General features: G+C 30.5%; 5 protein-coding genes across 7 annotated transcripts in view; 3 read left to right on the plus strand and 2 right to left on the minus strand.

Moving 5' to 3' along the window:
- Window positions 1-3,303: 3,303 nt before the first annotated feature.
- On the plus strand, window positions 3,304-17,765 carry LOC110646722 (protein BTR1). Of its 3 annotated transcripts, none has more exons than XM_021800251.2 (9): window positions 3,304-3,498; window positions 3,606-3,714; window positions 5,354-5,592; window positions 5,718-5,824; window positions 8,587-8,780; window positions 16,296-16,354; window positions 16,995-17,090; window positions 17,166-17,227; window positions 17,329-17,765. In XM_021800251.2, exons 2-9 carry the CDS (start codon window positions 3,630-3,632, stop codon window positions 17,423-17,425), a joined length of 939 nt encoding a protein of 312 aa, XP_021655943.2. In that variant the 5' UTR covers window positions 3,304-3,498; window positions 3,606-3,629; the 3' UTR covers window positions 17,426-17,765. The 3 variants fall into 3 exon arrangements, with proteins under 3 accessions (XP_021655943.2, XP_021655944.2, XP_021655945.2); XM_021800252.2 differs by having other exon boundaries at window positions 3,609-3,714; XM_021800253.2 differs by having other exon boundaries at window positions 3,613-3,714.
- Window positions 17,766-24,891: 7,126 nt separating this feature from the next.
- Window positions 24,892-26,076, minus strand: LOC110646720 (putative glycine-rich cell wall structural protein 1). Its single transcript, XM_021800248.2, has one exon. The coding sequence runs from the start codon at window positions 25,772-25,774 to the stop codon at window positions 25,124-25,126; it is 651 nt and encodes a 216-aa protein (XP_021655940.2). The 5' UTR covers window positions 25,775-26,076; the 3' UTR covers window positions 24,892-25,123.
- Window positions 26,077-37,269: 11,193 nt separating this feature from the next.
- On the minus strand, window positions 37,270-42,321 carry LOC110646721 (triacylglycerol lipase OBL1). Its single transcript, XM_058133373.1, has 5 exons — window positions 41,906-42,321; window positions 40,140-40,378; window positions 39,975-40,026; window positions 38,806-39,476; window positions 37,270-37,795 (listed from the first exon to the last, which is right to left on the minus strand). The coding sequence occupies exons 1-5, from the start codon at window positions 42,216-42,218 to the stop codon at window positions 37,529-37,531; spliced, it is 1,542 nt and encodes a 513-aa protein (XP_057989356.1). The 5' UTR covers window positions 42,219-42,321; the 3' UTR covers window positions 37,270-37,528.
- A 14,587-nt stretch (window positions 42,322-56,908) lies between these two features.
- On the plus strand, window positions 56,909-65,485 carry LOC110646715 (acyl-CoA-binding domain-containing protein 4). The gene is made up of 14 exons (XM_058133374.1): window positions 56,909-57,151; window positions 60,177-60,320; window positions 60,469-60,546; window positions 60,628-60,744; window positions 60,843-60,909; window positions 61,363-61,424; window positions 61,573-61,712; window positions 61,795-61,921; window positions 62,687-62,801; window positions 63,207-63,295; window positions 64,135-64,218; window positions 64,314-64,631; window positions 64,724-64,783; window positions 64,928-65,485. Exons 2-14 carry the CDS (start codon window positions 60,204-60,206, stop codon window positions 65,090-65,092), a joined length of 1,539 nt encoding a protein of 512 aa, XP_057989357.1. The 5' UTR covers window positions 56,909-57,151; window positions 60,177-60,203; the 3' UTR covers window positions 65,093-65,485.
- A 5,939-nt stretch (window positions 65,486-71,424) lies between these two features.
- Window positions 71,425-72,089, plus strand: part of LOC110646716 (malate dehydrogenase [NADP], chloroplastic) — a 5,088-nt gene continuing 4,423 nt past the window's right edge. The window contains exons 1-2 of the mRNA XM_021800245.2: window positions 71,425-71,712; window positions 71,820-71,913. Coding sequence (XP_021655937.2) covers window positions 71,555-71,712; window positions 71,820-71,913 — 252 coding nt within the window. The 5' untranslated portion in view covers window positions 71,425-71,554. The remainder of the gene's footprint in view (window positions 71,713-71,819; window positions 71,914-72,089) is intronic.

Below are 72,089 nucleotides of genomic sequence, written 5' to 3' on the forward strand. Positions count from 1 at the left end.
GATAGTTATAGAAATTGTATTTAAAATCAATATCTTACTCTATGAGTCGAATGCTTACTTCTGTTAATCCTATTTTTCCAGGCTACAGGAGGGTTTCATTTTTAAAATAACCTGCTTTCTTTCTCGTAGGTTTATCAGTAGCCATTCCTTATACTTCATTTTCTTGATTTAAAATTTAGAACTCTGCATGTGCTAAGAATATTATATTTGGTGTGGGACTATAAAAGATTATTTGTTATGAAATGGTAAACCTATATTTATGCATGTGTAGTTGAATGGGATGAATATACATCTTGAATGAGGGAGTTTAGCTCTCATTTGATATATTTATTATATTGAGGATTGTAAGGGTGAGCAGAGCTCCCCAATAAAAGCTAACACCACAAAAACTTGATTAAGAACAATACAAAAATGTCCAAACAATTGACTAGGCTACCAGTGCTAGCTCTAGCTAATGAATTTTGTTTTTGGGCTCCATGTGGCCAAAACCCTAACTCCTCCTAAAACCTTTTAACTATAGTCTTTCTCCATAATAGAAATTGACATAAGATAGTGCAGAAGCAGGATCCATCTCTTCAATATATTCAATAATGGTGTCATCGTACAGTTGAACGTAAAAGCTGATCATAGTGAATCCCCATCCTAGTTTGCCTGCTTTGTTTCAAAAATTCTATGTTGTTTTTGGTACATGCGAGACTTGGCAACTATAATCAATTCTGTTATAACAACCATGCAAATCTAAGGTACACACACAAATCGCACAATCATACAATATAGAAAAGAGAAAAAGAATAACATAGGATTTAACGTGGTTCAACCGTAAGGTTTACGTCTATAGGCAAGATAAGAGAAAAAGTTCCACTATGATGAAAAGAGCAAGATACAATCACTCAAAACTCTTAAACCCTAACCCCAGTGTATTTCCTGAATATCTCACAACTCTACAGCAAATGATAGAATATTATAATATTTATACTGGTCCATACCGCGAGAGGGTTGCCCCGCACCCCCAAGGAGATCAATGGTAGGCTTCCGGCCCAGCTCTTTTGGCCCATGCCCTCCGCTACCACCACATATCTCACTTTTTATTCCAATCGGATAGTAGCGCGAAACTTTCGGGTCAGGTCACAATTCGGGTCCATGAAAAACATATCCAAAATCCAAGCCACAAAAGTAACAATTCTTCCCCTTGGCTTGAATTCCCTCAATCATCAACAAAATAACTACAAACACTCTGTCTTGCCATATACCACCACTTGTTAGAGATCTAGGGAGCCCAAAGCGCCTAAAGAGAATTCTTCTTTGATGGGCTTTATGAAAAAACACACTCATAGCTTTGACACCACATCCAATCCAAAATCTTAAGGTAATGAGTCTATGTGTCCTTCCCACATATATGTCTCTCACTCATCTTATTTTTTTTCCGATGTGGGAATTCCACATTTGTATATTCCCAACAACAGAGTATTAACAAAAGTCTCATAGGAGGGTGGCAAAGAACATAACACAATAAGGGCCCGATCCTTACTGTCAATCTCAATATCAAAATTTTTCAGGTCCATAATGATTGAATTGAATTCATCCAGATGTTCTTTAATGGGTGTACCTTTGCTCATTCTTAGATTGTAAAACCTTTTCTTCAGATACAGGTGGTTGGTTAGCGACTTGGCAGAGTACAACTTCTTTAATTTCTTCCATGCCACAGATGCTGAGCTTTCATTAACAATCTTGCATAGGACATTATCAGTTACGCTCATGAAAATCGCACTCAAGGCTCTTTCCTTCAGATCAGCCTTCTCCGCCTCTTTCATACATTCTGGAAAGTTATCATCGATTGCCTTCTATAAACCTTGTAGGATAAAGGAAGATTTAATTTTAATCTTTCACAGACTAAAACTTGATCCACCATCAAACTTCTCTATCTTATACTTCATTGAAGATGACGCCATCTGCAAACCCTAGGTTTTGTGCACAAAGCTTTGATATTAGTTTGTTATAATAAGTACATAAATATAAGACACACACATAAATCGCACAATCACACAGTATAAAAAAAAGAAAAAGAATAACACCAAATTTAACGTGGTTCAACCATAAAATTTACATCAACAGACAAGACAAGAGAAAAACTTTCAATATATGAAAAGAATAAGATACAATCACTCAGAATTCTCAAACTCTAACCCTAGTGTATTTCCTGAATATCTCATAACTCTACCGCAAAGAGTACAATATTTATACTAGTCCGTATCGAGGAGGTTGCCCCCGCACTCTCAAGAAGATCAGTGGTGGGTTTCGGACCCGGGCCTATCGGCCCGTGTCCTTAGCTATTACTACAGATCTCACTTTTTATTCCAATCTGGTTTTAGCGCGAAACTTTCGTGTTGGGTTATAATTTGGGTCCATGTAAAATATATTCAAAATTCAAGCCACAAAAGTAACATATTCCAATTTCAAATCTAGTTGTTGATTTGCTTGCTCCAGATGCTAATGATATCTTCAAGAAGATGAAAGAAACTGGGCTTATCCCTAATGTTGTAGCCATGCTTGACGGGCTTTACAAAAGACGGCCTTGTCCAGGAAGCCACGAACTGTTTGGCTTGATGTGCGAGAAGGGTACCATTTTCGGACGATGTTGTTTACACTGCTGTTGTTGATGGGTTTTGCAAAGACCATAAGCTTGATGATGCCAAGAGGATTTTTCAGGAAAATGCTTGATATTGGCATTGCTCTTAATGATTGAAATTGGGTAAATCGGGATGGGAAAAGGTGGAGGCTGCGTTACAAGCAAGAACAAACACCTTGCTCATCTGTTGAGTCGAAAAAGTGCAGGCTTGTATCCAGTCCTAGAGACATTGACGGCTAATGTGGGTCTAGGTTATAGAGGGAAAGGGCTTGCATAAAAATGTAGAAATATAAGGGTATTTTATTCTTATTAATTATGTGTAATGATAAAATGGGTGCAAGGATTTAAATTTTGACGGAATTAAAATATAAAAATTAAAAAATTTAATTTTTAAAATATAAATAATCAAGTATTATTTATGATAAAATATAAGAATTAAATACTTAATTTTCTTAATTAGATTAGGAGATAAGTCGATTCTTTCTATAATCAATTAAAAAAAAATAATTTTAATTATAAATAATGTGTATATTTTATATGAATTAATGTCTTAATAAAATTATCAATATATATGTATATCTATATTTGATAAAAAAAAAAAAATAAAGCCAGAAAGGAAGCGGAAATTAATAAAATAAATTAGAATAAAAGGGCGGTTTTCCACGTCCAAATGGTGTCTAAAAATACAAGCGTTAATTAGCCATTACAAATTGCAGAGTCACAGAGGCCACTTGACGCCTGCCAGATCTCTCTCTTACCTCAGCTCAGCCCTCAGCTTCTCACGCACCACAGAAACAACTCAATTCCTTTCACTTGAACGCTGAACCAACACTACATTCTCTTCTCTCTTCATCTCTCGCTCTCCTGCCATTGTGAGTATACAAATTGCTTAATTTTATATCTCTATCTCATTTTCCTACTATTGACTCTCTCTCTCTCTGTCCCTCTCTCTCTCTGTGTCTGTGTTTGCGTGTGCAAGGAGGTAGTGAAGAAGATTACGGCAATGGAATCCACGGAGTCTTCTTATGTGTCGTCACCGGAGGCGCCGCGCAAGAGATCTCCTCCACCGCCGAAATCGCCGACTTCTGGTATCTGATCTGATCTGCTTTCTCTCTCTACACTGTTGCCAGTAGTTTGTTATCTTTTACCTTTTGTTAGTTGCATTCTCTGTATTAGAGCTAACTTTGACTGAATTGGAAGTGTGATAAATTTGTGTGATAATTTTGCGATTCTATTGTGTATGTGTGTGATACTCGAACCCTAACCTTAATCCTAATTTTTCTGTTTGTTTGGTCAGAGAATGTAAGGAGGGAGAGTTTCTGTTTGGTTTCTAAGAAACATGTGCAAAATGACTAAAAAATATATTTCGGAGCAGAGGAGAATTGATAGATTGTTTTTGGTTTTTCAAGCATTTTTTTTCCAGTTTACAATAAATGTGATGTTTCAGTTTCGATTACAGGATGAATACAGCATTAATTTATGATCCTTAAGTGTATTAAAATAGCCAAAGTCCGCCTAAGATATTTAACTTATATTCTTTGTTTCATATTCTCATTTGCACATATTGAAGTTATAATTGCATACTCTGATAAGTCAGCTGATTGTGCTTCTCTTGCTTATTATTCATTCTATTCCAATCTTTAATGCGGAGGAGAATCCTATATTTTCTCATTTGCACATATTGAAGTTATATATATATTGTGCTGTTCTGTACCCCAATTTTTCTTTGAATTCAATAATGAAATGAGATCTGGAGCTGTAATTGAATGTACTTATTCTGCTGTTTAAAAAAAATTATTTGTATTTTAAGACTTTCTTTTTCAGGAAAATGGTGTACTTTCGCCCAAAGTTCAATTTAACCTAATTTTAACTTTTTGTCCAAATTAACCTAGAAGTTTTAATTTAACTTCAATTTAGCCCAAAAATTAAAATTTATAGGCTAAATTTCTTTATTTTTGATTTAGATAACAAATTAAGAAGTTCAATTTCTTAATTTTTTGGACTAAATTTCTTGATTACTTGATTTAAGCTAAAAAAACAAGAAGCTCAATTCTTTTTAAAAAAAATTTTTGCGCTAAATTGAACTTAAATTGAAATTTCTAGGCTAATTTGGACAAGAAGTTAAAAATGGGTTAAATTGAACTTTCTCAATAAGTACAGGGGTGAAATTGAGTTTTAAGACTTTTTTTTCACAATTTACCGAATTGTTGTTACTCTAGGTAATTGTTTTTAATGAAATTTATATGATATAGCATGAGAAGTTAGTTTTCTTGATTATCTGATTCTGATGCTCCATTTGTGCTACTTCAAGAGGATAAAGACAACACTTGCCTTTCAGAAATCCAAGTGATATTTTGCAGTTCAAGAAGTGCATGCAGACATAATCAAAATTAATGGTTCTGTCTACCTTTAGGTTTATGTATATCTGATTTTAATTAGACTTAGCAGGATATTTGGTGGTTGTTATTTTGTTATTGATTATGAAACATGTGATGTGACATGTGGATCCCTGTAACTTGCATTTTTCCACTCTGTTGCTTTAATGTCCCTATTGGCCTGCAAATAAGTGATTGCTTTGTTTGATTGGAGCTCGCATATTAACTTTAAAAGTTGATGTCATCATTAACAAATGCATGTGAGAAATGAATTCATGCTCTGGCATATGATTTTATTCCGGTTTTAAATCTCTTTGCTAATCTGTTTTTCCTTTTATGTTTGTTGCTTCAGATTCTGTTGAGAAGGCAACATACATTAGATTTCTTGTTTCAAATGCTGCAGCTGGTTCAGTTATTGGAAAGGGTGGTGCCACAATTACTGATTTTCAGTCGCAGTCTGGAGCACGAATTCAGTTGTCACGCAATTATGAATTTTTCCCAGGAACCTCTGATAGGATAATTATGATATCTGGAACCTTGGATGATGTGATAAAGGCTGTGGAACTTATTCTTGCTAAATTATTTAGTGAGGTAATTATTTTGATGCAAGTTTATTCCCATGGATGACTTTTGTTTGTTTGTTTGTTTGGTTTTTTTTTTAATCTGTTGTTAATTCTTCACGTTCTTTTTTTTTTTTTTCAATTTTTATTTCTCAGTTTCATGCTGAAGATGGTGTTGATTTTGATACAAGAACAAAAGTGAGACTAATTGTTCCAAATAGCTCTTGTGGTAGCATAATTGGGAAGGGAGGAGCTATTATAAAGTATGAAACTTCTTCTTCTTCTTCTTCTTCTTTTCCTTTCTTTTCTTTTCTTTTTCCTGCTGATACAATATGCCTAATTGCTATGGCTAAGAAAAAAAAAAAATCAAGGATAAAATATGCCTTTAGGTTTCTTGATCATATCTTATTCCCTTTATAATAGTTGCAAGTAGCATTAACGTGTTGCACAATTGTTGGGTTATTTTATTTTATTTATTGTTGATCCTTATTTGGGAGTGAAATTTTGTTCAATTTTGTGTAAGTTGTCAATCAGTAGCTTGTCCAGAAAAATTTGTTTGCTGCTGTGATCCTTCTAATTTCTTGAGAAACTACTACAGCTGTAATTAGTGTTTGAATTTAACTGTAGCATTCCTAACAATATCTGAATTTCACTTTCCGAAACAAAAGTTTGTGCAAATATTGATTTCAAGCTTAAATTTATGTTTTCTGGTAACGAGGTGTCCAGGATCGCCTTTTCCAAGGCAATGGGAAACCCTGGATGTAAGAACCTTACTTAGTGAATTACCTAAGACCATCTGGCTGATGATTCATTTGTTGGGAAACTTCAATTATGCCACTTGTCTATTCATTGCCAACATTGCATATGTATTGTTGGCAATGCCTTGCTTCTGGGTTTACAGGGCTCTTTACTAGTGGAACTGGGATGCATTTTGGAGGTGGAGAGAATGCTATGCTGATGCTATGTAGTGACCTATGGGCTGTGTCTTTTTTAGAAAGCCTTTTCTTAAACCACTTCTCATGTTCCCAAGGAAAATTTCTCCCATTATGGTTGGTGTTCTAGTAGGTCTTGCATGGACTTCAAAGAATTTATATTATATGTGAATATCATCTCATTTTTTGCATCTTCAAAATCTATAATTTTATGTTTGCTGAATTTCTTCTGCTTTCTTTTCCGTTAATATTCACTCGAAGCATATAATTTGGAGGAGAGTAGGACAACATGACCTAGAAGCATTACACATTTTCGAGGATTTAACCCAAAATCGTTTAGAGTGGAGAAAGAGAATCCATATAGCCGACCCCAAATTTTTTGGATAAAGGCTTAGTTGAGTTAAGGTATTCACTTGAATATGTGCCTTATGGTTATGGGTTTTAGAAGGATTGGTATATGATAACATGAAGCTCTGGTTTGCATTCCTATCTAATTACTAGTAAGCTTTTTTTGATTCTTGGATACCCTTCTCCTTAATGTGTCCTATGGATAATTTTAGACTTAAGGAGTGTTTGATTTAGTTGTTGGCTGGTCAATGCTAATACTTAATAGATTTACCAAAAGTGTGTGGTTGGTTGGTTGCCTATTTAAATCAGTTATTGAGAGTTCTAAGAGGGGTCAATTGCATCATTTCCAATATGGAGTTTTTTCCCCATCAGTTGTTAGCCTTTGGGAGCTTTTTAAAATTTGGGTTATATTGTCACTATCAAAATATATTATGTTCAACTTATCTTTTCTTCCAAATAAATGTATCATGTAATCAAATATTTGTAATTTGATACAACTCAACTACACTAAGCCTTTATCCCAAAAATTTGGGGTCGGCAAATATTTGTAATTTGATGACAAAAAGAAATGTTTGGCAAAATGTTACGAGCACTGCTTGAATAATTATGACATGAATATTTTTAGGTGAGAGGTTATTTGTTTTGAAAATATATGGAAGATAAATTGTGATTTTGTTGATTGATATTATCTTCTATATTTTTATTTGTACAACACATCAGAGAAAAAAAATTGAAGATAGAATATCCTATGTTAAAATATCAGAGTATTATAAAAGTATATTCTTAGTGCTCAGTTAACATACAAGCAAAATATCTATCAATTGTTTTTCTAAATAATTAAAATTCACTAGCCAGCAGCTGCATGCCATTAGCTATTAGTCGTCAAAGACTCTGATCTTGGAGATGTGTTGCCATGCTATTATTAGAAGTGAAGCATCAATAATAAGATGTTTATATAAGACTATGAGTAGGGGAAATTAAAATTATTAATAATATTATCTTTCTAATCAATGGGCTTTAGCTCAGTGGTATTGATGTTGTCTCTAGGGTTGTAAGGTCTTAAGTTCGAGTCCTAGTCATCTTTCTATATGTGTGATGTTATTTAATATGAATGACATTCATATGCTTCCAAGCCATGTTATTATTCATTGTTAGTAGTTCATAGGTTTTTATATTGTTTATTTTATTTTTGGAAAGTCTTTTTTTTTAATATGTATATAGAATTTTGTTATAGATTGTTTGTTAGGGAAGACCATTTTTATAAGTTAAATGTATGACATATTGTTGCTTTTTCTTAATTGCCCTTTGTTTTGTAATTTTGTAACCGTTGAATCAGACACTCTGAGGCATCCAATCCTTTATCCCATAGACATGTTGCATTCTGGATGCCTTTATCCCATAGACATGTTGCATTCTGGATGTTTATTTGTTGATGCTTGTCTAACATCTGCCTCATTCTTTGATATTTTTCCATTTGCCTTTGCTGATCAGAATGTTCTGTTCCTATGGTGAAATTTCATTTTTTTTTCTCCTTTCCTTAAACCGAATTTCATGGTGGCTTCATTTTGCAAAGAGGCATAACATTATAATTATTGCTGTTTTACTTGTTAGATTATACTTGGTTAAACTGTCATTTCTGAATAATGTTTTCTTGCAATATCAGCTACAAGCTAGCTAGATTATTTGCTATGCAAAGCAGAGGGAGAAAGAGACAGATGCTGATTTCTTGATTTACCTTTCTACAGGTCATTTATTGAAGATTCTCAAGCTGGCATTAAGATATCTCCTCAGGATAATAATTTTTATGGGTTGAATGATAGGCTGGTGACAGTGACCGGAACTTTAGAGGAGCAGATTCGGGCAATTGATCTCATTTTATCTAAATTAGTTGAAGACCCTCACTACTCTCAGACTATGCATACCCCATTTTCATATGCTGGTTTGTCCCTTGTCATTAGCTTATTGCTTATTCTCTTGGTTTTACAGTTTACACTAACTGCTTTTAGCTTGATACATTGATATGGGACAAATTTGGACTGATCTGCCTTCATTAGCTCTTATCATGTTTGGTGATTAGGACAAGGGAGAAGTTTTTAGAATTGCAAACAGATTGGGGATGATTAATTATATTTTTGATGCAGAAAATTAAGAAAATAAATAGAGCAGGAGGAACATATGCATCTTCAGGGTATAAAAGAGAGTGGATAGAATCATGCAGTAGTCAAATATGCGTTTACACTAAAGCCAAATGCTAGTATTTCCTATAATCTAAAGCCTAGGGAGGTTGCAGAACGAATTTAGTGAGACTTTGACGATTTAATTATTTGTTATGGATTATGGCAATAGTAACATTCCAATTAAACACTAAATGCCAAGTAAATAAAGAGTGGCGATTTTATTGGGAAAATCTTGGTATCTAGAGCAAGATATTTATTTAACTCTTAAATTTAGAAAATTTTCCTTTTTTTTTAATCAAATCAAAATTGCTCTCTTTCCAAAGTGTCACCATTAATTAGAAGTAATTCTCTTTCTTCTAATTAATTAGCTTGTAATTATGTATCTTTTGAGACAACAAAATCAATTCATTCTTAAAAAACTATAACAATCAGTATCTACATGCTTCAGGACTATCAGTTATGAATAGAGAAAAATTGCATCATCTTCCACCAGTCGTTGAAAATTCAAGTTATCATCATAATGTCCATGACTAGAATCTTTGGTGAGCGAAAAAAAGGGACAGCGTATTATATATGAAGTTTTAAATGAAAATGATCAAAGAAAATATAACTGTTTCCTATATGACAATATATTGTTTAATTTTCATCTAGTGAATTTTGAAAGGGGTAAATTGCTAAAACCTTCATGTTTTGGTCCTCATTGTTTTAAAATTAGTTGTTTTGACCTTTAAGGTTTGTTAACAATTCTACATTTTGTATTTGATTGATTTTTAGTGTAAATTCAGTTTTATGTTTTTGGTATCTGTTGTCCACTTTTTTTTTTTGAAAGCAAGTTGATGAAACCAAGGAAACCAACTTTTGTGTTTTTTGTGTTGTAACAACCTGTTTTTCTGTTTAAAAACATCAAAAGAGTAAATAGTGTTATTTATGTAAGTTCCTTTAACAATTGGAAAACAAAAACAAAAAACCAAAAACAAAATGATACATAACATGACCTAATTTTTTTTTAATTGTACTTTAGTCCTTAACATTTTAGATTATATCACATTTTAGTTATTGATTTTTTAAGTTTTAATAACATTTTAGTCTTTGAATTGTTATATTATGAAACATTTAAATCCCTCATTACACTTTTGATTGAAAATAGTATATGGATTAAAATTGCTAATTTTTAAAAAATAGGGATCAAAATGTATATTATGGTTTAGGGGCTTTTGAGTGAGGGGTTAATGGTTTAATAACTTGAACTATCTTATTCTTCAATTCTATCAATTTGGTTCATAAGTTGCTCATTTTGTTTCATTTGTATTCAATGGGTTTGGGCATATGCACATGGTAATGTTTTGCTGAGATTGAAGGCAAATATGGGCATAACTTGTTCATTGTAGTAGGCCCCTCTCGAGGCATATGAGCCATCAAATGGTTGCATTGTGCAAATTTCTATTCTTCGTGAAGTTGCGTAAAATGATTTTTGAGATCCAAATTTTACAAAACACAATCATTTAATGGCTCTTAGAGCTTAGGACTTCCACCAACATAAAGGGCTTAGGGCTCAACAAAATATTTTCATGTGCACGCCTTAGACTCATTAGATGCAATTGAAATAAAATGAAACTTACGTATAAAATTTGTAGCTTAGGTTACAAGAAAGATTTTAATGTCAAGTGAGTTCTACCATTGTGATTTTCTGGTGAAGTTGGCCTCAAGTCCTAATATAATTATAGAGTATGTGCTTAGTCGGTCCCAAGCCCGAATAAAGGAGGAGGGTTACGGTAGGTGACAACCAGCGTAAAAATTTCGTCACACCTTATGATATGAATTCAAATGATATAAAAGTTGGGGCGTGTTCTACTTACGACGCGCTGCATTAAAGCCCGGGTGCAGTTAGAAATATGCAAGGGCGTAGGGCGTTCATCGAAAGCGATGCGCCATGCCGGCGCCCGGGTGTGGTGTTAAGTGAGCAAGTGTTCTCACATTATGGACGAGTGTGGGTAAAGAAGTTAATCCATAGAACAGATAGTAGAATAGATAGTGGAACAGAACACAAGATAGACATAGAAAACAATAGAAGATATCATAGAAGGAGACCAATTAAGAAGGAACAGGATAGGAGGAGGATCAGGGTTGGTACTTGAAATGTTGGATCACTTACAGGAAAATTAATGGAGCTTGTGGATACCTTGGAAAGGAGAAGGGTGAATATTGCTTGCATTCAGGAGACTAAATGGGTAGGAGAGAAAAGTAAGGAAGTGGGTAATTCAGGGTACAAAGTGTGGTTTACCGGAAAGGAGAGAAACAAGAACGGAGTGGGCATAATCATAAATAGGACATTGAAAGACGCTGTAATAGCTGTGAAAAGAGTAAGAGATAGAATTATACTAGTGAAGCTAGTACTAGAAGGAGAAACAATAAATACAGTTAGTGCTTATGCCCCACAAATAGAACTAGATAGTGAGAGTAAACAAATGTTTTAGGAAGATATGGACGATTTAATGTAAAGCATACTGAATAAAGAGAATGTTTTCATTGGTGGAGATTTGAATGGACATGTAGGAAGTGATAGGCAATGTTATAAGAATGATCATGGAGGTTTTGGTTTTGGCAGTCGAAATGAGGAGGGAAAAAATATCCTGGATTTTGCTATGGCATACGACCTAATACTAGCAAATACTTACTTTATAAAAAGAGAGTCACATTAAGTGAATTTCAAAAGTGGGCAACATAGAAGCCAAATCGACTTCCTTTTAACTAGGAAGACAAATAGAGCTCTATGCAAGGATTGCAAGGTCATTCCAAGAGAGGCTTTAACAAGTCAACGTTGGTTAGTGGTCTTGGATGTAAAGTTTAGGAACAATTCAAGTAAAGTCAGAAGAAATAGTGTAGCTCGAACAAAGTGGTGGGAGTTCAAAGGAGTAAAGCAAGTGAAGTTCAAAAATGAGCTTCTCGAGTCCGAAGCATGGAAGTTGGACATGGAGGCCAATGATATGTGGATACAGATGGCATCAAAGATTAGAGAAGTAACTAGAAAAGTACTTGGAGAGTTTAAAGGACATGGACCACCCTCAAAAGAGATGTTGGTGGAATGAGGAAGTATAAAATACAGTGAAGAGAAAAAGTGAATGGTATAAGAAATTACCTAAATGTGATAATAATGAGGCATATGAACAGTACAAGATAGCAAAGAAAGAGGCAAAAAAGACAGTTAGTCAAGCAATAGCACAGGCCTTTGAAAAGTTATATGAGAAACTTGGAACTAAAGAATGGGAGAAAGATATTTATAGATTAGCAAGGAGGAGAGAAAGGAAATGTCAAAATCTCAATCAAGTTAGGTATATTAAGGATAAAGAAAGAAAAGTGTTGGTGAAAGATGAGGACATTAAAAAAAGATGGAGAAATTATTTTAATGATCTCTTTAATAATAGTTAAAATGGTAATAGCGTGAATATAAACTATAGAACAATAGAAAAGAATGTGAATTATACTAGAAGGATTAAATTTTTAGAAGTAAAGGAAATACTTAAGAGAATGAAAGTGGGTGAAGCCTGTGGACCCGATGAAATACCAATTGAAGTGTGAAAGTGTTTGGGAGATATGGGGGTGGCGTCGTTAACTAAATTATTTAATAAGATTCTAAACTCAAAGAAAATGCCTGATGAATGGAGGAGTATTTTAGTACCTATTTTTAAAAATAAGGGAGACATACAGAGTTGCTCAAACTATAGGGGAATTAAACTCATGAGCCACACTATGAAGTTGTGGGAGAGAGTTGTGGAGCATCGACTACGTTATGATACTTCTATCTCTCTCAATCAATTTGGCTTCATGCCCGGTTGTTCAACTATGGAAGCGATCTTTCTCATTAGAAGCTTCATGGAGAAATATAGAGATGTGAAGAAAGATCTACACATGGTTTTTATTGATTTGGAGAAGGCTTATGATAGTGTTCCAAGCGATGTCTTATGGAGTGTGTTAGAACAAAAGAGGGTATTTATTAGATACATACAAGGGTTTAAAGATATGTATGAAGGAGCAACTACTATTGTGTGCACAGTGGGAGGGGACACGAGATTTTCCGATCTCAATTGGATTACACCAACGATCGGCTATAAGCCCTTACCTTTTTATATTAGTTTTAGATGAATTGACGAAACATATACAAGAGAGTATTCCTTGGTGCATGATGTTTGCGGATGATATTGTTCTGATAGATGAGACGCGAGAAGGAGTCAATAGAAAACTAGAGCTTTGGAGAAGTACTCTAGAGTCAAAGGACTTTAAGTTAAGTAGAACGAAGACATAATACATGCATTGCAAGTTCAGTGAAGGCCAAACTTGTAATAGGGAAGGAGTTAGTTTGGATGGAGTAATACCGTCTCAAAGTAATCATTTTAAATATCTCGGCTTAGTCGTTCAAGTAGATGGGGGATGTGAGGAGGATGTTAGTCAAAGGATTAAAGCCGGATGATTGAAGTGGAGACGTGCCACGGGAGTTCTATGTGATGGCAAGATTCCCAATAAGTTGAAAGGAGAATTTTACCGTACAGCCATACGACCAGCTATGTTACATGGTAGTGAGTGTTGGGCACTGAAAGAGTCGTATACGTCTAAGATAAGAGTTGCAAAGATGAGAATGTTAAGATGGATGAGTGGCCATACTAGACTAGATACAGTCCATAATGAGAGTATTAGAAAAAAGGTAGGAGTGGTGCTAATTGAGGATAAGTTGAGAGAAGGGAGATTGAGGTGGTTTGGTCATGTGAAGTGTAGACATACGAAGGCTCCAGTTAGACAAATAGAGCACATTATGTTAGAGGATAGAAAGAAAAAAATGGGTAGACCTAAATTAACTTGGAGGAGAGTAGTACAACATGACCTAGAAACATTACACATTTCTGAGGATTTAACCCAAAATTGTTTAGAGTGGAGAAAGCGAATTCATATAGCCGACCCCAAATTTTTGGGATAAAGGCTTAGTTGAGTTGAGTTGTTGTGGCGTGTTATAATGATTTTTCAATAGTCTTTGTAGTTCTCTTTTTCTCTTTTAACCAAGTTTTGTAAACCTGGTTTGTTTTTTTTGAGCCGGTGAATGTAGGAGGTAAGGTTAGAGTTTCAACTAGGATCAAACCAGAATTAAGTTAAATAATATTAATAATATAAAAATACATAATTTCATAATCTTTTATAAAAATATACGGAACCAAAAATGTATTGAAATTACTTAATTTTATTAAAATTTAAGTAAATAATTAAAATGAACTTCATAAATTTCTAATAATAATTTTTTATAGTACATAATTTCAAAATTTTTATTAGAATGTAAAATTTTAAGATATCCATAATGGAAAAATGATTGAATTAAAATTCTATACCCTGATAAGTTATTTCTGTTGATGGGCATTAAATCAATTTTGTATTTTCAGACTATAAAAATTAGGCCTATTGAACAAAAAAATCCAAAACTTTTAGGATATTCACGATTGTAGTCAAAATTCTACATTATGTATTATAACTGAGTTTTAGTTAGTGGACACAATTATAGCCAAATGACTAAATTAAATTTGAGAAAGTTAATGATAAATTACAATATAGTCCCTGAAATTTTAATTGATTAACAAAACATTCCATTAATTTAAACTTTATATTTAAATATTATTTATTGTATAAAATATATTTATAATATAAAATATATTTTATATTTATTTTTAATTGAAATTTTATACTAAAAATTATTTTATTGATTAAAATATATTTTAATATAATAAATAATTTGAAAATTACATAATAATAGTAATCACAAAATAACTACACTTAAAATTTTTTTTCAATTGTTTATTACGCAAAGTAATCACATAGTAATAAAACAACCATTAAAGTTATAGATAGGCCATATAATTAATTATCAAAACCATCGTAATTTTGTAAATAAAAATAGCAGCTAATATTTTTAAAATCATATTAATTGCTTATTAGTTTATTAATTAAATATGACAATAAAAATATGTTGTCAAGTAGATCAACATTATTTTAATTATGTATACATTTTAATTAAATTTCTATAAATTTAATAATAAAACTTAATTAAATTACAATGTGATTACTTTGCGTAATTGACTATTGGAGAAAAATTTTACGGTGTGATTATTTTGTGATTACTTTATTATTATGTAATTTTTGAATTATTTATTATATTAAAATATATTGTAATCAATAAAAATAATTTTTTAGTATAAAATTTCAATTAAAAATAAATATAAAATATCTTTTATATAATAAATAAAAAAATTTTAAATATAAAATTTAAATAATCAGACTATTTTGGTATCAAATAAACTTTGGAGACTATATTATAATTTACCGTCAATTTTTTCAAATTCAATTTAGTCCTTTGGTTATAATTGTGATAATTAACTAAGATTTAGTTATAATACACACAGTTTAAAGTTTTGGCTACAATCATGAATACCTTAACAGTTTTGGATTTTTTTTTTCCAATAAGCCTAAAAATTAAATATATAATTTTAAATTCTAGCTGCAAAAAAAAAAAAAAACAATTTAAAAAAATTAGTTAATTTCTCTTTAATATTATTAAGTAAATTTGTACGCTGTAAAAGAGTGAACGAGGTGTGGGGCTAGCCAAGTGGAGAACACGTTGCAACATTTGCAAGTGGATGCCTTTGATTCTCTTTGAAGGCAACGGTTCGAGTATTTGATCTGCCATATCCCTTCTCAAAACTTGCCCAACCCGTTGAACTAGGACTGGGTCTGCCAGTTCATAGGTTACCTGTCTGGTTTGGCAGGTTTAAAGCAGTTGTCTCATCAAACAAGGTTAAGCAAACTGGGCAGGTTCCCAGTTCCTAGTCTGACCAGCTGGGTCAGTCTGGGGTTGAAAACTATGACCGGCACGTAAATGTGGCACACATGGCATATTATGTTATGTTTGGACTATTGTCTATTGTGTAGCATTTTAAAATTGAGAACTTGATTAAGTGAAGGATAATTGAGGTTTGTTACAAGTCGGATGACTCATGGTATGTTTTTATCATAATGGAAGGGAAGCACAGTAAGAATTTTGAGTTCAGTAAAATCTAAGAATGATCATCAGTGGCCATTTATTTGAAAATATGATCAAAGACTGCATGGCATCTTTTTCTTGTGGTTCCTGATGTTTTGTTTATCTAAAATTCAATATCATGTAGGACTTCTTCAACTGTTACATATTTTCATCTCTAGTTTTCATTATATTCCTTAAGCGTACATAATTCCTTCTGTTACAACAGGAGCATACAATTCGATGAACTATCCAAATGGGGCAGGTGGAAAGTTTCAGAATAACAAGGTTTATCCAATTCCATAATGATTTAATTTTAATTGTACTTCTTTGTGCTATATTCAATCTCTATTTCTCAGAAATAGGTTACCTTTCATGCTATGAACATATAAGTTTGATGCTTATTGCTAGGTACTCTTCTTGTATTATGAAATATTTATGAAATCAGTTTGAATATTTCTGTTCAATGGAGATTTTCTTTATATTCTCTATGGATTGTCTACAGAAAATTTGAGCTCTGCTGAGAATTGGCTCCCAAAAATTTTAAATATTAAATAGAAGAATCATGTTGTACAACTCTGAACGTTTTGACAAACAGTATAACATTGCTATGTTGCATGAATTCATTCTTTGTATATTCCATAAATTACTTGTGTTCATTGTAGATTGTATAGGTTTTTATAGTTGATAATTTGATACGGATTTTTAAGATTTGCTATTTTGGTGTTTGAATCTATTTTTGAGCAGAAACTATTTTTCTTAAATTGTAGGTGATAGCATTATTTGTAGCTTATCTGCCTCTCGTCTTTCTGAGTATCTTCTTCGGTCAATGTCTTTAGTTCAGTGATGTTCACAAAACATTATTGTGATGGTCATGAAACATCTATGTGATGGAGATTGTGATTGATGGCCTTCTGATGTTTTCCAGGAGGATCGTACCAACTCGGTGACAATTGGCATTGCCGATGAGCATATTGGACTGGTTGTTGGTCGTGGTGGAAGAAATATAATGGAAATCAGCCAGGTTTTTAAATAACAAACATTCCTTGAGATATATGATATTGTATACGGACTGAAGTGGGGCACATTATTTTGGCAGGTTAGTGGAGCCAGGATAAAAATATCAGATAGAGGTGATTTCATGTCTGGAACAAATGATAGGTACGAGCACAGGTTTTGAATTGATCATCCTGCTGCCAAACGTTTTGGGACTTCTGTTTGACAAATTATTTGAACTCTGTTCTCACTTGGTTGTTTGGCAGGAAAATCACGATCACTGGGTCACAGAGAGCCATCCGTTCAGCGGAAGGAATGATTATGCAGAAGGTAGCCTATGCTTCTGAAAGGGGGTCAGATTAGTTTTCAAGAAATCTGATTTATTCTTGTTCTGAATCTTTCTGTGGACATGCCAATTTCCATATTTGTTAATTTAGATATCTGTCCATAAAGAGAGCTGGTTAGCAATTTCAAAATCTGTGACCAGAAATTTTTTCAGGGAGAGAGAGAGCTTTCCGTAGGAAGCTATTCAAGGGTATAAATTGTGTTTGTGGGGGAAGAAAAGAAGGAATTGAATTAGGCCATGGTAGCTTGACTCAAGACTAGAATTAACTTCATTTATTTCTTGCTACAGATGTAATTACCAAAATAGAAGTTTTGCAACTTATTTATGTTTTTAAAATTATGATCTGCTTTCATAAAAGTGCACATTTTGCTGGTGGATCTATTAAGCTTTGCCCTTTTATTTATTTATTAAATAGTTTAATTCCCCATGTTCATTTGCATTTTATTTTGCTTGATAGAGCATTGAAAATCTATATTTATGGTTATTCTATTTGGAGGCTTAAGCTTACCTTAAAGGGTGTGTTTGCATTGAGATCAGAAAAAAAAAAATGGAGGTTATCGGTTACGAGAGGAATAATTAAAGGACATTGTTTAGACTTTGACTCGATTGAAGAACCTAATCGATGAATTACTGGTTTAGTCGGCGAGTTATAAAAAATTTACTCAAACATATATATAAATTTAATATTACACTTATTATATTAATTTTAAATTTGCTTAATTAATTTTTCTTTGAAATATTGATTAGTTAATTTTAATATAAAGAAAATTAATTAATTTTTAATTATAAAATTAAAATTTCAACTAATTAATAATATTTTTAGATTTGATATTATGATTAAAATCTTTAATTTTTAATTTTAAAATTAATACTAAAAATAAAAAAAAAATCTATAAATGAATTAACTAACGTCTTAATATTAATGGAGCATTAATAACATGTTAAAAAAAATAAATAAACATATCATGTTACATTAATAAAAAAAATATTATAATTACATTAAATCTCAACTGGGTTAATAAAAATGTTCATTTTAATTCATAAAAAGTCTAATTTATCCTTTTTTTTAATTTTATAATATAATTTAAAAATCATGAATCGAGATCAATGCTCGAGTCACCGAGTTAATTCTAGTCAAGTCCTCTTTTTTTTTTTTTTTTTTATTTATTTCCTGACAATTTCTTAACTAATTTAACGAAAGATTGGTCTGGAGTTAATACTAGTCAAGTCCTTTCTTATTTTATTTTATTTCCTGTCAATTTCTTAACTAATTTAACGAAAGATCGGTCTGAAGTTAATACTAGTCAAGTCCTTTTTTTATTTTATTTTATTTTATTTTATTTTATTTCCTGTCAATTTCTTAACTAATTTAACGAAAGATCGGTCTGGGTAAGTGCCTCGGTCACCATTTTACTCGGTCACCTGCAATGTTATTAAATTCGACTCTGAGGTTGATCTATTGAAGGGATTGGATGAATAAATTAGTGGTTCAATCAGTGTATTAATGGTTTAATCAATTGATCATTAAAAATTAATTAAATATATATAAATTAATTAAACATAACATGTAAAATATATAAATAAATAAATATAATTAATTAAATTTTTTATTATTTAGAATAAAACTTTAACATTCATTAAGTTATATTTAATATATTTTAATAATATTTTAAAATTTTATATAAAAGTATTGAGTAATATATTTATTTTTAATATTTATGAAATATTAAGTATATGTTAAAAAAATAAATATATTAAAATAAAAAAATGATTACCAAGTTAGCTCAATTAATTTTTATTTTAAAAACTTTTTATGAGATTTTGAATTTAATTCTCTATATCAACTATAAAAAAAAGATTTTGTTGAATAATTAAACTGGCTAAGTCAATCGGGTCACACTGATTTACTCGTTCAACCACCGAGTCAGCTGGATTATGCCGGGCTACTTCCTTATCTGATTCAATTATAAACCCGAACCAATTTGGGGGGTCAATTCATCGGTTCACTGGTTTGACCGGCCGGTTTGGTTCGGGTTTAATAATTATGGTCACCTGTTTATTTTTCTTTTCTTTGGTAAAATTAAAATATCAAATAATTTTTTTAATAATTAATTTTGATTGAAACTCGAATTTGAGATTTTACTACTTTGGAGACGACTCCCGTATCACTGAACTAAAGTTGGTTAGTTGAAAGAGAAATTTATTTAGAATAAATTTATTAAATTCTTTTATTTATGTAAGAATTGTTTCCTTAATTAATTATGGCAATGTTATATTATGCTTTAGGAATTTAGATGAAAATTGAGAATTTAGTGAAATTTTAATTCTAAGCTTAGGCTCTGTTTATTTAATAAAAAATAATTTGTATATTGAAAATGTTTTTTATGAAAATTATTTTTTTAGAAAATATTTTTCATTAAAATATTTTCTACTATTTGATTGCAATGTTAAATTATTGGTATGTGTTTATATTATACTTGTATAAGTGTTTTCACATTTAATAAGACTATTAAAGTTAAAAAAAAAAAGATTTCCTCTTTTGAAAGAATAAGTCATTTTCTTTAAAAATGATATAATTTTCTATTTGACGAGAAAAATAATGTTCATTGACCAATTTTCCTGAGTGCTCCAAACACTAAGAAATGCAAAAAATATTTTCTAAGACAATATTTTTGGCAAAACAAATAAAATCTTAATGGAGAATTAATATTGCCATAAATTATTAATGCATATATTTTTCGGCATAAATTAATGTGTATAAGGATTATTCTTTCTTAGACCGAGTTCACCATAAATCCAAGCTACAAGATGTATGGTGGGACCCATCTATTAAATAAGTGGATCTCACATATTTGTGTATTGTGTCTATAATGAATTCGGTAGGTAAGAATTTCCCTGTACATAAAATCTCTTAAATGTCAGAACTTAGTGCTCAAGAATGATATTTGTTGCCAAGAACATTGTTGTTGAACTCAACAAGGGCGAGAAACTAATTGACAATAATTATGAAATTTTGAGCATGAAGATTCAATTTGTGCCTGAAGAGTAAAAGGGTTTGGAGGCTCTTAATATGATCATGGAAGTGCTCGAGGAATGTAACACATTAATTGTAATAACAATATATGGTTTTCCTTATTTAGATCTTCCAATAATTTTGAGAATGATATGAATACATGGCATGCAAAACTTGGTTATATTAGTCAAAAGCATATGCATAGATTAGCTAATTAAAAAAAGGTTTACTGGCTAATATTAAGAAGACGAATATGTCTATTTGCAAATATTGCCTAGTAAGAAAAACAACCAGGAAACCATTTGGAAAAGGAATAAAAACGGACACTTCATTGTAGTTAATTCATTCTGATATTTATGGTCTAATGGAGAGGGTTAGGCATAAGTCTATTTATTTCATCACATTTATAGATAATTACACTCTGTATGTCTATTTGATACGACATAAATTTGAAGTGTTAAGTTACTTTATAAGATGCATGAGTATTGTAAAATATCAAGTAGAGCAAACAATTAGGGTTTTGAGAAATGATTGAAGGTGTGAATATCTATTTGGTGAGTTCAGAAAACTATATGATGAATAAAGGATAGAACAATAGTTGAATATTCTTGGGATATCATAATAAAATAGCGATTGAAGAGGAGAAATAGAACTCTACTAGAATTAATTAGATCAATGATGGTACAAACAAACTGATTAATCACTTATTGGGTGATGCATTATTAATTGACACATTTGCAATTAATTGGGTGTCTTCCAAGTTAGTTAACATTACGCCATGTGAGTTATGGACAAATTGAAAACTTGACCCAAATGTACCGAAACCTTAAGGATTGTGTTGCTTATGCTCATGAACCTTCCCACAAATTTGGAAAACTAGGTCCATAAGGAAGGAAATGTATCTTCATAAGATACTCAGAATAGTCAAAATGATGCGTTTTTATAGTAAACATGAAAACATTAGTGTAAATGAGTGTGAATCACAAGGCATCACATTTTTAGAGAATGACTTTCCTAGATAAGGAGAGATAACTTGTCTATATATGATACTCAAGACCAATTCACTTCTGTAAGATAAACAAGAAAGGATTCACTTCCAAGCAGGAGCAATTTAAGTGATGCATAATTAGTTCCAATTGACACTTAGTCACACCCTATGATGGATCCACTTATATTTGTTGGTCTGAGTGGGAGTAAAATAAGTCATGTCAAATATGATGATCAAGTTGTAAAAGTGTATCTGTTGTCACTTTAAGATTGAAGGGGAAGCATTTGTAGTTACTCCATCAGAGGATGATGAGCATAAAAATGTGAAAGGTTATCATTTGTGCTAATAAGGAAAAATGGACTAAAGTAATGAGAGAAGAGATGGAGTCAATGAAATTGAACCAAGTCTAGAAATTGTTTGATTTTCTAATAAGACACAAAACCATAGGAAACAAATGGGTTCTCACAATAAAGCGCAAGGCCAATGGCAATATCAATATGTAGATGTCACACTAATTGCCTGAAGCCATAAGAAGTATATGAATGAGATAAAGAGATACCATGTGTGTGTGCGTGTATGTGTGTAGAGTAATATGTCAGACAAATACCAGATTAGCTTCTCAAACAGGCAATTGCCTTCATTACCTAAATGGTGAATGGATTTGAGACAATTATAAGTTTTTATTATCTACATAAAAATATTGACAACACAAGTTTATATTGTAAATGCCACCTCATTAGGTAATGAGAGAATGTGGTCATTATAAAATGTATAATTGCATTGACCATATATGAAAACAGCACATTATCTATCTTTGGACATTATAAAGTCTAGATTATCATTTGTACAGTACTTTAACAAAGACATATACTCCAAGAGAAAGGAGTTAATAATGTGGCGTGTGATTCATACAATATGTGCACTTAATGTCTATCTAGGCAAATACAAATGAGATCTTTACTTGATATTATGTGAGAGGGTTACAAATAATTTTTACGTAGTACCCTAACAACTCCAATTAATTACTTGAAACTTAGTTTAGTGTTTGTTATATGAGGATGTTGCCAAAGTATAATGTGTGATATAGCCTAGTAATATATTCATAAAAAGGCAAGTTAAATTAAGATTAAGAGAATTATGAAAATAAGAAGATCATTGAAATTGTCGCATTAATTTAGATCCAATCAATTATATATTTTTGTGATAAAGATATAATTATGAACTTAGATATATAAATATGATAAAAAAAAAAAGATAATGACAAATAATTTAAGGTATTGCACTCTGCATCTACTCATAATTCATTGCACTGGATTGAGAAGCTATATTATTCTAATGGTCAACTATATCATCGCATGTCTGAACTAATTTCATAACCTATTGAACACTTGAACTTAAAAAAAAAATTATAATTAAACACACAAAATTGCCACATTAGCAGTGATTTGTCAAAAACAACAAAAAAAAATGGCTTTACTTTTTGCTTACCATGCTATGATTCTCCTATGAAAATGACTAAATTATCCACCTTTTTCACTCTTCTCTCTCTCTCTCTATTTCTCTCTCATCATCCTCTTTCCTCTCCACACATCTACATTAAAAACTCCATAAGCAAAGTTGCATCCTTTCCCCTCTTCTTCTCTCACAACATTTCAAGGGAAAAATCATCATTGCCTTAATTCAAACCTAAACTGCTTATAAGTTCAAGAGTGCAGTTGTATTTTGATAGTAAATTGAAATCCTTGAGCAAATCATGGTATGCCTGCACGATATTCACTGAGGAAAAACAACAGACACTTGGTAAACTAGTGAAAAAATAAAAAGAGATGCCTAAATAATAAACCTTTATCAGCTCCTTTGTAAGTACAAGAAACAACCACAACCTTTTTTTTTTTTTTTGAAGATTTCTTGTTAAGGTGTATGACATAAAAATTGGTTTATGGAAATTAAGGGTACAAAAGATGCGATCTTGTAATTGAAAGGGAAAAAGATTAATGGGTGCACACCTTTGGTTTGCAAGTACCCTTTATCTCACAGAAGTGGAAAACATCCCAAACAATGAAGGAAGAGATATTACTCACAGGAAGCACAATTTTAGGGAGCCTAAAAAGCTGAAACTATATGCAATAGGTTGAGTAAGATGCTAGATAGCTTCTTTGAGTAGGTAAGCATAGGATCCACATAATCTGATAACAACTTAGCCAAGCAAATGCAAAAGGGAAAGGTTGTATAATTTACCAAGGACAAATGTTGTAGCAGCAAATTTGATTGGTTCGCTGTTTGTGGGTCTTAAGAGGATCAATCCACCTATATTAAGAAATGGTTGGGATATTATCATGAATCTTGGGATGGCTAGGCACCATTTATTTGTAAATATATCCATACATTGTATTATGTGCATTGTGTTCAAATTTGATCATGAAACTTACTTGGTGTTTCCTTGAACATTTCTTCAGAGGATGATGAGAGTGAGAGGGAGGGAAGAGGAATAATTTAGTCATTTTATGGGAGAATTAGTTAGGAATGGCAACTGGTAGGGTACGCGCAAAAATCAATATGTTCGAACCTGAATCCGATTAATATCATCAAAACTTAAACCTGTCCTAAACCTGATTAAAATTTATTCTCGACTACCCGAACTTGTCCCAAATCCGATTATTATTACCCGAAAAAAACTCGAATTCGTTTAATTTTATATATTTTAATTAATATTTTACATAAGAATTATTGGATTAATAGTTTATATTTTAAAAATATAATAATTTCATACAATATTTAAATTTCATTTTTTATAAAATAAAATATATAAAAATTTGTAAATATTATTATAAAAAATATATATTTTATATTTAATTAAATATTTATATAAATAGGTTCGGATAACAGATACCCAACTGTTCAATATGTAAAATCCGAATCCGATTCGAATCTATCAAGTGTATTATTTTTTAAACTTGAACCCCATTCCAAACTCGATTATATAATATCCAAATTCATCCTGTTAAAATTTGATCAGATCGGATAGTCAACCCGTTCCGTTGCCATCACTCAATCTGATTATGAAGCTAATTTTGACTTTTTTTACATATCACTTTTATATTTAATTGCAATAATTTTTTAAAAATTAATTTTACACAATTTAAATGTGTAATGAAGTATTTGGTATTATCTTAATAGTGTTTTTTTTCTCTATTAAAATACAATTTAAATTTAATTTAGATTAAGGTTTGACTTCTAAGATTTTACACGCCGCACGCTAATGGAAATAACTCTGTCAGAACTCATTGATAAGCATTCTTTCATTCCAAATTTAATCTTGCCATAAATAATTTATATTTGATTAAATTACGAAAATAAATTAATATAAAATTGAACGTTTATTACCAAAGAAAAAAACAAGTGTAAACCATGGGATTAAATTAATTAAAAATAACAAAAATCTATGAAGAAAATTCTCAAATGATTACTGCAATGAGTTGGAATTAAAAATAAAAGATCACTTTATTAATTATATATATAATACATGAAAACAAGGCACCAACAATGATTAATTTAGTTATTAGGTATAATACTTTACCGTGGCCGTACATGGGCTGCCACCACCACATCATGACTGTGAAAGTGGCGGAGCAGCTGCAATTTTATTCCAACATTACAAATGACTTGGCACAATAAATTGTTACCTACACAGAAACATTCCCTTTCTTGTTCTTGTCATGGGAAACCATCATCATCCGCTCCCCCTCCTCCATATCCAGAACCACCGCCGTACCCTGAACCATAGCCAGAGCCAGATCCGTTCTCACCTCCACCACCACCACCACCTCCTCCTCCTCCTCCACCTCCGCCTCCACCGCCACCTCCACTTTTTCCACCTCCACTTCCATATCCTGACCCGCTTCCACTGCCATATCCGTAACCTGACCCACTTCCATTGCCTGAGCCTCCACCTCCACCACCACCTCCTCCTTTCCCACCACCTCCACCTCCACCTCCACCACCTTCTTTCCCACCACCAGAACCAGAGCCGAAGCCAGAGCCACCTCCGGACCCAAAGCCTGAACCAAACCCTTTAGCAGAACCAGAGCCGCCAGCTCCACCACCACCGCCTCCACCTCCTCCACTGCCGTACCCTCCTGCACCACCATATCCTTCGCCAGCCCCAGACCCATACCCAGAACCAAAACCAGAACCAGACCCAAGTCCTCCTTCTAAAACACCGCCGCCACCACCACCTCCCCCTTCTCCTCCTCCACCACCTCCACCTCCTGTACTTACAATCGCCTTTGACGACCTACCAGCAAAGCAGAGGTCGACAAGGAGCAAGACCAAGAATGCAGCACCAAGCACCCTTGAGCTTGCCATTTAATCTCCAAGCTTCAAAAACTGAAAGCTAGCTATTGGTATATATGATGTTTATGTGTATATGCAAGTGTTTGAGAAGAGAAGCCAATGGTTTTGGTGAGTGGAATTGGTTAAGAAGCTAACCCTATATATAGGGAATGCAAAGAAACATTCTTTAAAAGATTCTTGAAATTCTAGTAGCTTCTTTAATTTCTTTGGCAATCTGGATTATAATAAAGTGGTGGTGTAGGTGGTGGGGTGGCAGTGGCATTGTGGGGTGAGTGAGATTTGGTGGTGGAGGTGGTGGTGGACGACAGTGCTTACTTGTTGTGTCTTCATGCAATATCTCCACATAATAAACTAATAATGCCTTCCTCTCCGCTTTTGACTTATTATGCATATCCATATACCCACTTTATTTGTCATTCTATAGTGTTCATATTACAAACACCTCTTCTCAGTGTACACACATCTTTTTTTTAAATATATAAATTTCATCTCTATAAAATTAAAAGAAAATTAATTTTTTTTTTATCCTCTTTCATTGCTTATCTATGAAATTCTATTATTGGTTGCTTTCAATTCTAATGCTTGTTTTGTTTATTCAAATTATATCAATAATATTTGTCCACACACTTAAACCTTCCATTATAAGCATACATTCAAAATTGAGTGTTTTGTCACAAAATATTACAATATATATCTTTAATGCAAATTTAATTTGGTAAATTAACATATAAATATTGTTTATACATGTGAGTTTATCCAAAGCTCCTTTGTTTTAAGAAAATAATTTTTCTAAAAAATATTTTTTATATTTTCATTATTTGAAGCAAAAAATACAAATATTGCAGGAAAATTATTTTGTCGACATAGAAAAATACTCTTTAAATTTGGAAAAATAATTTCCCGTCTCAAAAATTGAAAATTATTTTTTCTCCGAATACTTACTTATTATTATTGGTCTTTTTTTGGATCCACTTAGACTTTTAGATTATCAAAATTAGTGATCAAATAATGTTTTTAGTTTTTTTTTTCCTTTTCACTTAATTTTTGACAATAAATTTAATTATATTTCAATTAATTTTTAATATTACATCATACAATAAAAAATAATTTATTTTTTATTTTTCAAAATATATTTTCCACTAAAATATTTTTATAAATAAATTATTTTTTATAAAACAAACAGAGGCTTAATATGTATAATCTTTGTTTATATATAGTTGGTAGACTTAGGATTATCTAAATCTTTCTCTGCCAATCAGTTGATGGATAGCTCAGTTGGTCTTTTTCTACCTTTAAAATGCAGTAAGTGAGAACTAACTTTTCAAGTATTCGAGTTCACCTTTATCGTGAGTCTCCCTATTCTACATATTTTAGAATTTCACCTTTATGGTGAGTAGGAAAGAGGACTACCTTCTACTATATAGTCTATCAATTATACCGACCGATAATCATTCATATTAAGCTAAACCACACATCAGAAAGAGAAGTTGAACCTATGTGTTGTTAAAAGCAATCTCAGAAAAGGTATTTCATTAAACTGTGATCTTGGGTATAAATAACCTTTACAAGATAAGATTTGTTATGATACAGCTATTGTAACAACACTTAACGTTTATCTCTACAAAAATACACCTCTATCTAATACACCCTCTCAAGTTGAACTATCGATATGGGAAGATAGTCAACTTGGTTCGTAATTGTTGAAAACGCAGTTTAGTCAACGGCTTTGTTAAAACATCAGCGATTTGATCCTTTGTAAAGATGTATCGAACCTGAATATCATTAGACTGAACTTTATCACGAACAAAATGTACATCTATCTGCACATGTTTCATTCTGCTGTGATAAACTGGATTTACCGTAAGGTTTGTAGCACCCAAGTTATCACTCCAAAGAACAGGGATTTTAGTTTGTACCCCCAATTCTTGTAGCAAGTTTCGAATCCAAAGTACCTCAGAAGTTGTGTTTGCAATGGCAAGGTATTCTGCTTTGGTTGATGAACGCGAAACACTTCGCTGTTTCTTAGACGCCCAGGAGACTAGATTCCGGCCAAGATAAATAGCAAATCCGGTCGTAGACTTGCGATCCTCTATGCTGCCTGCCCAATCAGAATCACTATATGCAGAGATTTCATAAACAGATGATGGTCGAAGAAGTAGGCCATATTCAGCTGTTCCCTGTAAATAACGAAGTACACGCTTCACCGCTTGCCAATGTTCCTCAGTTGGTCGATGCATATACTGTGCTAATCTATTTACTGTAAATGAAATCTCAGGCCGAGTGAAGAGAAGATACAATAAGCTGCCAATGGTACTTCGGTATAGCGTGGGATCTCCAAAACCAGAAGAAGAACATTGTAATCTGGAACTTGGTGCTTGCGGTGTAGTAACAGATTTGGAGTTTTCCATTTTGCATTTCTTCAATAAATCCAGAATATATTTTTGTTGAGTCAAGAGTAACGAACCATTCTGCCAATGCGCCTGTATTCCCAGGAAATAGTGTAGACGTCCCAAGTCTTTGAGCAAAAATTTCGACCTCAAGTGCTGCTGCAACTCCTTTTCCAACATTTCACTAGTTCCCGTCATGAGCAAATCATCAACATATGTCAAGCAATAAAGCACATCACTGCCTCGCCGAAAAATAAATAGAGAGGTATCAAGCTTGGATTGCACGAAGCCAAAGTGAAGAAGAGCTTCTTTAAGACAAACTATTCCATTGTGGCGCTTGTTTTAAACCATACAATGTGATCGAAGTCTGCAAACATGGTTTGGCTTTGTATCATCAATAAAGCCTCGAGGTCGTTGCATGTAGACCGTTCGTCTAATTGACCATGTAAAAGGCATTAGAAACATCATATTGTTTAACAAACCATTTTTGAGAGACCGCAAGACTCAAGATCAATCTAATCACACCGTTTAACAATCGTGAGAAAGTTTCACCAAAATCTACACCAGTCGTTGGTGAAACCCCTTTGCAACAAGCCGTGCCTTGTAGCGTTCCAAAGAACCATCTGAATTTTCCTTGACTTTAAACACCCATTTGCAGCCGATTACATTAGCATGTGGTGGTTTTTCAACAAGCTCCCAAGTCCCAAGCTGAATTAATGAGTTAATCTCATTATCAAGTGCCTCACGCCATTCTTTAAAGCGCTTTGCTTCTGTAACTGTGGCAGGTTGTAGAGGTGGTGTAATTGCTGACAATGTCCTGGGCTTTGAATGACCTGTCTTTGACCTTGTAAGCATAGGATGAGTATTCCCCAGTGGTGCAGGTAGAGGAAGAACTATAACCGACTGATCTGGTTGTACCATTGGAGACAGTTGCGTGTCTGACAAATTCGAAATAGGAGCAGGTAGGGGCTCTGAGTCTGAACCCGATGCAACAGAAATAATCTCAGTATTAGAAACAACATTCGGTTCACGTTGAGAAGACACTTTTGGAAGTAAATGTACTGGTGGTGGCCCAAGAATACCGCGGCTTGAGTGCACAGATTCAGGAACATTATTATCCTGCACTTTAAGAGATTTAAAAGGAAAATTATGCTCATCAAATACCACATGTCTGGATATATACAACCGTTTTGCCAAAAAATCATAGCACTTGTACCCCTTGTGCACCAAACTGTAGCCAAGAAAAATACATGGTGAAGACCTATTTTCCAGCTTATGTTTATTGTACGGACGCAAATAAGGATAGCAAAGACATCTAAAAGTACGAAGATCGACAAATCGTGCAAAGCTCCAAACAATTTTTCATAAGGCGATTTATGTATTAAAGGAGTTACTATCCTATTAATCACATAAGCTGCGATTTCAAAAGCAAAATCGAGAATCCAATGGTAAAGTAGCAAAATTCAACATAGCCAAACCCGGTTTCCACAATGTGCCTATGCTTCCGCTCAGCACAACCATTTTGCTGTGGCGTATAAGGACAAGACAAACGCAGTGAAATCCCATTATCAGCCAAGTATGTAGCAAGAGACCGAAATTCGCCTCCCCAATCACATTGAAACATTTTTATTTTGCGATCAAAGAAAGTCTCAACAAATTTTCGAAACTTGATAAATGTAGACAGTACATCAGATTTTCGTTTGAGACAATATAACCATGAATATTTCTTTGAAATGATCATAAAAAGAACATAATAACGATTACCATTAATAGAAGGAACAGGGAAGGACCCATACATCGTAACAAATAAGTTCAAGTGGAGCGGACGCATTAAAAGTAGACAATGAAAATGGTAAACGATGTGATTTACTAACACAAAGAAGATGAACATAGTTCTTTTTTATTGGAAGAAAAAATAATTTTATTATGCTTCAAGGTTGATGAAACAGCTCCATCATGAGCATGACCCAGGCGAGAATGCCAAGACCGGAAAGAAATATGGTGCATAGCAGCAGTCGGAAGACTAGATGCTGAAAGTTTATAAAGACCTTGTTCAACTGGACTTTTGTGAAGAACCTTCCTCGTGGGGATATCCTTGATAAGAAAACAGTCAGGAAAGAACTCAAGTGAGACTTGATTATCATTTGTAAAATTTAGAACGGACAGCAAACTAAATGGAGATTGAGCAGAAAACAAAATATTATTCAAACGAAAATCATGATTATTGTTCAATATTGTACTGCCTACATGTGAGATGGGAATTGTATTACCATTGCTTACTGTAACTTCATCTGGTCCTGTATATTCAGAATCAATCGTCAATTTTCCAAGAGATCTGTAAGATGGTGTGTAGCACCGGATCAACAATCCAAGGTCGTGGTCAGGCACGATATCCCCGTGAACTCAGGCGAGATTCCAAGCGTGAGCCGAACCAACAGGAACCGAAACTGTATGATAAGCTTGTGGTGGTGGCAAAACCGTTCGGCGTTGACTTGGACATTGTCTGGCAATATGACCCGAACCATTACAGTTATAACAAGTAGCGAATCAAAATCGACTCGAGATTGCTGTGGTTGAACAGTAGGCATCTGATAATTCTGAAACCGACCACCACTCTTACCGCCTCGATTACCTCGACCACCACGCCTTCCACGACCATTCGAATTAGAAAACCCCATCGCAGGTTGCTGATTACGCATTGTAAGCAACGCAGTCATTGGAGAACTAGAATTTTCATATTTTTTCTGCTGCAATTCTTCAGACAACAATAAACCATACAATTCGTCATAAGAGGGCATCTGTAGTTTCGCTTCAATGGAATGCACAAAAGGACGATAGTCCTGTCCCAACCCATCAAGAATCGCTCCAACAAGATCATCACTTGAAATCGGATTATTAAGTGCAAGAAGTTGATTACTAAGGGATTTTGCTCGCTGCATATAGACTTCAATCGAGTCTGTATTACATTCCAAATGATGAATTGCGTGTTTTAAATGACGCACCTGGGCAGTATTCCCAGCCGCAAAACTCTGCTCTAATCGCGTCCAAATCTCCAATGCAGATGTAGCACCAACTGAACTCGATAACAAAGCTTCAGAAAGAGAAGCGTGAATCCAACTCATGACGATCTGATCCTCACGAAACCAGATAGTATAAGCTGGATTGGGATTAGAATCAGGCAGGGTAGGATTCGGTGGAACATAATTTTTGTCGATATGTGTATCAAGATTATAGCCACGCAATAATGGTAGCATCTGTGTCTTCCAAATAACATAATTGAGAGGAGTAAGCTTAACATGAATCTGATTGGAAACATTGGGAATAGTAGTCAAAGAAGTTGAGATAATCGAAGAAGAAGAAGAAGAAATAACAGCAGGAGAAGGAGACTCATCAAGAGCAGACTCTGTAGACATGATGAAAAACGAAAAGAAAAAAAAAAGAAAGAAAGAATTAACAAGAAAGGTGTTTAAACCCTAGGAGTGCTCTGATACCATAAAGGCAATCTCAGAAAAGGTATTTCATTAAACTGTGATCTTGGGTATAAATAACCCTTACAAGATAAGATTTGTTATGATACAGCTATTGTAACAACACTTAACGTTTATCTCTACAAAAATACACCTCTATCTAATAGTTGTTAACTTAGGCATACAACTTCATCTTTCTTTTTAATTTCTATTTCTACATTTTGAACAACACATGTAGATATGTAGTCTTGAAAAGGAATAGCACTAGCTAGTTCTACATTTTTGAGTTCTCTTGTGATATAATCTTCCATTATCCTTGTTATCACCACAAGTGGATATGTTAATTAAATAATTATTTTGAATTTATTGGAAAAATCAGGATAATCTTTTTATATATATTATCAAGACGTGTAGAATTTGGAAAGATAAACCTTCAAATGTCTTAATCTTTTACTAGATTTTTTTATGAAAATTAATACAAAAAATAATTCCATCTAGATATAATCTTATTTTTATTCAAATAAACAGAATAAAAGGGACAAAAACTATATATAATAAGAGAAAAAAAAAGACAAGAATTAAAAGGGAGACCTTGATTTATGTCATTGGACACGTAGTTTCAACTAATAAAAAATTTTACCATTTAATTATTAGTAAAACATAACATTTGATATGAGTTTTAAGTGAGATTGAATATTTCATCCTCGTAAATACAGATGATATCTATTGAAAACACTTCACTTTTTAATGAATTGACCCAATGCAGTAAAATTGAAAAAATTTAAAATACAATTATTAAAAATTTTAATATATTTTTAATTTTTTATAATATTATACAAAAAATAAAAATATAATATTTATACTAATACATATTATGAGAGGCAACGAGATCAATTAGAAATTTTAGGCTGAGGCCTATAAGTTATGTTTTTTATTTTTACTACATACTTCGTAAATCGTACCGCAAAATTTTATGAGTTAAATTATAATTTGAGGTTATAAAAATATATTTAAAATTTAAACTACATAAAATATTAAATAAAAAAAATATCAAATTACAATATGGAATAATGGTCCACCTAGCTGGTCGGTTGAGTATGCACGAACCGAGTCCAAGCAATCATTTCTCAGCATTCTTCATATGCTTTCCATATCAAATAAAATATTACATATAAAAGACTCGAAGTGGGGAAGATATTGTAGTAATCTTACACGTATCAACTTCACTTGGAGTTGAAGAGAGAGACCTTAGAAATCCCAGACCACAAATTCAATTCCCACTAACTCATCACCAACCCAAAATTCCATATGTTGAGAATTGAGATCACAAATCTTTCATTTCCATGGAAATGCTAGTGGGGTTTCTTTGTTTTTTCCTTAAAAGCTACTCTTGTAAGAAAATGACAAATGGCATATTTTCTTTGTGGTTTTGGAATATATCATATAGCATGCTTAAGCTTGCTTTCAATTGTGGCAATCCAGCCATTATTGTTTCCTTTAGCTAGCAAGGGTTATTGTCAGTACTTGCACACTTCTTAGCTTGAATGACTCACAGCTTTTAAGCACTTCAATTTGCCGCACATAATTAGTTATAATTTATGTATTGTGTTCAAACACTGGTTAACGCCATAATCACATTAGATATTAGAGATGGCAATGATCAAATATTTATGAGTAGTTAATTTGATCAATTTCATTAGGATAGATTTAATTAATATATAATTAAGTCAAATAAATTTAAATTTGAAAATTACTATTTATCATAGTTTTGGATCAAATTTGAATTTTACATGTTAAATATCTACTCTTGAATTTATTTATATAAATAATTAATTAAATATAAAATATATATTTTATAATAATATTTGTAATTTTTATTTTAAACAATTAGAATTTAAATATTTTATAAAATTATTCAATTTTTAAGATATAAATTATTAATGAAAATTTTTTATATAATTTATTAATTAAAAATATAAAATTAAATGAATTCGAATATTTTTTAAATAATAATAATTAAATTTAAGTAATTAAAAATAAATTTTAATTAAATTTAAAATGAATTCAAATATTAAAAATATTAGTCGAATTTAGATAAATATTTTTATTTATTGTTATCTTTATATTTAAATTGAAATTTTGATTATTAATTATGATAAAATTTATTTTAATTAATAATTATTAATTATAATAAAATTTATTATGACTAATGGTGTTTATTGTAAAAATAGTATTTGATTGACTGATGACTTGAAAGATGTGCTGTACAGTTTAACCATAGTGAAAGTTAAAATTGACAATTTTTGTTTATTATCAGGTCTTTAATTTAATTTTAAAAGTTTATTTATGATTATATATTAGGGTAGTACATAAACCATTGTTAGTGGATGACACCCATTATATCCATATTCTCTTGATTTTCTTTCTTATTTTACCTGCCAACTTCAATTATACAGAAGATCTGGAAGATTCTACTCAGACTGCAAGTATATGCACTTATTTATTATTGAGTTTTGCATGAAATAAAGGGTTCATAATGTTCAGGTAAACCCTAAATTTTTAAGGGCAATAAATAAAAATATAGTTAATTTAGTGACAATTGAAAATTCCATTGATTTTCTTAAATTTGTAGAATTAATTGCATCAATTGTCACTTAATTTAGATAAATATTTTATTTTAATTATTTAATTTTAATTTATTTAAATAAAATTTTCAACTTTAATTTCATCTTAAAAAAAGTCAATTTAGCTTGCTATAAGAGATTTTCAGATTCAAAAAAAAATTATCATTTTAACCTTTATCTCTACCTTCTTCTTGCTCACCCAATTTTTATGATTAAATTGATTTATACTTGCTTATTATAAGTTTGTGATTATTAATTTAATTTTATTTAATTAATTATGTTAAAGACCATGATTGATTATTTTATTAAATTGATTAATAAAATCATTTATGAGATTATATTTTTATCAATTATTTATTTTATTTTATTAAATTAATTATTTTACAAATCACAATTGATTATTTTATTAAATTTAATTATTTATATTTCATTTATTATAATTTTGAAAAGAGGAGTGATAAATAAAATAAGAAAAATCTTGTGTAGACTCGATTTATTATGAATTGAATCTAAAGAAACTTTTTAAAGAATGAGAAAACCAATAGAGAGAGAGTGAGAAAGAGAATCAATTCAAAATCAAATTAATTAAAATTCACATTCAATCAAATCAAAACTAAGCAATTTAATTTTAAATTAAAATCAATATTTTAAATAATTAAAAATTAATCATTATTAAAATTAAAATTAAATCAAAATACAATTCAATTATTCTGATCTCCATAGACCTTCAATTGCAATTGCAATTGCAATTTTGGTCCGTAGCCATCTTACTGCCCATAGGTAGTTTATAGGATATACCTTGGCGTATTAAAAAATTGTTCATCAAGCACTCACAAAAAATGTAATTAATCTTTAATTTAAAAAAATAGACTCACACCTGTATAAGTGAAGGCGCATTAAGTGAACTTAATAATTTGCTCTAGCTATTTATGTAAACTAAGTAATGCCTTTCTCTCCCTTCTGTCGTTTCTTAGGCTCTGCTTGAATGAGGGGGAAGAAAGGATAAATAAAAGTAAGGAGGGATAAGTAACTTTTTATCTCTTAAATGTTAATTTTTCTTATACCCCAGAAAATAGGTGTGTGCGGTTCCAGTTTAGTATGGGGTCAGTTTAGGAATCGGAACAGAACCGAACTAAAATTTTGGAACGATTCTGATTCGATTCTTCGTTGTTTTGATTTCAGTCCGGTACAGTTCTCAGTTCTTCGATTCTAGTTTAGTTTTGTATAATTTTGATTCGGTTTTCGATTCTTAAAATAATTTCATATAATTATTTTTTAAAAAAAATCATATTTAAATTAATATTTAAGTGTATTATATAATATAATAATATAATATATATTTTATTTATTTATTAATTATGTAATATATATATATATATATATATATATATATATATTAAAAATATATAATACATCTATAAAAATAAAAAATCCTTATATATAAATTCTATTCTTGGTTTGATTTTAATTGGATTCTTAATAAAAAATAAAAATCAAATCAAAACTTCAAAATAATTTTGATTCGGTGCCCCTCTTCCCAAGTATAAAGCTCTTTACCTTTCCCAAACATTATTATTAACTCTCCTTACTCTTCCCCGTCATCATCTCTCCTTACTCGTCCTAGACCTAAGTTTCTCCATGCAAAGCCATCACAGTTCCTCTCTCTCTCTACATATTCTTCTTGAGGGACTTAGATTTTTCCTTGTTGATTTTCATGGCTGCTTAAGCGTTAATTTTCTACAGCCTTATCCGTTTATTTTCATGATCTGCTCAATATTCAAAAACCAGGCCACCCTCAAGCTTTCATGTTTCGCCGCTGTCTTTGTCTACTCTGTTGATTGTGAGTTTGCAATTGAGGTTTGAAGTCTCATCCTTGTAGCTGTATGTTGACCCCAAAATCCTGAGGTTCTCTTTCATTTTGTTGATTTTCTTCAATTATTATCGTTTTGTTTGCCCAGAAATCAAAGAAAAGAAAAGTTGCGGTCTTGTTTGATTTTTGAATTTGAAATTTTATAATATTTAAAATAATTTTAATATTACTTTTTCAGTGCCAAAAAAGATAATATTTTAACAAAATAGAACAGAGAAATTCAATTTTTTTTTAGTTTATTCAATTTAATCCCTTTAAAGTTTATATTTACATTTTAGCCCCTTTATATTTATTTTTATTTTTCCCTTTCCACTCCATCTAAGTTTTTCAATTTGGCTTCCCTTCACTTTACTCCATCCATAATGTGTGTGTGTATATATATATATATATATATTAGTTTCACTCTTATAAATTTATGTTGTGTTCACTCTACTCATATTCTTCTTATATGTATGGCCCCTAATTTAAAATTTTTAGGTGTATTTTAATTTTTTTTCCATTTAATTAATTAAATTTGTAACTTACTAATCTTCTTTTTTGTTATTATTTTCTCTGCTGTTTCAAACCTATTATTACTATGCATATTGTTTGCTATGTGTAATAGTTAGTAAGCCAACTGACTTAATTAGTATCTCTATCTTGAAATGCCAACACTTAGAGAGACTAACAATGTATTGGAATATGAAATCTTTAAAATTAATAATAATAATAATAATAATAATAATAATAATATTATTATTATTATTATTATTATTATTATTATTATTATTATTATTATTATTATTATTATTATTATTATTAACATAAAATTTAAGATTTAATCTTAAAATATATCATGAATATATTCTTTCTAATAATATATATATAGTCATTATAAATGCAATTATATTTTTAAAACAGTATATTTTTATATTTTTATGAAGAAATATTAAGAGAAAAATAAATAATAATATTTAAGAAATAAAAATTTAATTTCATTCTGATAAGAACATAATTATTTAAAATTTTAATACAAATTTAAATTATATTTATCCTGATTAATTAAAAATTTTATCATTAGCAAAAATTTTGTAATATGATTTCGAAATATAAAACATAAAAAATAAATATTAAATTGTTCTATCAAAATAGAAAAAAAATAAATAAATTATACGATGCATGAACAAAACGACTAATTTATATAGTAATTGCAGATTTTCTTTTCTATTTTATATTAAATTATACATTGCATACCACCACACTACGATAACTATTGAGTTTATCTGAGATTATTATGCTGACACATTTTCAAAGATAAAACATAAAATAAAAAACTCAAGAGCCACAACAAAGGGCTACATCCAGCAGCTGGGACCTAATTATAAGCCCTGAAGCTCTCAGAAGTTCACATTATATATTATATAGCCTCATAGATAATCTCATGAAAGGGTAATTGAGGTCAATCGAGCAGCCTTCTCCCTTCCAAGTCTGACGCAGTTAACATAATTTACAGGGTTGTGTGAAGCAATTCCAGGAAGCAGCAATCCCATTAGCCTCAAGCCTTTGCAAAGCGTAGTCTCCTTGTATTCTGACCCAGGAGTGAAGTCCTCTTTAAGACTTCTCATCAACTCCAGTACGGCTCTAAGGCGCATTGGGAATATATATTTCATATCAAAGTAATTTGGGTTTGGCACATCTTCTTTAAACTACACATACACAATATGAATATGGGATATAAGAGGAAGGTGACCAAGTAAACCTTTCAAGCTTTTGTTAGAATCATATGTAAATGTAGAACTTGTTTGCTTCAATTGCTCAATCAAATAGAAACATATAATATAAAGGAGACTGATCTCAAGAATCATACATTTAATGATCACTATATTTATCAAACTATTTCTATATAGTAGAACACTATTGGATCAATGACATAAATTATTGATAATAAGATGAATTTTCCCCTAATGAAATGAAAATTAATTTCATATTATAGAAGAAATGGTCCCATTCCTTAGCTTAAAAGATATGTGGCCATGAAATAAAAATTAAGCGAAACAAAAGTGACCGATCATTTTGAAATATAATTGAAAGGTCAAAATAGCTATTTTTTAGAAAATATTATTTTAAATATTATTGAAAAATTATTTGAAAAACCTAGTTAAAAAAAACTATTTAGTTATTTTGGAGTTCTTATAATTAAATTATATAAATTATAATTTTAAATTAATTTTTAATTCATTATATCTAATATATTTAAGAATGTATTTTTCTCAACAAAATGCTAAATACAATATAACAAATTTAGGTTTTAATGTTTTATATGCTGTTAAAAATTTAAACCATGTTGTTAATAAAAATTATCAGCAAGTAAATAACTAGTGATATGCATAAATTCATAACTTAAATTTTTTAATAATATTTTTATATTAATTTATAATACTATTATGCCTGATATTTTATATATTATTTATTATTTTATATATTATCTCAATGTCTAAATATATTATTTTGATATTATTTATTACTTTAACTGCATATTCAAAATGATATTAGAAAGGTATTGTTGAAGCCTAAATTTATTGCAATGAGAGATGGTAGGCAGTCATGTAAATGCTTGTTTTTTCTATATCTTAGAGACGAACATGATTTATGGGATTGGTTTCCTTTAATTGCACAATTGTTAAACAAAAGTGTTAAAAACTGCAATAGAAAGTACCTGGCCAAGGTATTGTCTGTCATAGTAAATGCATTCTCCGAAATGCTTATAATGGAAGGCTTTGCCGTTAAAAGGCAGCCTAGGCACGATATCATCTGAATAGACCACCCTGAAGTACTTGGTAACAGGATTATGCAAATGGGGTTCCATGAACTTTCCTAACTGCACATCTCCGATCCTTGGCTGTCCAAATGTGTAAACACCTAGCAGCCTTTGCAGCATCTCAACCTCATCTTGGATTGCCAACAGGGTTGGGAATATTATAGCAAGTGCCCCACCTAAGCTATGTCCTGTCACCACAAATTTTGCATTCGGGTTCTCCTTCAGTAAGTTGCTGAGCTTGATCGCCACTAGATAGTATGCACTCTTGTTTGCTTTTCTCAACGATTCCTTCTCACTCTCAGCATCTAATTGGAAGAAATTTTTATCCCTCTTTTGAAGGTGACTTTCGAAGCTTGAAGCATCACTTCTGGTGCCTATACCCATACATTCTAAGTATCCAACATGAAGTTTTCCCACGTTTGGAACCTCAAACCAGGAGAAATCAATACTAGTCATCCAATCTTGTGAATTGAAAGGTTCTGAGCCTCTGAAGCTGATCACTATCAAGTTTGCATCTCTGGGCTTGTCAGACAATATGAACGCTTGGGTGTTGCATGCCTTTCGTTTTTCTATCAAACAGTTTTCGGAAAATTTGATCAAAAGAATGAAACTAAAATAATAAGAATAGGTTTCTTAAGTTTGACTCTAACTGTAATTCTCCAGGTACACTAATATATTGATCGAAAAAGTATAGTTTTAAATAAAATTATTATCGTAAAGAAAATAACTGAGCCTAGCTAGCTTATTCCAAAAACTAGCTTAAGGAGAAGGATTCCTAAATCTTTATACCCAATTGATGTAGGACAACACACGCTCCTTATGCCTCAGCATGGACAATTAGAACATGAAGTTTGCAGGATTGAATAAGTACAGGTGACCAATATCGAGACAAAAAAAAATAAATCAGACTTAACTCAACTTCAAAAAATAGAGATAATTGTTCAAATTTTTTATATGTAACACTCTTACCTTATACTCGATGGATGTAAAACAAGAACTATTTCATTACATAACAACAGCAATAACAATAATAGTTACACTAAAAAAAAAAACTCCTGTTATCGTACCATTCCAAATTCTCCTACCATTCCAACAGTTGTAGTAACCCACAAAATTCATCTGTTTTTGCCAAAAGTTGAAAATGACAATTTCATTAGATGCCCATATCCATTATCGAATAATCAACCAATTAATATATATATATAAGAAATGAAAGAATGAGAAGTGCTCACCTTCCAACAACTATTCACAACATTTTCCACTACTCTGGCATTTTCATAAGCTAGCTTAGCTGCCATGACACATAGATCCATGAGATCTCTATTAACCGTTTCTGTGATTACCTCTGCAATAGCTTTTTCATTTAGCTGTTTTGTAAATGATCCAGTCACGCGCAGATCGACTCTTGGATCCAACCCTCCAATGGTACTTAAAAAATTTTCTGTGCCTCTTTCTGGTTTCTTCAGTTTTCCTGCCAGTAGGATTCCTCCATCACATAGAAAGTAAAAGAAAGAAGACTAAACCAATGAATTTTGATTTAATGGTATTAAAATCATCCCTAGAGTTGTGAGGCTATAAACGTGAAACCCTAATTAGAGTTGCTTAAAAAATAAAGAGAAAAAAATTATTATTTAATATCTCTATTTTAATAAAATAAATTAATTAGTTCTCTTATTTTAAAAGATGCATTAGTTAGCTCATCTATTTTTGTTTCGTCTAATATTTAGTACTCTGTCTAGTTTAAATCAAGTTTTTTTTTTAATTAATATATTCAAATGGGAAATATATTATAGTTACAAGGACTAAATATAGTTAAAGGTTAGAAAATAGAGGGACTATATTATTGTGGTTTTCAAATTATATGGATTAAATGAAATTCAAACCAATACCTACAATGACCGAGCGACTAGAGAGTTAATAAAACAAAAATATATAGACAAACTAATATATTTTTCATAATAGAGGATTAAATAGTTAATTTTATAAAAATAGAAAGACTAAATAGTAATTTTTTACTTGAAGATCAATTTCACCTTTTATTCAATGGAGAAGTTCAATTTAACAATTTCCAACTTTTTATTCACGGGAGTTTTATGTGATCGCAAGATTCCCAATAAGTTGAAAGGAAAATTTTACCATGCAACCAAACGACCGGCCATATTATATGGTAGTAAGTGTTTGGCACTGAATTAGTCGTATGTGTCTAAGATAAGAGTTGCAGATATGAGAATGTTAAGGTGGATGAGTGGTCATACTGGATTAGATCATAAAGTCCGTAATGAGAGTATTTGAGAAAAGGTAAGAGTGATACCAATTGAGGATAAGTTGAGAGAAAGGAGATTGAGGTGGTTTGGTCATGTGAAGCGTAGACATACGGAAGCTCTAGTTAGACAAGTAAAGCACGTTAGGTTAGAGAATAAAAAAAAAAAGAGGGGATAGACCTAAACTGACTTGGAGGAGAATAGTACAACATGACCTAAAAGCATTACACATTTCTGAGGATTTAACCCAAAATTATTTAGAATGGAGAAAGAAAATCCATATGGCCGACTCTAAATTTTTAGAATAAAGGCTTAGTTGAGTTGAGTTTATTCAAATTAGCTCAAAATTTTCAATTTAAACTCAATTTAGCCCTAAAATAAAGAAAATTAAGAAAATAAATTTCTTGATTCATGAGTTTAAATCAAGAAATGAAGAAATAACACTTCTTATTTTTTAGTTTAAATCAAGAAATTAAGAAATCAAACTTCTTGATTTTTTATTTGAATCAATAAATTTAGCTCATAAATTTTAATTTTTTTAGCTAAATTGAACTTTAAATTGAAACTTTTGAGTTAATTTGGATAAAAAGTTGAAAATGTGCTAAATTAAACTTTCTAATAAATATAAAGGCAAAATTAAACATTTTATCGTAATTGATATTGTCAAACAAAAATAAGAGAGAGAGAGAGAGAGAGAGAGAGAGAGAGAGAGAGAGAGAGAGAGAGAGGAGTCATACCAAGAAAAATGTTCATGAAAAGGCCAAGGAAGCCACCATTTTGAGAAAGCAAGTTGAGATAGAACTCAACCACATAGCCAAGGTACATCAAAGGCTTGTCAATAAGATCAAGCAACACTTGTAAGAACCATGACAGCAATAACAAACAATAGTTATTAATTACTTCAATGGTAGTCAGCGTCTTGTATGAGCAATCAAAGAAGCTAAACACAATCCTTCTGTCTTCAAAAAATATAAAATTCAACAAGAACCATACTCTTGCCCTATGGTGGTTCACTATCAGACGTCTTGGAGTAGGAGTAATAAAACCCATGGCTGCACTCTCTCTCTTTTTTTTTTTTTAATATTTTAATCTCACCCAGAAACTCTAAAAATAAGTTCTGCAAGAGATAAGGGTCATGAAGGTATGAATTTTATAGGAATTAATTAATCTATTATGATATTCTTCATCTTCATCATCATCTTCATCTTCTTCTTATTTTATGGTAAATTATTGTTTAAATTGCATGCGTTTTCCATATTCAATTGCGTATTTAATTTCATTCGTGCAGAATGTGGAAGCTGCGGCCATCCTTGCTTGAAACGACAATAGCATGAAAACTGAGAAATATACAATTTTCTTGTCTTTTGTCGTTATACTATTATAATTTATGTGAATTTATTTGGGTAATTGTATTCCACAAAATTAAGATTAATTTCACTTATCATTTCTCAATTTTGAGAATTATTTTATCTTTGTTTCTAAACCACAAGTTGTAACAAAAAATTCTCAAACTTTAATTTAATTTAATAAAAAAATCCCTCTAGTTAAACTTCATTGGATATTTTTGTCAAAAATTGATCCGAACATACCTAAATGGATTAGATATAATAAAAAATAATTCAAGATTTGATCTATTCAAATATAAAAAAAAAATTAGATAAAATAAAAAAATTATCAGTAATGTTTCAGTAATAATTAGATAAACTGTTTTTTGCATGAGGTAGAGGGAGAAATATTTTTATTGTGTTTAATACACCTAGACATGTTTAGATCAATTTTTTGCTAGAATACCTAATTAGGGAGAGTCAAAAAATTAAATTAATGTGATAAAATTTTATTTTCTCAATTATAAAAATATAAATTTTTATACTATAAGTTTAATAAGAATTTGTATTAAATTTAATTTTACACACTATAATATATTATGTTGATATTTATACTTTTTACATATATTACATGTAAATTGTCAAGACATGTTTTATTTACTTACTAGTAAATATATTTCAATAAGTACAATTGAAATAAGTTACTAAAACAATATTATGAGAGTATATGAAATTGTTTTGTTTACTTACTAGTGAGTTTTAACTTGATTTATTATCTTAGAAAAATCAATAAATGCCAATTTGTAAATTGATTATAAAATAAAATAAATAAAGTTTACCCATAATTAAAATACATATGAAAAGAAAATCTTAATTTTTAATTATTCAATAGAATAATAGAATATGAATTATAAAATAAAAAATAAAAGTTTACTTATTGAATTTGTGCGCTAATTTAGAAAAAAAAAATAAAGTCAATTAATAGAGAATGAGAGAAAAAAATTAAAAAAAAAAAACCAGAGGGGAGAAAAAGTTGTGATTTTGTGAATATGATACGAGAAGGAGAAGAATTTAAAGAAAAGGAAAAGTTAGAGTGAGAAAGAGGTGGCAGAGTCTTTTAGAATTTTTATTATATAAGTTTTAATTTTTTTTTAAAAAATTATTATTAATTTTAAAATATTAAATTAATAAGTATTTAGGATGAAGTGTTCAATAAATATAAGTTTATTAAACATAATAATATTTTTAAAGTTTTAGTGGATAAAATAAATAATTTTAGAAGAGTCATAAAATTAATTAAATATAATATAATATAATATATAATTTTTTTTTAAAATAACTAGGTTAATAGTATCTTGTTGCATAATATTAAATTAAAATTTGAGTATTTTTGTTATATAAATTAAAATTAAAAAATAATAATAATAATAAAATAATTTTAAAGTGGAGGGATGATGAATAAAATTAAGTCTATAAAAATTTATTAGTAAATAAATTTTATATCGTCACAAAAAATAATTTATTATAATCAAACTACTAAAATTTAATTAAATTTAATTAAATTGGCGAATGGAAATTTATAGTAACCATTTGGTTACATGATAGCAAAGAATTTAGGATTCTTAAGATCATCACAGATTAGGTGCAGAATTTTTTTTTTTCTTTTTTAATTTGAATGAAATGAATAAAAAAAAAGTTAAATGGCAAAAAAATTAAAAAAAATTATATTATATCCACAGTACGAGAGGGAGAGCAAATATAAAAGTTAAAAAAATCCCATCTAATTTCCGATAGAAAATTATTAAGCTGGCTTAAATTTATTTTTTTAAATAATAATTGTCAATCAAATTTTAATATGCAGATTTAAAAGTTTAACTAATTTATTTTTAATTAAATTTTTATATTTATTTAATAATAATTAAATAATTTTAATATTTTAATTTAAATCATAATATATAAACTATAAATCATTAGAGATCAATAAAAAATTTGAGGGGGCTTGAAGGGAGGGAGGTTCTTTGCAAACAGAAGAGAGAAGTTTTTGAGTGAAGGTGGAGATGCTTCGCGAATGAAGAAGATGGCTTGGCCACAAAAGAAAAGTGACCAGAGGGTCCTTTTGTAATTTTGCAATTCACTATCGCAAAACTATGTTTTGATCCTCTCGCTTGTAAGCTTATTTTCAAAGAGACCCAAAACTCCTCCTTTTTAATCCTTTCCTCGATTTTCTCCTACTCTTGTTCCCATTCATTTTCCTCTCTTTCTTTCCCATTAAGGAGGACTCAAAATACACTTTAAAAACATTTAAATTTACTCTTATAAATATTTAAAATATTAAAAATGTACAAAATAAGTGCCAATCAGACATAATTTAGAAATTAAAAAAAAAACAAATTATTAAAATATTTTAATTTAAAAATTAAAAAAAAAATGAAACGTTAAACATTTTTTTCATTAACTCTATATTTGCATGAAAATATATACTATAAATTGTCAAATTAATATTTAATAGTAAAATTTTAACTTTACCTCCAACTTTACATTCAAGTTATAATTAATGAGAAACCATGCAATAGATATTGTAATTATTTTAAATGGTGAATTTATAGTATTTTATAAATAATCTAATACATACAAAATTTAATAACTATAATTGATTTTGAAAATTACTAATTAATAGGTTGGGCATTTAGTTAACTAAATTCAATGGAACTGAATTTTCGACTAACTAAATTGTTAATTGACTCTATAATTATTAACTAAACTGAATCAAAATCGAGAGAAAATCAAAATTAATCGAAATCGAAAATATTTGATTGGTTATCGATTATGATAAATTAAAAAAAATATATATTTTTTATAGTATTAATTAATTAATTATTAATAAAAATATACTTACAATCTTTTTTATTTATGAAAAATAATAAATATATTTCAATATCAATAAGTGAATAATTATAAGTTAAATATTATTATAAAATCATAAAAATAATAATTATAAATAATATATTATTAATAAAATTATAATTAATATATTAGTTAATAGAAATTCGGTTATTTTAGTTAGTTCGATTATAAAATCAAGGGTAATCGAAACAAAAATAAAAATTGAAAATTCTTATTATTATTATTAATCAAAATTTGAATCGAATTGAACTTATTTTTATTAAAATAATTAAATTTTATCAATTTAGTTCAGTTATTCGATTATAACCGAATAATGCTCACCCCTATTCATCACCTAAATATATTAATTTTATAATTTAAATATAAAAAATTTTAGTAAATATTTATTCATAGAGAAAGAGAGATGGTACGTGACAAAATTTATCTAATTTTCTGGAAATTTTTTTTTGTTATACTTTGAAAAAATATTTTTAATCAATAAAAATTTTCAAAATAAACAAAAAAAAAAATTACTAAACTTATTTAAAAACATAAAAATGACTAAATCAAACACAACAATATTATTAATTTACTTGACACAATAATAATGTAATAATTAATGTGCATAATTTCTTTGATAAATGTGTTCCTCACTTAGCGTGCAAAGGCCAATGTTCCTTAATTGCCACGGTTTACTTTTTTTGCTTTGGCGGAGATAACAATTGGGATTACTATACATATAGAAATAAAGTGAGAGAGAGGGAGGGGCTATAAGATTATTTTTAATTCTCTATCTCTTTTCCTTTGTCTATCTCTCTGTGTGCATATATTATAATTATATTTTTAAATTATTAAAGTTTAAGTCTAATTAAAATTAGAAAGTATAATTAGTTTAAGAAATTTAGTAAAATTTAAATTAAGAATTTTAATAATTAAAGTCTCAAAAGGACTATATTTTTTAGTGGCCTATATATATGAGTTATTGGTTTGCCTTTATATTGTAGAGAGTTCACAAAGTGAAGAGATGTATTGAATTCTGTGAGTTTTATTTAAGTAATATTGAGGGTGAGAAAATAATTAGTAGTTGTAATTATTTTTCCTTTATAGTAGATTTATTTGATAGAGTATGTTTACACTGATTACGTTAAATTTTGTATTCTTTATTTTGTGTGGGTGAGATTTTCACAACAAGTGGTATCAGAGCTGTGGTTTAAGATGGTTAACACAAAATTTGAGGTGGAGCCATTTGATGTGAAAAATAATTTTAGTATATAGCAAAGTATTGTGAAGGATGTCCTTGTGCAACAAGGATTAATCAAAGCGTTGAACGAGAAGCAATCGACAACCATAAAAGATGATGATTAGGAGGAGCTTTAACAAAGGACTATGAGTACGATTAGATTAACATTAACCCCAGATGTGAAGTACAATGTCTTGAATGAGACTTCACCAGTTATTATGTGGAAGAAATTAGAGGGATTGTACATGTCAAAGTCATTCACAAATCACTTATATTTGAAGAAAGAGTTGTACCAACTCAGAACGGATAAAGGTACTGATGTAAGGGATCACCTTAATGTTTTTAATAAATTAATTACTCAATTGGCTAGTGTTGGTGTGAGTTAGATGATGAAGATAAAGCCTTCTTGCTTTTAACCTCTCTCCCACAATCTTATAAAAGCTTAGTGATAGCTCTAACAGTTAAGAAGGAGACTTTGAAAGTGGAGAAAGTTACCGTAGATATCTTGGATGATAAGAAGCTTAAGAATGTAGGTACTAGCAATGAAGATGGAGCTTTTGTTGCTAGTCCTAGTCATGGCAGAAGCAATCCACGTAAAAAAATTAGAGAAGAAATAGTAGATCGAGCTCGAGATCACAAGTAGATCTTGAAGATAGAGAATGCTACTACTATCATGAAAAGGGTCACATTCAATATCATTGTATAAAGATAAAGGAAGATCTTGCAGAGTTTAAACAATTCAAGAAGAGTCACGAAAAAGAAAAAGAAAGAATTGTTGCAATTGCAATTAATAATGGTGTTGACAGTGAATGTTTGAATGTGAATGATGATAAGAAAAAGGTAAAAGATTCATTACAAGATGAGTGGTTAATGGATTTTGCTTGCCCATTCCATGTTTGCTCAAAGAACAAGTGGTTTGATGTGATTGAAGAAAAGAAAGGAGAAAAAGAGAAGCTAGTGAATGGGAATAATATGAAAGTTGAAGGTGCTGGAAGAGTGAAAATCAAGTTGCATGGTGATCGAGTAAAAGTGTTTGATAAAGTGAGGTACGTTCCTAAATTTGAAAGGAATTTAATTTCCTAGGGTAAGTTGGATTCTTTGGGTTATGAGTATTCGATTCATGGTGGAGTTATAAGAGTTAGCTGAGGTGCTCTTGTAATCATGAAGGGGGAGAAGATTGGTGTAAAGAATTTCTGCAAATTGGAATAAGCACATTGATTGAAAGAATGCAAATTAAAGCAAGAGACAATATCAACAATCAAGAGTGCAAGAAAGTACCAAGAGAAAATTGACTTTTGCAAAAATTATAAAGGCTAATTCCATTTGTCTTGAAAGTAGAGATTGTTAGAGTCCAAGTCCAATTAGAATTAAGAAGTATAATTAATTTAGGAAGTTTAGTAGAATTTTAATTATAAAATTTAATAATTAAAGTCCCAAAATGACTATATTTTTTAGTGGTCCATATATATGAGTAGTTGGTTGACTTTTGTATTGTAAAGAGTTCAAAAAGTAGAGAGTTGTATTGAATTTTATAAATTATATTTGACTGATTTTGAGGGTGAGACAAATAATTAATGATTATATTTTTCTTTTATAATAGATTGGCTTAGTAGAGTAGATTTATGTCGAATCACATTAAATTTTATGTGGGTGAGATATTCACAACATAAATAATTATAATATTTAAGATTTTATTTGTCAAAATATAAAGACTTATTTGTAAATAAAAGGGAATAGTTTACTTAAGTATCTTATACTTTTTGGCTTTTAGCATTCAAGGCTTAAGGTTTTTTTTTTTTTTTTTTTGGTAATTCATGGCTTATGCATTTAGACTTTTGTACTTGGGTGTCAAAATTAAAAAGTATTAAAAATGCTGATTTGGCACTGACGTGAATGCCATATTAGTGCTTAATCAGCATTTTTTTAACAAGCTCTTAAACCATAGGCTTTCAAGTGAAAAAAAAAAAAAAACAACTTCAATTTTTAATAAAAATGTCTAAACAAGCATTTTTAATAATGCAAGCTCATAAAGTTGCATTTTTTTACCATAACTTGCAAGTGTGCAATTTTGTTAGTCTTGGCTGAGAGAAGAAGGGCGATTTTCTGATGCTTTGTTCTTGACAAAAAAATGCTAGTATATTGGAGTTTATTTGACATTGTTAATGGAGATACTATTGAGAAAAATAATTTTTTAAATATATTAGTCAGAAAGTATTAAAAAATAATTTAAAATTAAATTTAATAAATTTTAATAATAAAAATACTAAAATAATGAAAACACTTTTTTCCAAATCGCTTTTTTCAGAAGCATCAATGGTGTTTTTTTCCTCAAAAAAAAAGTAGTTTTGACTCCATATTCTTAATGCCAAATAGGCACAGGGTCATCTTTGCAGTGCAAGGAGGTGCAAGAGTGCTTCAAAGGATACTCACTTGCAGGGACGAACACATATTGGGTCCAAGGGGGCATTGAGCCTCCTTTAAAATTTATTTTTTTTTTAGGGTATAATAATAATTTTTAAAAATTAATACTTTATATTACTCCTATCAAATTTTTATGGGGCACTGGACTACTCGAGTACTTTAAAAATAATTAAAGTCTAATAATTCTCTCATTATTTTTTTTATGAATTTAAAATGTTTAGGGTTTTCTTCTTATTAATCTCATTGCTATTACTGGAATCCTCCCTTGTTAAAATTTCTTCATATTATAGTTAGAAAAAATATATATTTTGCATATTAGAAGTTGCAATCATGTCATTTATTTTATTTAATTATAATTATAATTGAATTTGCTTTTTATGATTGTTTTAAAAAAAAAATTAGATTTTAAATAAATTATGCAAACTTTGAATTTTTTATCATCAATATATTTTAAGTTTAATAATTCATAATATTAAACATTTATTGTATTTTTGAATCAATATCAATTCCATTTAATTTTTAATAAGTTAATTTTATTAAAAAATTAAAGTGTTTATTTAGTCATTATATTTATAATTATCCAACGATTTTATCAATCAATTATTATAGAATTTTTTAGAATAGCGTTGCGATCATGACTATTGAAGCTGTGAAATTAAGAGCATAATTATTTTGTCAAATGTGATTGCACTTAAAATTAATGATCTTGAATTTCATGTTAGAGCGTAAATTTGATTTATCTTAAAATTTTGATTTGTATTTTCTTTTTTATTATTATCTAATCTGACTTGGTTCAGTGATTAATTTGACAGACTTGGATTCGACTCTTCATTCCCTTAATTTTTTAATATTTTAAAAATTTTCAAAGAAAACTCATTTGATTAACCTAATCACTAACTTTTTTTTTCTGAAATTATTAATCATTATGAGTATATTAAGCTGTGCTCTTTTAGGTTATTATTTAAGATTATTATATACCAATTGCTAGGGATATAAAGATAACCATTATCCCAAAGTTATTATCAATTTCTTAATTATCACTCTGTTTGTTATATATAACACATAAATCTTTATAATTTATTCTTATGGAAACAATTCGCAAAAAAATTATTAAGTGTACTTAGAATATTAATTTTCAGTGCTATAAATCACTTCATCAATTTAGAAAATAAACTCATATTTAAGATTTTTTCTTGCTTGTATTTGGTCTATTATGAATTCAATATACAAAATGTATAGTGAAACTCATTTATTAAATATATGAGTCCCATATATAACTCTGCCTAAGTAGTTTGTGCTTAGCCGGTCCCAAGCCCGGATAAAGGAGGAGGGTTGCAGTAGGTGACAACCAGCGTAAAAATTTCGTCACACCTTATGATATGGATTCAAATGATATAAACGTTGGGGCGTCCTCTACTAACGATGCGCTACATCGAAGCCCGGGTATAGTGATAAAAATATGCAAGGGTGTAGGGCGTTCACCGAAAGTGACGCGCCATACCGGCGCCCGGGTGTGGTGTTAAGTGAGCAAAGGTTCCCACATCATGGACGGGCGTGGGTAAAGAAGTTAGTCCATAGGACAGATGGTAGAACAGATAGTGGAACAGAACACAAGATAGACATAGAAAACAATAGAAGATATCATAGAAAGAGACTAATTAGGAAGGAGCAGGTTAGGAGGAGGATCAGGGTTGGTACTTGGAATATTGAATCACTTACAGAAAAATTAATGGAGCTTGTGGATACCTTAGAAAGGAGAAGGGTGAATATTGCTTGCATTCAGGAGACTAAATGGGTAGGAGAGAAAAGTAAGGAAGTGGATAATTCAGGGTACAAACTGTGGTTTACCGGAAAGGAGAGAAATAAGAACGGAGTGGGCATAATCATAGACAAGACATTGAAAGACGCAGTAATAGCTGTGAAAATAGTAGGAGATAGAATTATACTAGTAAAGCTAGTACTAGAAGGAGAAACAATAAATATAGTTAGTGCTTATGCCCCACAAATAGGACTAGACAATGAGAGTAAACAAAGGTTTTGAGAAGATATGGATGATTTAATACAAAGCATACCAAATGAAGAGAATATTTTCATTGGTGGAGATTTGAATGGACATGTAGGAAGTGATAGACAAGGATATGAGAATGTTCATGGAGGTTTTGGTTTTGGAAGTCAAAATGAGGAGGGAAAAAGCATCCTGGATTTTGCTATGGCATACGACCTAATGCTAATAAATACCTACTTTATAAAAAGAGAGTCACATTTAGTGACTTTCAAAAGTGGGCAACATAGAAGCCAAATCGACTTCCTCTTAACTAGGAAGACAAATAGAGCTTTATGCAAGGATTGCAAAGTCATTCCAGGAGAGGCTTTAACAAGTCAAGATCGGTTGGTGGTCTTGGATGTTAAGTTTAGGAACAATTCAAGTAAGGTCAGAAGAAATAGTGTAGCTCGAACAAAGTGGTGGGAGTTCAAAGGAGTAAAGCAAGTGAAGTTCAAAAATGAGCTTCTCGAGTTCGAAGTATGGAAGCTGGATATGGAGGCCAATGATATGTGGATACAGATGGCATCAAAGATTAGAGAAGTAGCTAGAAAAGTACTTGGAGAGTTTAAAGGACATGGACCACCCTCAAAAGAGAGATGGCGGTGGAATGAGGAAGTACAAAAGGCAGTGAAGAGAAAAAGGGAATGGTATAAGAAATTACCTAAATGTGATAATAATGAGGCATATGAACAGTACAAGATAGTAAAGAAAGAGGCAAAAAAGACAGTTAGTCAAGCAAGAGCATAAGCCTTTGAAAAGTTATATGAGAAACTTGGAACTAAAGAAGGGAGAAAGATATTTATAGATTAGCAAGGAGGAGAGAAAGGAAATGTTAAGATCTCAATCAAGTTAGGTGCATTAAGGATAAAGAAGGAAAAATGTTAGTGAAAGATGAGGACATTAAAAAAAGATGGAGAAATTATTTTAATGATCTCTTTAATAATACTCAAAATGGTAATAGCGTGAATATAGATTATAAAATAATAGAAAAGAATGTGAATTATACTAGAAGGATTAGATCTTTAGAAGTAAAGGAAGCACTTAAGAGAATGAAAGTGGGTAAAGCCTGTGGACCCGATAAAATACCAATTGAAGTGTAGAAGTTTTTGGGAGATATGGGAGTGGCATGGTTAACTAAATTATTTAATAAAATTATAAACTCAAAGAAAATGCCTGATGAATAAAGGAGGAGTATCTTAGTACCTATTTTTAAAAATAAGAGAGACATACAGAGTTGCTCAAACTATAGGGGAATTAAACTCATGAGCCATACTATGAAGTTGTGGGAGAGAGTTGTGGAGCATCGACTACGTCATGATACTTCTATCTCTCTTAATCAATTTGGTTTCATGCCCGGTCGTTCAACTATGAAAGCGATTTTTCTCATTAGAAGCTTGATGGAGAAATATAGAGATGTGAAGAAAAATCTGCACATGGTTTTTATTGATTTGGAGAAGGCTTATGATAGTGTTCCAAGAGATGTCTTATGGAATGTGTTGGAACAAAAGAGGGTATCTATTAGGTACATACAAGTGTTGAAAGATATGTATGAAGGAGCAACTGCTATTGTGCGCACGGTGGGAGGGGACACAAGAGATTTTCCGATCTCAATTGGATTACACCAAGGATCAGCCATAAGCCCTTACCTTTTTACATTAGTTTTAAATGAATTGACGAAACATATACAAGAAAGTATTCCTTGGTGTATGATGTTTGCGGATGATATTATTCTGATAGATGAGACACGAGAAGGAGTCAATAGAAAACTAGAGCTTTGGAGAAGTGCTTTAGAGTCAAAGGGTTTTAAGTTAGTAGAACGAAGACAGAATACATGCATTGCAAGTTCAGTGAAGGCCAAACTGATGATAGAGAAGGAGTTAGTTTGAATGAAGTGGTACTGTCCAATGTAATCACTTTAAAAATCTAGGGTCAGTCCTTCAAGTAGATGGGGGATGTGAGGAAGATGTTAGTCATCGGATTAAAGCCGGATGGTTGAAGTGGAGACGTGCCACGGGAGTTTTATGTGATCGTAAGATTCCCAATAAGTTGAAAGGAAAATTTTATCGTATAGCCATACGACTGGCTATGTTATATGGTAGTGAGTGTTGGGCACTGAAAGAGTCATATGCGTCTAAGATAAGAGTTGCAGAGATGAGAATGTTAAGGTAGATGAGTGGCCATACTAGACTAGATAAAGTCCGTAATTAGAGTATTAGAGAAAAGGTAGGAATGGTGCCAATTGAAGATAAGTTGAGAGAAGGGAGATTGAAGTGGTTTGGTCATGTGAAGCGTAGAAATACAGAGGCTCCAGTTAGACAAGTAGAGCACATTAGGTTAGTGGATAGAAAGAAAAAAAGGGGTAGACCTTAATTGACTTGGAGGAGAGTAGTACAACATGACCTAGAAGCATTACACATTTCTGAGGATTTAACCCAAAATCGTTTAGAGTGGAGAAAGCGAATCCATATAACCGACCCCAAATTTTTGGGATAAAGGCTTAGTGGAGTTGAGTTGAGTTGTATGAGTCCCATATATTTATCTTAGGTCCACAGTGTATCAGGTTTAGGTAAGAATTTTTCATGAAGAAAGATATTTCTTATTTATACATAGTCTATCATTGACCCAAGATATAAAATATATGATGGAACCTGCTTATTACATATATGAGTGTCACATATTTATATTTAAGTCCACGGTGGACCGAGTCTAAGTAAAAATTTTGGATGAAGAAGGATTTTTCTTACTTAAATCCGCTTTACTATAAATTCAAAATATAAAATGTAGGGACCCATTTGTTAAATACAATTCAAACCATTACACTAATAAATAATTAATGGAAACCACATAATTTTGTTCATAGATAAAGAGATGAAATAAAGCAAATTAAACACTACACCCAGCTGCGACCTAGAAGTAAATCTGGATGTCTAAGAAATTTGCCGTTACTGCTTTTTCAGATGGATGCAACAGAAGCATCTTGAAATTCAAAGTAAAGACCATATATATAGCTTTAGATATATACTTTATTGGAAGAGTAGTACTTCAGTTTCTTCAGAGACATGAAGAAAATGTACCGAGTTTAAACAAACTCAAATTTATATAAATAGATTTAAATAACGAGATCATTTAAATTTGATCTAAACCCGCCACTAATATTATTTTTTAAATCCAAATTCATTAATATACTACTAAAATTTATTCACTAAAACTTATTTTATGGTGATTATGTTGGCTACTGGTGGTGGGGGAAGAGAACATGCACTTTGCTGTGCATTGCAACGATCTCCTTCTTGTGATGTTGTCTTCTGTGCTCCTGGCAATGCAGGGATTTCCAACTCTGGAATGCTATTTGTATTCTAGACCTTGACATCTTTGATAGCTCAGTTGTGATATCTTGTTGCTCAAAATGGGGTGTTGGTCTTGTTGTTGTTGGACTAGAGGCACCTCTGGCTGCTGGCCTTGCAAATGATCTAGTGAAGGCTAGAATCATTAGTTTTGGCCCATCAACAGAGGATGCAGCTTTGGAAGGTTCAAAGAGCTTTATATGAAAAGCTTGCATAACGAATATGTAATTCCTACTGTGAAGATTCTTTTTCCTTCTACTTTTCATTTTGATTAGTTAAGAAAATCAACTGCTTGTGCTGAATTCAATTAGTTGGGAAACAGAATTTAGATGTTACTGTGCTTATACAAGGATCTTTGGTCTTTTGAAGTCTTAATTTTCTTTGCATTCCTGGCTTGTCAACATCACAGCCTGCTTCAATCTCTCTTAAGCCCAATCAAAACATTCGAGGTAGACAATTCAAGAAGAACAAAGAGATCATGGCAAAACCCATCTTGGGCACGTAGTGTTGGCTGGGGCAAGCTAGGAAATTGAATCAATGAAATATAAAAAAAAAAAAAGAAATTATTTTACTCAATCTTCAAAAAAAGAAAGTATTACATATGATAATAAATTATCTATTGAGAGAAAAAAAAATAATAATGTATATAAATTTTTAAATTTAACAATCATCGAGTAAAAAAAGAAATAATTTCTTGAAATAATAAATCTCTGCTATAATTTTAAATTTATAATTGTCTTTGCTGAGTTTTCATTTTCTGTAACGTTCGTTATTAATGCTATCAAAAGTATCTATTAATATACGTAATCAAATAGTCATTCAATAATTAATCTCTCATTTGATTCTACAATCGAGTTGTTACAATTTTTATTGTAAAAAATACCCTTCTAATAATGGACACTAGATTTTTCGTATATCACTTATCATTTTTGTCAAAATAATGAGCACAATTATTATTAATTTAAATGCTAATTATTGCATAATAAAACAATAATTATTAAAGTGATAAATCTAAATTTATTAAATATAATAATATTTTAAAGATTTTAATTGGTAAAAAAATTATTCTAGTGGGATCAAATAAAAAGTTCAATATAATGTATATATGAAATTTAAAAAGAAAAAAATTGAGTGAGTCAACTGACCCTCTCAAGGTAAGCTAGATCCACTCTTAAGTGTTGATGTAACTATATCAAGGTAGAGGGAGGCAAGTGAGTTGATAGAAATAGAAACTATGAGAAAGTGGAGGGTGGGAGTAGGGGTGGCTGGTTCAGGAACTGTCGGTTTAGTTTTAATGAAATCATGAACTTAAATTAAATTACTATTGGATGGTTTAGCAGATGGTTCTTGAATCGCAGGTTTCAATTCAAGTCCCAGTTTAAAATAATTTGAAGGGTGATTTGAAAAAGAATAATTGAATATGGTTTGGAGAGCGGTTTAAGGATAGTTTAGATAAAAAAGTTAGAAAAAATTTTTATTAATTTGAAATTAAGTTATATTTGTAAGAATATTCTAATTTTTCTTAGAAATTTTTCATCAAAATAAAATAAAAAAATATATAAAATTAATTTATCTTTGAGAAAAAATTAATAAAAAAAAGGCTTGGATTAGATTAAAAAATTAGAGATGAAATTAATTTTTTTTAAAGAAATTAAAAAAAGTGCATGAACATAATTTTACCTACATATCCTCTTGAAATTTAGAAGAATTACAGTTTTCAATTTATTGCTTGCCCTTTTTCTAAAAAAAAATCGTATGATAAATTTAATAATTAGAAAAAAACATAAAAGAGAAAGAAAAAAAAAAGAGTGCATTGAAAATTTTATCAATGATATAAAATAATAACAGAGTAATTGAGATAGTATTAAAAATTTAAATGAATATAAAATAATAAAGTTGAGAAATCAAAATAGTATTGAAAATTAAAAAGAATATAGAAAATAATTGTTTAGAGAATTTGAAAGTATAGAGAATAATAGTGTGGAGAATTCAGGATTTATATAAATAAATTAAGAGTGAGGTAAAATATTTATTGAGTTTTTTTTGTATTTAAACTGCTGATTTGATCCGATTTAGAACTGTCAGTTCAATTCAATTCGGAACCACTAATTCATGATTCTTAAAATTATGAACATAAACTAAACAGCAGAAAAGCAATTTCGGTCTAATTCAAAGTTTATTATAATTTTGACTGAGTTGATTTCGATTTGATTCTGATTTGAAGCTGAATCGTAACCACCCCTAGGTGGCAGAAGAAGAATATATGGGAAGGAGAGATGGTAATTTTAGATTTTATAACTATCCTCTCTTTTGGCAAAAAGTTGAAAACGAATGGAAGGACTTTTTTGCAAACGGTGAAAAATTATAGGTGTATTTTAATGAGTTTTTAAAAATATCGGTATTAACTTGTAAATAACAACAATATTCATGGACTAAATCGAAAATCACCAAAAAGAAATGTAAAGAAACGAGACGACTAGACGGACTAGTAGCTTTTGGCTTTCTGTTGTTAGCGCCAAAGCACAAAGCAGGCACACAAACAATTCTATCTTTCTGTCTCTCTCAGCGGTTATAGGTTTGCGATTCTTCGTTTTCATCACCGAATCAACGGAGAATTGGACGATCTCAGTTCCAATATCTTCTTCTCAGATCCACCCAAACAAGGAGAAATCTCTATCTGATCTTCCTACTTCATCTTACCAGATTTCGTTTCTCTATCCATCCAGGTACATTGTTTGTTCTTCTACATTTTTCTTTATCACAATTCAATTCCAGTTAGATCAATTGATTTAGTTTGTTAATTGTACTGATTGATTTTGAGGAAATGTTTGGATCTAATTAGGGAATTGAGTGAGGGTATTATTTTAGCATGATTCTTTGTGTGAGTACTGTTCTTTATTGCATTAATCACAGATAAGAGAGTAGAAGGGAGGTTACAGGAAATAGAGTAGTTGTGAGGTAGTTTGTAGTTTATAGGTAAGTAGCTTTATGAGGTGGAGGGAGGTTGAGTTCGCTGAAGATGGAATTGTTTTGGAAGTTAAGAGTTGGACCCTGTTACTTGACACTAAAATATCATTATAATATAAGATTTGAAAAAGGACTGAGCAAGCCGTTTCCCTTGAAAGCATGTGGTGAGCTCTTTTTTTTTTTATTTTTTATTTTTCTCCCTTCAAATGGACTGAAACTTTGGTGTTTAATGTGATGGCAGAGAAGTTTAAGTAGTACAGGAATAGTTAGTTGGTAGTTGGTGCCTTGCGTGTAGGAATTCCTTTATTAATACAATGTTCCATAGCTTGACAGCTTTCATTACTTATGTTCCCTTTTTGATATTGTTGTATAATGCCTCAAATTTTTGAAGCTTGGTGCTGTCAGTTGGGTGTTCATTGGAGAGGTAAGGGAATTGCTTAGAGGGTAGTAACTCTGTACAGTGAGGGGTAGTTGGCTGGAAGAAAAATATTAAGGTTTTCATGTTTGAGGAGGTGGAGAATTGTATATTTTTTATTAAGATGGTGACACAGGTTGCATTGCAGGAGTAAGAAAAATTCATCTTGCGGATTTTCTAGGCATTGAGCAAATTGGTATCTAAATGGTGATTTAAATGTAGTAATTTATGGAAGTCAGTACGAATATATGCTAGAAGTCTTGAATTTAAAAATGTGTGAGAATGGCATGTTTGATGGAAACTGCAGAAAGAAAGATAAACAGCAACCAACTGTAGGGGAAAAAAAAAAAAGAGCAACAACAACAACAACTCAATCTTTGAGAACATTCTTCAAGAGTCTCTCACATACTCAGTTTCTCATAAGCAAGTCTAATAATATTTTGAACAGTAGGAATCTTCACAATTGAAATCCATTATGATGCAAATAAGGGCCACAACAAAAGCTTGAGCATACTTTAGCAGCCAACTTTAAATAGAAGAATGCATGGTGTTCTATTGTATGAAAATTTGAGAGGAAATTAACTGGATGGAAGAGGTACTGTTATTCCAAGGAGGGAGACGCACAGTGATTTGCACCCTTTCCAATCTCCCTATGTGCTTCATGTGAATCATATCACTATTTTGCCATTCCTGTCTCAATATCTATTATCTAAGCAACATAGAGGATATTTTAAAGTGTTTCCTTTGAGGTAAGTGGTAACATTAGTGAGGAATTTTCACCTAGTGGAACTGGTGCAATAAACAACCTATCAACATAGAAGCTTTGGGTGTAATGTCTCTTAGTCTTTTTAATAAAGTATTAAATCGCTTCTCAGTAATTATAGGTTTATGATTGTAAAAGATCATCTTCAGGGAAAAGTTTTGTTCTAAATATGAAATGGAGACTATGGGTTTCTAAACTGGGGAGGGATTATCATGGTGTGGGAGTTTGAAATGAATTGCTGAAAGATTGGACAATTTCTTTAATTTTGTGTTCTTTGGTCTGGGGTTCCTGGTATGATATTTTGAACAGTACATCCCCACTAAAAGTTCAATTGTCTGATCATTTCTCATACAGAGGAAGATATGTTGGTGAATTTTTGTATGAGTGCATCAATGAGCTGTTTTTTGGGAGGTTCTTTTAACATAATGCTCAAGGTTGGGGACTAGAAATTTTCTCTAACCTTTTTCACTTGCTTTATAAAATATTATAAGGTGTGGAATGGGCAAAGCTAAGATATGGTTTGATGGGTATTAAGTAGAAGAGGTGGCTTTGATTTTAGATCCCTTTACTAGGAATTCTGGAAGGAGAATGCTATTGAAACATTAACTTTCCTTGAAGGTCCATTTGCAAAGTTGATGTGCCTTCTAAAGTCATACATGCTCCTTTTCTTTTATTGCTTTGGAAGCATCTTGGGAGAGGAATTTGACTATTTTAGAATCTCTAATGACAGAAAAATCGCGGTCAATGGATTGTTTTTCTTCCTAAAAAGCTATCAAATCAGTCAAACATCTCTTCTTGCATTGGATTGTGGGAACTGGCTTACAATTTCATCAGTCTATTGCTGGGTGGGTTGTAGGATGAATGGAGATGGAGTTTGGGCTTGGATGGGTGTCACGTTTGTTTGTACATGAAGAACAAAAGTGGTCTATTGAGGAAGAGGAATTGCCTTTGTCCATTCTCAATAATAGATGGCTTTCATTTTTACATTTTTTATTTACTAGTCTATCTATGATAGATATGCACTCTACAATAGATTTAACAGATCTATTTGCCTTTTTTATATGATTCACTTCTTGGTTCATTTGGTGCTCTTGTATAGAGATGAGATGTCCTTAAGAAATTCCTTTTGTACATGGGTTGACCACAGTATCCTTTAGTTTAATTAATTCTTTATTTTTCTATATTGTTTAAAAAGAAAAGGCTCTGGTAATACATGATTAAGCATTAGGGGAAAAAATTGGTAGCTAATTACAGTATAGAATAGATTAACAATGAAAGACAGGGTGTAGTTGTTTTGGGTAACAACAATAGATTCGAAAGGAAAACTGTTAAATTGATCTAGAATCTATTGACTTTTTTTTTTTTGATAATTAATATCTTTCTTAGTCATCATCTTTTGTTTGTTTCTTTCTTGTAAGTGATAAAAAACTAACCTACCTTTGAGTGGTCTTAGGTCATTAGTGTTAATTAACTCTTAAAACTGATCACGTTTGCACTTTGCAACATTGACGTGCATTTGATTCCTTGAAAGTTGAAACTACATAAAGCAAAGGCAAGTTGCTAAACTGTTCAGTAACTAATGCATTTAATTGCTTTAAAAATTCAGGAAACAATTTAACCAGAAACAGCTTCTATGGGAACAGAGGAGATTAAGAAGGATATGGATGTGAGCGAGTGGTTTTCACAGCTGACCTATGACCAGTGGATAGCAATACCTGCTTCTGGTGCACGACCTTCAGCTCGCTATAAGGTGATATTTGTAACAGAATTCCTAATTCTGGGATTCTCAGTTGGTTCTAAATCTTATTTCTGCAAGGAAATTGGTGTTGTCTGTTCCTGTTATTTCAGCAGAATGTATAAATATATATATATAGTGATTGATTTTTTCTTTATTCTAGCATGCTGCAGCAGTTGCTGATGAAAAGCTGTACATCTCTGGTGGGAGTCGCAATGGTCGGTACCTATCTGATGTTCAGGTATTGATTGTGACAATTAAGCTTCTTTGGAGTCCTTTGTTGTGGGAAATGTAGTTATATGCCATTGGATAATGCTTGCAGGTATTTGATTTTAGAAGTTCAGCATGGTCTAGTCTAAAACTCAAATCTGAGCGGAAAGCTGATAAAGCTGAAGATAACTCTCAGGAAGTTCTTCCAGCCACCTCAGATCACAGTATGGTAAGAAAATACATAGGCACACACACAGATGGAGTAATTTGTTTTGTTTTTTAGCATGATTTCCATTAACCATTGAGAAATCATTACACTTTTGGCAGGTTAAGTGGGGAAACAAACTACTACTTCTTGGTGGGCATTCCAAGAAATCTTCTGATAGTATGACAGGTTTGTTTCTTTTAGATCTGTTTAAGAGATCCACTGATGTAGAACAAATAAAGAACAAAGAACAAATCAAGGACCAATCCTTGAAAAGAGAACTAATTCTCAATAATTTTATTAATCTGAATAATAATCATAATCTAAAACTACTGAACAATATAAAATTTGCTTTATTTATAAAGCTTACAACCCTAATCAATTTAGGAACAGAATCCCTAATCAAATCTAATGAGGAATACTAAATAAGATAAATTAGGAAATAATAAACCTAATAATAATAAAATTCCTAAATAATAAAAACTCTTTAAATTTCCTAATTCTATAATAATTAAAATTCTTAAATAAAATTCTAAACTTTCTATTCTGCATTATCCACCGATATTTTCCTAAACCAGTTGGTGTTGCATTGTAAATAGTCTTTTTCTTTGAATCTTATTCCTTGACAATTTCTCTTTGTAGTGCGGTTCATTGATCTGGAAACACACCTCTGTGGTGTCATTGAAACATCAGGAAATGCTCCGGTAACTGACTTTATGAACTGCTTTTTTTGTCTGCCTCTTGCCAATCCATTTTGTGTTTTTCATTGTTCTAAGTTGTCATTTATTTTATTAGAAAGGAAACAATTGAGTTGTCACTTCTGTAATAGTGAGATTCTGTTGTATATTTTAGGTAGCTCGAGGGGGCCATTCTGCTACTTTGGTTGGTTCTAGGCTGATAATTTTTGGTGGAGAAAATAGTAGCAGGAGATTGCTTAATGATCTTTATGCTCTTGATTTGGAAAAAATGACTTGGGATGTATTAGAGACAACGTAAGTGTTAATTCTACCTTTTCAATTAGCTACTTGCATGATTTGAGAAGTCTTCTGCATCATTTTTGTTTTGTTTTGATAGGCAGACACCTCCAGCTCCCAGATTTGATCACACAGCCACGCTACATGCAGGATGCTACCTTTTAATATTTGGTGGTTGTTCTCATTCCATCTTTTTCAATGATCTCCATGTACTAGACTTGCAAACTGTAAGTGTTATCTTTATTTATATATTTATTTTTGCATTTGAAAATCATGATGGAGAGAGATAGGGCTTATTACATGGGAGTTTAGAATTTAAAATAATGTTATGTTTTAATTCTTCTGTTTAGAAGTGCAGTGCATTGTATGCTACATATCCTGGTAAGGTTATTTTGATCTTGGGTTCACAAGCTCAAACCACATAAACAGTCTTCTGGCAATGTTAGAACTTGATGGGTAAGGGTGCACACATCTGATCCTCTCTATAACCTACATTTGGGACACCCTTTTACATGGTAGACACGGGTTTTTCTTTTTTGGTCATTGGAAAGTGGATTGCCAAGGCATAATACAACACTTGGTTGCAGTTAATACTGGCATAAATTACTTGATGGTTCAGTAAACATAAGTGAGCTATAAATGTTGATGTAGTTTACCAACTTAGTAATAGTATCCCAGTAGCCGTTTCTGGATTTTTGATAAAAATATGGATTTGTTTTTCATTTTGTATCATATGAATCACTGTTGAGTTTAAAATTTTTGGTCTTGTTTGGAATATTTAATGCATAAAAATGTAAGGTCTTGTCTTACGTATATATGCTTTTGAAGATTATTTTATTGACAGAAGTATTGCAGGAAACTACTGTTCTGGGTGTCTATATATGAGAATGAGCATGTACTAGATTTTATACTCCCTTGATTTGCTTACGTAATAGATCTCTCTGTCTTATCTACTTTTCATCATGACATGAAAAGGTTTCGCAATATTGCAGATGGAGTGGTCCCAACCAGAAATTCAAGGTCATTTGGTAGCCCCTAGGGCTGGTCATGCCGGTATAGCCATTGATGAAAACTGGTATATTGTTGGTGGTGGAGATAACAAAAATGGTATGTTGTAACTGATGTAGAACAAACAAAGAGCAAGCACTAATCCTTGAGAAAGAGAACTAATTATCAGAAATCATATTAATGTCAAATAAATGATATAACAAAGCTTATGAATAATAGAAAATAGCTCTATTTATAGAGCTTACAATCCTAATCAAATTAGGAATAAAAAGCCCTAATTCAATTCTAATTAGAAATACTAAATAAGATAAATTGGGAAATAATAACCTAATAATAAAATTCCTAAACAATAAAAATGCTTTAAATTTCCTAATTCTATAATAATTAAAATTGCTAAATAAAATTCTAAATTTCCTATTCTGCATTAGTAACTGTTTTGCATCTAATTGGATTCCTTACATTAAGGGTGCTTCTAACCCACTGTTACTTAATATTTGTTTGCAGGATGCCCAGAAACCCTTGTATTGAATATGTCTAAGCTAGCATGGTCAGCGTTGACAAGTGTAAACGGAAGGGATCCTCTTGCTAGTGAGGTCAGTTTGTTTCTCAAGATCTAGCTTTTTGTATTGTAAATTTTTCTTTTTGTTAACATGAGAAGCATGTTGTATGATTAAGTGAAAAACTTACAGTAATGGTTCTCATCTCTATTCTGTTGTTTTCAAAGCTGGCATTGGAATTCTTTACGTTAAATGCGGTTTTGCACATTTTTGGATATTGATAGAAAAGGTTGTAAATATTGGAAAGCTGGATTTTGTGTCATTTGCTTTTAGTTTTGGTTTGTGCTTCTTATCCCATTATTAAAAACTAGCAAACCTTATTTTTTCAGATGCAAATATTTTTTTTTCCTTCGTTAAAAAAAAAAAAAAAATTCTTGTGAGGTTTTTTCTCCAGCTTTACTTGTTTTAGTCTGCCATTTGGCTTGAATTTCTGCTTCTTTTTAATGCCTGTATTCATACATCTGACAAAAGTAGATTATGTATTTGGATTTGATTGGGTGGGGAATTCAAAAGTGGGTTGAACAATCAAAAATTTAAAATCAACTTGAAAACCTGTGGCTGGCTGGCTGCATCATCCAGAATTCAGAAATAAAGGCATTGAGCTGCAAGACTTCACTAAAAAGAAACAAGAACAAGAAGGAGTTGAACCCTTGCAGGCAACAATTTAGATTATAGTTTAACTTCTTGGAGTCCATGCACATATATTGATTTACTAAAATTTTAAATTGTTGCTTGGTGACAACATAAAAAAGGGATGCTGAGGAAATGCTAAAATTTTATTGGAAGATAAATTTGGCAACAAAATTTAAAGTTAAACTATGCTGCATTTTGCAAAAGAGAGTAATTTTGCAATATCGTTTGTGATTTACTTTCAGGGACTCAGTGTTTGCTCAACATTAATTGATGGAGAGAAGCATTTGGTTGCCTTTGGTGGCTATAACGGGAAATATAACAATGAGGTATGTGTGCAGTCACAGTTGGTACTGTTTATAAGGGTAGCTTACTCCATCTTTTTCTTTCAACTTGTTCTCTTTCGTGGTTTCTTTGACTTTAGGTTTTTGTTATGAGACTCAAACCAAGAGACATGCTCCGCCCCAAGATTTTTCAATCACCAGCGGCAGCTGCAGCAGCAGCTTCTGTTACTGCTGCATATGCCTTGGCCAAATCTGAAAAGTTGGATTTCTCCAACATGAATTTCAACTCGAGAGGCGTTGAAAGCAGTCCTTCTGAGCAAGATTTAACAATTGAAATTGATGCAATTAAAGAAGACAAAAAGGTGTTGGAACTGTCACTTGCAGAAGTGAGAGCAGAAAATTCTCGGCTCAGGGAAAAGATCGATGAAGTTAACAGTACTCATTCGGAATTGTCCAAGGTATGCTCTAGAAGCTATGTTCTCACAAGGACAACTGTTTTTCATTCAATGATACCAGTTTTTTCTGACATTATTACCCATTTTTCTTTTAGGAACTTCATTCTGTCCAAGGTCAACTGGTAGCTGAGAGATCAAGATGCTTTAAACTGGAGGTTTTTCCTTCTTTTCTCATATCCCCATACAATCTTCTATTTTGTTTATAATTTTATTTTTCCTTTGATGATTAATTGGGTCACTGTCTGTACCAAAATTTCTATTTCGCGAATTTGATCATTTTGCTTAATGTTGATTTGCAGGCACAAATAGCTGAATTACAGAAGATGCTAGAATCACTGCAGTCCATAGAGAATGAAGTACAAATACTTAGGAGACAGAAGTCTGCTATTGAGCGGGAGATAGAGCTTAATGCATCTGCACAGAGACAAGGTTCTGGGGGTGTCTGGCGGTGGTTAGCTGGGTAAATCTACAACCCATGAAAGATGTGAGGTCAGTGCCTCAAAATTGTGCAAAAGATTAAGCCAGACAGTACGTACCTCTGTGAAACTAACCCTGTGGCCTTTTATACGTGCCTATATAGGTAGGCACTTCTTTGTTGCTATATTTGACAGTGGTTTTGGAGATTGTTAGGAGATGAGTGTATGATGAATAAAAGGAATGTAGTTCGAAATGTCAGATAGTTTTTTTTTTTTTTTCCTTCTCCATTGAATTTGTATTTTTTTGGGTCGTATCTCGACTATGGATTTTGGTTTTCTCATGCACCATAGACCAGCTATTTTTTGTTTCGTTCATTGAACAAGTTAATTACATTTCGAATGATTTTTTTGATGGTGATCAAATTGGATTTTATTATATAACTAATGGTGCAGACTGATTATTTTTGATCTGGAGTTAGTCAATTCTTGTGAAGTAGTTGTGATATTTGGTGCTTCTGTATATATAAATGTTCATTTGAGTTGTAGTTGTTAATCCAGCTTAACAATATTAGATTCCAGTAATCCAGCTTCTATTAATCCCAAACCCAATGTCCTTTTTATCAGCCATGTTTAGCCTCCCAATAATTTTCTTGGTAACGACAGGACCCCCTACCCAACCAGTGTTCCCATTGAGCAACCTGGCTGGATAATTTTTATAGCATTATAACCCTGTATTTTACTTTTATTTTTTAATTTTAATTTATTATTAAAAATTTCTAAACTTTAATATTGTTTTAAAAAAAATCTCTCTAGTCTGTAATAGTAAATTTTTAGATTAAAAAATCTAAGCTATAATAGATGTCTATAAATACAGTTTTAATATTTTTTTAATGAAGGTAAATCATCACTTTTTAGAAAATAAATTATTGTGATGGCACTGATATTTTTATAATAGATTCAAATGGTGATTGAAATAATTTGTATTTTTGAAGTGTCAGAAAAAATGAAAAAATGAAATAAAAAAGTAATTTTATTATTGTTTTAATTTGAGATGACAGGTTAAAGTGATTTTTGTAAAATAAAATTAGAATTCAGTAATTTTTTAATAATAAATTAAAATTAAGGAACAAAAATAAAATATAAGATTAAATTAAAGAAGATTATAAAAATTACCCCAACCCGGTGCTAACTTCTATTGAGTGTTGTTAGGTTTACGAACCCTTAGAAGGCCAATTTAGAAGAAATAGAGAGAAACAGAAACAGAAAAAAGAACGAAGAGAATTAGAGAGGGAAAATGATTAGAATCTTGATATTTCTTGGATTGATATTTTCCTCAGTGACAAGAACAACTGTTCCTGCCACTCTACCTGCCTTTTGACTTCTCTAACTAATTCTCAACTACGCAATACAGCTTTCCACCCTTATTCTATCAATTACTACTCACTTATTCGTGCATTTCTTCACTTCTAGCCTTCTTCTTAAACCTAGTTCTCCTATATATGACAATACCTTCCCCTGTAGCACTTGCTTTTTTCCAGGAATGTGCAAAATTTGGAAATTGAGCAACAAGAAAGGAAGCATCTTCCCATTCCCAAGTATATTCAGGAGGAAGTTCTGCCCATTGAATGAGATCCTGAGAATCCTGCTGTTGATTCCTGGTTTCCAACACCTTTTGAGGTGCCACCACAATCTGATCTTCTAGGATGTCAGGTAGCTGCAAGATAGGGGTAATAGTGGCACCTCATTTCTTATCAAAGATGAAGCAAGATAGACTTCCTGCTGCTGAATTTCTGGTTGGCAAGATTCTGCTCAATAGTAGAATGTTGGGTCTCCAATTGCAGTTTGTTGAATTGTAGATTAGGCTGAACTTCCTTTGAGTGGACACATGAAAGTATGAACTCTTAACTGGCAGAATTTTAATATCTCCCTCTAAAAACTCTTTTAGGGTTTCAAACAGTATAGGTAAATATCACACTTAGTCGATCAACTTTATGAGTACTTCATAAAAGTTATTAAAATTTATTTTTATTTAATAAAATTTACTAAATTTCAATTTAATTTCATAAAAATTACTATGCATAAAAATCACTATGACCAGAAATTAAAAATTTTCAAATTAACATATTCATCTATTAACTATTTTACAAATAAAATTATCTTTTAAGTTAACCTAAAAATTTTTAATTTCTTGTCACAGTGACTTTATGAAATCAAATTAAAATTCAGTAAATTTTATAAAAAAAAATTAAAATTTAGTAATTTTTATAAAAATATTTATAAAATTAAATAACTGTGTGTGATAATTGCCAAAAAGAGTTTATAAATGAAGTGTCTCTTTTTTTTCTCTATTTTTACTACCTTTTTTTTTAATTTCTTTGGACTTGATTTTTAATTCCTTGGCTCAATTGGTTTTTTTTATCTTTTTCTATTTTAATATTTTTCATCATTTTCTTTGGTTATTTGATTAATCTAAAAGTAAATTTTTCTCATATTAAAAAAATATTATTTTGATTAAATATATTAAGTGCTTTTTTTTAATGATTTTTGTTGGAATTTCAAAGAAAATAATGGAGTTTAGTCTTCAATGAGGGTAGTAATGTTATTTCAAATTAATTTAACTGATAAAATAGAAATATTTATAAATGAAGGATCATGTAGTAAATAAAATAAAAATAAAAGCATGTTATAGTTCAAATTTAAAACTTTAAGGACACTATGGTCAAATCTCAAGAATATAAAGTAATCAATTCTTTAATATTTCGAGTAAAAATATAGAGATCAAGTTAGGTGGTGTTCGGTTTAGCTTATAAAAATCGGCTTATAAGTAATTAATACTTATAAAATAATTTAAATTTATAAGTATTTAAAATTTTAAATAGTTATGTATTTAGTTAAAATATTTATAAGTGACTGATAAATAGTTAATGTATTTAGTAAAAAATAATTTATAAGCACATTTATTAGTTAAATGTGAATATTAAATAAAATTTATGATAAAATTATAAAAATTAAATAAAAATAATATAATAAAATATTTAAACAAATTAATTTATAAATACAAAATTTATAAGCATCAAAACGAAAATTTGAGTTCCTTCAACTTATTTTTTTTTTTAACTTATAAGTTTAATTTATAAGTTTAAAAATTATTATAAACAAATAGATTAGCTTGTATTTAGAGTTTCTAAGCTGGTTTGACTAGTTTATAAGTTAAGGCAAATATTTTCTTAATCTAACTAGATTATATTTGAGTTGAGTAATATTGATACCTGAGTTGACACAATTAAATTATTAATTTTTGAATTATTATAATTTTTTATAAATTTAAAAAAATAATAAATTAAATAATTAAATTAAAAATTATCACACTATAATTAATTGAAAAATTCAATCTACAGAATTTTATAAAATATTTTTTCAAATATTAATAAATCAAACCAAATAAGTTAGAAAATTGAATAGAATTTCATCCTTGCCCATTAAAAAAAAAAATAAATAATTCAAAGTCAAATACTTCAAACAGATATTAATGAGGAAATATTTTTTTCCATGTGAGGTGATTTAAATTCCCACATTTGTATTTCAATTAAAAGGACATGGTTTAATAAGTGTTTAAAATGAAGCTGATAGTTGATAGTCACTCAAATAGCTAAATTAAGATATTTAGTAAATATAATTTATGGCTGATAGATAATTAATAAAATACCTTTTAACTATAATTGCTATCAACTTTATTTTTTAAAACGATTTCTCGTCAGCTAATAGCTGATTTTATTTTATTTTGATCGTATTATGTTTTTTAAAAGAAAATTATTAATTATAAAATTTATTTTTTTAAAATAATTTTTTATATCAATAAATTATTTAAAATTATAATAAATAATAAATAAATATAAAAATTTTAAAAATATAATAATTATAATGTTTATTTTTAATATATACTTAAAAAAATAATTATATTTTAATATGTCTTACAATAAATTAATAATTTTATGTCTATTTTAATAATAAAATAAATAATATCGTGTATGCTCTTATTAGTCATTTTAAATGTAACAGAAATAGTTAGACATAATTTTATTAAACACTTTAATTCTCATATTTAAAATAAAAAAAATTCAATTTTTTTAATTTAAAAAATTTATTTTAAAAAATAAAAATTAAATTATTTTTTTTCTTATAAATAATAAAAAAAATTCTTGTCCCCTATTGATGGGATGGTGATAGTGGTGGCAAGCCTTTTGAGCATATCAAAAGAGTTGGATAAGGAACTATAGTTCATTGAGTGGTACTTAAAAGAGATGGAGACTCCCATGGAACTTACCCATTGCAGCTACATCAATAGTCTTAGGTTCTTCGTTATCACATAAAGATAAATAAAAATTTAGGCCACAAGACACAATCTAAAAAGAACCTCTTAAATTTTTTTTTTTAATTTTTTCCTCTTTCTAGATATTCATACTATTGTATGAAAATCTTGTTGGAATGACAACAGAACAAGTTAGGGGCAGAGTTCGCTCCTCCCATTCTTGCCCTACAGGAGTTTAGGGTCGAGACAGAGTATTCCCCACCAAGGTGCAGGGCAGAGTGGAGCGGTTTCCTCCAAGGAATTTTATTTTTATTTTTTTATATTTTCTATTTTAATTTATTAATATATAATACAATTTTATTTATTAAAAAAATATAATTAGAAATGTAAGTTTTACACATTATTTTAATAATATATTTATATATTTTGTTAAAATTATAATATTTAAATATATAAAAATAAATTATTTTTTAATAAAAAATAATAATATATTGCTATGCGATGTGGGTTCAAGATTTTGAGACAAGGAGAAAGTTTTTTCCTCTTCGCCACGCACAAATAGGGGTTGGGGCAGGGTCGGAGAAAATTCACCAGATTTGAAACGAGACAGGACGAGTTCGAAAACTTTTGCAATCCCTACAACCTTGAGCCAATTAATTAGAAGATTGTTTAATTGTTAAATCAGAATCAATTTCAATTGTTTTGATTTGATTTAGCATCAAAATAATTTTTTTTCTTTTTTTTTTAAATTATCATTAAATTTATCAAATCGAATGAAATTAAATAAATTGAATTGAATCAAACTAAAATGAAATCAAACTGAAACCGAATCAAAATTAAAATTAACAAAAACCTTTTAATTCAATCCCAAGTCTCAATCTTTAGAATCAAAATTACTAAATTAATTATAATTTCAGCTCCCAAGCCTAAATACCACACTCAAAGATCAAATCAGACAACTGTGTGTAAATGGTGGAAGCATGTGAGTAAATATTAGAAGCATATGGATTGGAGGGAAGAGAAGATCTCAATCTAACTTTCATTAAGATTTAAGAGAGGCAACTTGACAGGCAGTTCTCTAACAAAACTTCCTTACAATTCCTATCTATGCATTTCAAATCCAACAGAATTTCTCTCTAAATCAACTCAATTTCTCCACAACCCTTCTTTCTTCTTAGCACCCATATTTTAGTTTCTAGTTGCAATTTTTTATTATGATATGAAATGATTGATAATTTTTTTTTTTAGATGTTATGATTTGAATTCTTAATTTTTGTTATAATCTTTTTATATTATAAATTAGACTTATTTATTATTATAATTATTATTTAAATGAAATAATTATATCAGGGAAAATAAAATAAAAAAGGTCAAAGAAAGTTGAATGCATAAATCAATCCTTAACTTTTATTAAATAAGTCTAATTACATCAAAAGTTAATATAATTTCTTTTTTAATTTTAATACTAATTAAGATTATAAATTTCACTTAATTTCAATTTTTAAAATCGAGAGGTGAAATATATCGTTTTTAAAAGTAAAAGTATTATTAAATTTGAGAAAAAAAATCAAATAAGTCTTTGTAATTTCAATTAAGATTTAAATAAATTTAAAATTAAGTTTTGGATTAATATTTTTATCAAAAAATTAAAATATTATTTTTCTATTATTTAATAATAAAATATTAAATTAATAATTTAATATTAAATAATTTTTATTTATCATATTCTTTAATTTTTTAATTAAAAATAATAAATAAATTTTAATATTTAAAAATTAAAAAAAATAATATTTTATTATATATTAAATTATTTAATTTTAATTAAAAAATTTATAAATTTATTTAATTTAAAACTTAATTTTAAATTTATTTAACTTGGATTAAGAATATGAGCTTATTTGATATATTTTTTTTATTCCATTTTTTAAGCAAAGATTTCGAGAGAGAAAATAAGTCTAGAATTGCAGGTGACATGATCATTATCATAAGGGGAAAAAAAATTAGATTTCATGGATCATAAGAAAATGACACGTGGCACAAGTGATAGCCTTAAAGTACCAAGATTTCAAACAAGCCATTTTGTTCACCACATCTCTCCTCCTCCCTCCAGCGCCTCTCTCAACCAGAAGACCTTCTCTCATTCGCTTTCTTTCTCTACCTCACAGCCTGGTAATTACAACTAACAAGTTTTTTCAGCTGCCATGGCGGTGGCAGAGCTAACATCCCCTGCATCTGCATATACCCACACCACTACTCGTCTCCGCTCTTCTTCCCAGCTCTCACTTTCTTCCACCCATCTCTCTCTTCGCTTTCGCCGCTCCTTTAGTCCTCGAAACACTACTATCACTTGCTCTATAAAGTAAGTTTTCTTTGTTGTTCTTCCTTTAATCGAATTTTATTCTTGGCCATCATATTAGCAAATTAACTTTTCGTCTTAAAAAAAAAAATTCTCTAATTTTTTTGCAGTCAAGTTCAAGCCCCAGTTCCAGTCCAGACCCAAAAGCCCAAGGACAAGTCTGAATGCTTTGGTGTTTTCTGCCAAACATATGATCTCAGGGCTGTATGTCCTTCATGCCCTTTCTTCTATAATACTAATATTATCTCTGTGTTTGTTTAATTTTATAGATTTTATTGGTTGCTTTCATGGGTGTATTTCTTTTTCTTCCGATATAATGGCAATTTTCTATTTTCCTTATTAGTTTGGCTGTATTTTTAGTGATCTACTTAGTATAGCTG

This window comes from Hevea brasiliensis, chromosome 14 (assembly GCF_030052815.1).
Source record: "Hevea brasiliensis isolate MT/VB/25A 57/8 chromosome 14, ASM3005281v1, whole genome shotgun sequence".
In the NCBI taxonomy this organism is placed as follows: domain Eukaryota; kingdom Viridiplantae; phylum Streptophyta; class Magnoliopsida; order Malpighiales; family Euphorbiaceae; genus Hevea; species Hevea brasiliensis.

Excerpts from the sequence above, each read along its gene's own strand:
- LOC110646720 (XM_021800248.2), bottom strand. The coding sequence starts at position 25,774 with ATGGCAAGCTCAAGGGTGCTTGGTGCTGCATTCTTGGTCTTGCTCCTT.
- LOC110646721 (XM_058133373.1), bottom strand. The coding sequence starts at position 42,218 with ATGGGTTTTATTACTCCTACTCCAAGACGTCTGATAGTGAACCACCAT. Across the intron at positions 40,379-41,905 it reads TTTCATGAACATTTTTCTTG|GAAAACTGAAGAAACCAGAA; the intron begins GTATGACTCCTC and ends TCCTACTGGCAG. Across the intron at positions 37,796-38,805 it reads ACAGACAATACCTTGGCCAG|TTTAAAGAAGATGTGCCAAA; the intron begins GTACTTTCTATT and ends GTGTATGTGTAG.
- LOC110646722 (XM_021800251.2), top strand. The coding sequence starts at position 3,630 with ATGGAATCCACGGAGTCTTCTTATGTGTCGTCACCGGAGGCGCCGCGC. Across the intron at positions 3,715-5,353 it reads GCCGAAATCGCCGACTTCTG|ATTCTGTTGAGAAGGCAACA; the intron begins GTATCTGATCTG and ends TTGTTGCTTCAG. Across the intron at positions 5,593-5,717 it reads TTGCTAAATTATTTAGTGAG|TTTCATGCTGAAGATGGTGT; the intron begins GTAATTATTTTG and ends TTTATTTCTCAG.
- LOC110646715 (XM_058133374.1), top strand. The coding sequence starts at position 60,204 with ATGGGAACAGAGGAGATTAAGAAGGATATGGATGTGAGCGAGTGGTTT. Across the intron at positions 61,713-61,794 it reads TGGGATGTATTAGAGACAAC|GCAGACACCTCCAGCTCCCA; the intron begins GTAAGTGTTAAT and ends TTGTTTTGATAG. Across the intron at positions 64,632-64,723 it reads CTCATTCGGAATTGTCCAAG|GAACTTCATTCTGTCCAAGG; the intron begins GTATGCTCTAGA and ends TTTTTCTTTTAG.